The 72089-nt window shown below is 40.4% G+C and overlaps 1 protein-coding gene across 1 annotated transcript; it reads left to right on the top strand.

Annotated features, from left to right (window-relative positions):
• Positions 1–19550: 19550 nt before the first annotated feature.
• cbln1 (cerebellin 1 precursor) lies at positions 19551–46886 on the top strand. Its single transcript, XM_046395223.1, has 3 exons — positions 19551–20428; positions 21845–21964; positions 45182–46886. The coding sequence occupies exons 1-3, from the start codon at positions 20171–20173 to the stop codon at positions 45377–45379; spliced, it is 576 nt and encodes a 191-aa protein (XP_046251179.1). The 5' UTR covers positions 19551–20170; the 3' UTR covers positions 45380–46886.
• Positions 46887–72089: the final 25203 nt, after the last annotated feature.

Raw genomic sequence — 72089 nt, 5'->3', positions numbered from 1 at the left:
GACTCTCATAACCCCTTACCCAGACCCTCAACCAGCAGCACTTCAATGTGGCACACTGCAGGACCAGAGCCAGGGCAGAGATGACTGTAGGCCTGCTGAAAGCCTGTTTCCAGTGCTTACGTCATCTCAGAGTAACCCCTGAGAGAGCCTGTGACATAAGTGTGGCATGTGTTGTTCTCCATAATATTGCGACTATTAGAGGAGAGCAACACCCTGCCCTACAAATAGAAGACCATGAGGAGGACCCCATCCACCTCCCAGAAAACCAGGATGGAAGAGCAATCAGAGATCTCATATGCAATAATCATTTTCCAGGTTAAATCAATAAAAGCACGACCACATTGAGTAAATGACCACACTGTCACACATTGATTTTATTTAGACTTCCTTATATCCTACAAACAGAGAGAGACAAAGAGAACATTTTTCTGTTAGTTTTTCATATTGTTCCAATAATAAATTAAATTTACCTGTGACTGCACACCCAACTCTAACTTGTATTTAAGTATCTTGATTTCCAGATCTGCCTTTTCCTTATCTGTTTAAGGAGATGGATTCTGTACAACTCCTTGACTGGTAACTGGAAACCCATAAGAATGACATTAAGTCATATTGTTCTACATGTACAATTGTACAGAATTAAACTCTGTTGTTTACTGAAACTCTCACTGTGTTCATTTGTGCTGCAGAGTTTGATGGACGCTCTTCATGCTGTCCAGTTACGCTCTGTTAAAAAAGGATAACAATGTCAGCTTGTCAATATAAGTCCATGCAAGAATGTCACATGTACATGTAAAGCTGATCTAAAATGATACCTCTGTAGGCCTTTCTGTGACAGCAGACACAGCAGTGTTGAGTTACTTACAACAAGCTGGAGCTGTGCTACATCAGGCTCCAATAGGTGGAGATGTCCCTCAGAGTCTATTGGATTCAAGAACAAACATCCTGAGGCTTCATAAAAAAACAATATAGAGGTGTGGACTTCTTACATGTTATGAAGGCACTTGTGTCCTGGGGGGTGACTGGCTCAGATGAGCTGCCCCCTGGGATTCCCTCAGCCACTGGCCTTCAGCTAGTTTGACCAAGGGCCATCTCCTCTGCCTGTTAGAGGTGGTGGTGCGGGTCCTCCACCCGTTTTAGGGGCCTCTGCCCTCTTTCTGTTGGCCAGGCAGGAGTCAAATGTTAACTTCACCACATTAATTAATGAAACATTACAGAGAACAGAATGTGTGGAAGCATCATGCAGGGATGAAAGAGTTGTACAGTATTTAATCATTTAAATACATTTAAATAGTTTGACATGTCAAGTGTTACCAAAGTGAGATACAACCAGGCATGTTATGTTTCTGCCTCACCTGATTGAATTATATTTTTATATCTCACCCGTTTTTCACCCCCTGGGTTGAACCTAACATGAACAGAGTGTCAATACCATTTTTTACATGCAATATTTTATGAGTGATTAAACACAAAACTTACACATTGACTCGAGCAGTGATTTTTTTTCCCCAAGCGTTTTCTCTTTCTTTTGCCGCTGCTGCCGTGTTACTTTTTTTCCAGAATATATGCTCATATTCACCATACGCCTCCATCAAGATTCCCAGCTCCAGTGGTGAAAAATATGTTGAGTGTTTTCTTTCCCCTCCGGCCTCCGTGGTGAATCAGGGAATCGGGGCTCCATTGATGATGGCTTATTTATAGTCGTATATATTATAGTCGTGGTGCACGCGCTTGAGTCAAGATACTCAGAGTCCACATACTCACAATCGACAGAACTAGTAACTCAGAAACTAACTAACTCAGAGTTTTTCTTCTTAGGGTTTGTCAACTCAGAGTTAACATTCTTGCTCAGAGTTTGTTGAACCTCCTTCGTGCAATGGACCCCAGGACGATCTCAGCAAGCAAGGTTTTAAAAGAGCCTGAATCGTTACTGCAAAGAACACTGCAGCAATCTGGCAGAGACTGGGAGGAAGAACTGGGGCTTAAATACTGGCAGCTTCAGAAGGAGTTGATTGGAGAATAGGCAGGAGGTGCGCAGATGAAGAAGACGTGAAGGAAGTGGGTCAGCACCACCCAGCTCTGCTCTGCCACAGGAATCGCAACACACAAACATACAGAGAAACACAAGAAAGAGAAAACAAGGAAAAACACTGGGAAGACATGAACTAAACTTAATAACCCTGACAATACCACCAATAGTGGAATCAGGTTGTCTGAGCTGCTGGAGGGAAAATAATAAAAAAGGGTTGGGAGTTGTAGCCTAATGGTTGAGATTAAAATAGTTTTATTATGTGACTCAGATGTATGTGTTGATATGGCACTGCATCACGTTTTCTCCACTGCAAGGACCCCTGGATGGCAATTTTTCATGTTTTATCTACCACAGAGGGACCCAAGAGGAAAGTTTTTCGGTGTGGTTTCAAGCTCGAGTCTACCAGTGTTTATTGACCACACAAAGTACACACTTATTTGTCAAATTTATGTCAGTATATGTCATCAGACTCTTGGAAAACAAGTTGTCTAGATTTAATCATTACTACTGTTGCTAGTACTGGTTGCAGATACTGCAGTGATGCTTGTCTGACTTTCTTATTTCAGTTGCATCTCTACCAAAAGTGTGTTGAATGAAATTTGTAACCCCTGGGTCCATAAAATCTGTTGAACAGATCTGAATAATTTATATATATTTATGAAAAAAATCCTCCTTGAAAGTTGAGTAATATAGTAAGGACACCCTGGATGAAAAACAAAACTTAGTACATTCCAAAATAAAATACAGAAAATATGTCTCCAAAAATCAAGAATGATAGTTGTCTCATCTGTATATCGTCCCACTGAGATGAAAGTCTTGGTTTTCATGCCTTTGTAGCCATAGACTATGGATTATATTACTTTTTTCTTTTACACACACACACACACACACACACACACACACACACACACACACACACACACACACACACACACACAGGTGGATTGTGCCAGTGTTATTACAGTAGAAGATTGGCCTTTTCTTCTTCCTGAGAGATCAACCATCGATCTTCAGAGTCAACACAACACCTCACGCCTCTCTGATATTTGCACACAGGTTCTGGCAAACATTAAAACAGTCACACACATGCAATCAAAAAAAAAAAAAATGAATGTAAGACACCTCACAACCATCCTCTACACACACACACACAAACACACACACACACACACACATATATAATGACACAATGACCTGGCAAGATTTTCATCTAGATAAACAGAGATGCAAAACAGTCTTGTGTCCTACTCACCTTGTTAGAATTGTAGACATCACCTGCTGTCTACAGTGCAGATTCACACTCATCTGAGAAAAAAATGAGCATCGCTACTTGGTGTTGGCCAGTGACATGTTTTTCTTCTGGGTATGCTGCATACCAAATGTTCTCCAACATGTCTGGCTTCCTCGGGTGAACACCACAGTGTTTTCACTGACTGCCCACTTTACACCTCCCATTCAACTCCATTTAAATCGCTCTTTTCAGCAGCTTATGGCGAAGGAGTCGGTCTATTTTTGCTCTAGCTGTTTTCTCAGTGCCTGCCCACTTCACACATCTTCTAGGACTAGTAGAAAATTCACATCAAGAACAAAACTGGTTGGAACGGTGAACAAGAGCTTTTTATGACCACAAATGACCACAGTGTTATATTAAGTTTTGTAGCTCTGATTATCAGCCCTACTTATGTGTTTGTTCACTGGCTAATTGTTTGGTTAAAGTTTCAAATGCACCTCTATATTCTTCACAGACACAGTTGACTTTCTTTTCACATTTGGAATCAGGAAACAATTCCTGCATGATCACTATTCACTCAGAGCCGCACCTGCCTTACAACTATATATATCTTGGTGTTTCTCACCTCTCCCACATTTTTTCTTTCAATTTACCACCCTCACTCCCGTGCTCACACTCATCTCGGAAGTCCCATCTTTCCTCTGCCTTCCAACCATCATGCTAACAGACCTGCAACCGTCTACCACGTCTACACTTTCCCCCCTCACCTTTAATCATTATCTTTCATCCTTTATGACAGTGGCTTTTGTGACACATGCACAGATATGCAGAGGTGTGCTACAAGCCCTGATCTCTAAAAACTGTCAGAGTGTGAAATAAAGTGAGAGAGAAGAAATACAAGGGGAAGAAAAACAGATTTAAGTTGAAAGCAAAGGAGGGAAACCCCATGGAAGTTCATCAACGCTTAAAGCAAACCCAAGTTATCAACCTGAAAAGCAAGGTTTTACAGTGCGGCAAGATAGATTATTATCAATATTTGGTCACTGGAATTCAGTTCAGGTTCTTGAGTTTTTAATCTTTAAAGATTAGATGGCTGTGTGAAGGCCAAGTTGTGGGGGTTTAGTGAAAGAAAAGCAAAGAAAGCATAATAAGAAATACAGAAAGAGGCAAATCACTATGTCACAAGCAATGAGTGAACAAGAAAGGATAAAAACAAGCAAGAAGAAAATCTATGAGCCAGATGTGTGAGTAGGAGTGAGAGAGGGAATGCTCCAAAGGTGAGAGGGAGGACAGCCAGGAAAAAGACAATGAGAGTGAGGAAGAAGGAGAGAGAAGTGATGACAGGTTATTTTTCACCTTTCCTCTCCTGACGGCTGATGTTATTTCCCATTCTCCTCGGACACACGGCAGATCCAATCTAAAGCTTCTCTGGACGGCCCTTCTGAAGCCCCGTAACCAAATGAAAACCTTTATTACATACACCTTACACAGGCTGCACACACACATGCACACGCACACCCGCATGCACATACACACACACATGCACACCCGCACTCACACACACACACATGCAAAGCCAAACATAGAAACTACTCAAAATGCGTCCTGTATATATACCTGCACTGAAAATGAAAGAAAACATATCACAGTCACATTGCTACATGCACACACAGCAACACTGTGTGGAACAAAATGTAATTTACACAGACTTGTATATGGATAAAAAAGTATTTGTTTGTACATAATTGCAAATGCACACTTTTTGTATCCACTATATAACCTTTCGTGTAGTTGTGAAGACTTGCTTTAAGGTCAGGTTGAGGTTAGGGTTTGGTTAAGGTCAGGGTTAGGATTAGGGAGGTAATGTTTATCGTTATGGTTAGGAGGTGGTTAAGCCTCCAGGAAATGAATGGAAGTTTATTCAATGTCCCCAAAAGTGATGGAAACATGACTGTGTGTGTATGCATGCATGTGTGTGTGCGATGGCATGGGGTGAAGGTTTAATTCTTTGCCTGTTACAGAGGTTTAATATTGTTCACAATGCTGAGTGTGTACACTGGAGACATATACAGTGTATGCACACACACACACATACACACACATTCATGCACAACACTGGAGAGCCAAGTGCATCAGGTCATAAAAATAAAGGCCCCACAGAAGATTTCTTCTGTGAGTACTGGTAAATCATTATTCTACATCTTCCTACATCCATTTCTACTTAATCTTTAATTGTTCTCTTCCTCCTAAGCTCTCTAACATCTGTCATATGTCATATATGTGAAGTTCAAATTGGGTTTACTCTGATTCTCAGAGAAATTCACACACAGGAGGCCTAAAAAGAAATTTTGAAAAAATTATGAGTGATAGAAGAGAGATAGTAGAATGATGCTCTTTGTGCAGAATGAGGGCCATAAAGAGAGAAACGGAGCATCTCAGAGAGACTGAGAGAAAGGTGCTGAGAAAGAGATAAAGACAGAGAGCGAGGGGTGATGACAGCTAATCAGATAGGTGTGAGAGAGGACAGTCAAGGTGAACGTTCCTCTTAACTCTCCACCACTACTATCAGGTTATTTCAGTCTATTGAAGTGACACGGACCCCAGCCTGCATCCTGGGAACTGTGGGAAATCGAGTTCTTGTGTGCACTTGGGGTATGAGTGTGAATAAGAGAAAAGGGGAAAGGTCAAAATCAGACATTTCTTTAACAATGCAGATGACATCCAATGATTTACTTGCTCTCTCTGTATATATATATATTATTTATTATTATTTTTATATATAACTCTGCACATATTTAAGTTACACACATTTAGGAAGAAATCAAATGAAATTTTAAATTTAGATATTTGTATTATGCTCATTGGCTATAGATATTAGATTTTCCTTGTCTCACTACAAGATGATACAGAAGTTAGTTACAGCTGATCTCTCTGCTGCTCAAGCATGAGAGAATCTCGTACATTCATGTGAGTGGTTTCAAGATACTGACTAGTTTAAGTTGTCATTATTATTACCAATGGCTCATCAAGAGACACAGGACAACTCTGATTACTTATGGAAAATACACAAGCAGAAATTCAGTTTGTTTTGATACTCCTCATATTTCAAATGGCTCTGTGAAGGACAGGCTAGATAGCATGAGTACAAAAGATGACAAATCTTAAAATTTCTGGGCAATAATGGAAGATGAAGCAATCCAGGGTCGTGATAAGGAGGAATCCCATAAAGCAATTCAGCTGAAAGAAAAACACTACAGCACCTGTGATGCCCATATACCCTTTGACCTTCCAGTGAGCTCCAGAGAGCGCATCTCCCTGAAACCTGAAAGATGTGGAGGTTCCAAAAAACATGAAGATAATTTCAGGTGAACATTTCACAATGCAGCCATTTGCACAGAACTCATTCACAGAACTCATCTCACTCAACTACTCATTTCATTTGCACTACTGTCATTTGCACTACTCCGCCATTTGCACAGTACCGCAATACTGCTGTAAATATTGTTGCTCCCTGTTCACTGTTTATATCTTTTTTATTCTGATTGTTTTTATATTTATATAGTGTTGTTTTATATTTATAGCATTGGGTGTTTTGTAGGTTATTTGGCTCATATCAGGACCAGGGAAACTGTTTTTTTTTTTTTTTGGAACTTCTTTTTATTTTGCTTTCATATCAGTCTTACAGTGCATCAAAACTAATTCTTACATTACCTTAGGTAGAAAAATATGTCAGTCTTAGCATGTTCAGAAAGTCCATGGTTTGAAAACATGGTTTACAAGGATCAATTACCCAGGAAATAATAAACATCCATCAAGAAATAGTATAGTTCAGATTACAAGGGAAATACAACAAATACAAACAAACATAAAATATAATGAAGAAAATATATGTATATACACATATACACAAACATACATACACACATACATACACTATACTAGGTGAAGATGCAACGCAACTGGAGTCCAATTATTGATGAATATTTCTGATTTTAGATGTAAAACTGCAGTGATATATTCCATCTGATACACCTCTTGGACTCTATCTCTCCATTGGGCTATTGTGGGGGGCTGTGGCTTCAACCAGGAGGCCGTTATAACTTTATTTGCAATTAGGAGCAATGTCCTTAACAATTTTGTCTGGCTATCTTCCAGGGAGTCCTCAGGCATTATGCCAAGTAAAAAATGTATTGGTTCCATTGGTAGGTCAATAGCTAGGCATTGTTTTATTTCTTTTTATATATTTTTCCAATATTCTGATAATACTGGACAATCCCAGAATATATGTGTGTGGTCCCCCAGTAAGCCACAACCCCTCCAGCACTCAGGTGTAGTGTTACTCCACTTTGATGTAACAAGTGGTGTTCTGAAATACCTCACTCTTAACTTCCAACCATATTCCCTCCAACTGGAACTTACTTTATGACCCTGTTCAAATGAAGTCTCCCACTGTTTATCAGATATTATTGTATTCATCTCCAGTTCCCACTTTTCCTTTATATCCAAATTGTTGTCACTTAGATCTTCTTGTAGTGCCTTATATAAATATAATATAATTTTTTTTGTTACTGCACCTTGAATAAATAAAACAAAAAGATGTTCTATTTTAGATGGTAGGGAACAAAGCTTTTCCCATTCTTTATGTTTCTTTAGGTAATCTCTTATTTGTAAAAATCTGAAAAAGTCTTCATTTGCTAAATCATATTTTTCTAGGACCAGGGAAACTGTTTAATGGACATTCTCACCCGCGTGTGGAGATTTAAGGTTGCTGAGTTCATCTCCAGAGACTTTGAAGTCGAAGGGTCTCTGAGATCTGATGATTCCTTAAAATGCTGATGAGAACAACTCCTGGTCGATGGACAATGCTCAACAAAAGCATCTTAGACGAATCAGGAAGTCCATAAATTGAGAGCCAAAGAGTGGGACCTTGCTGGACCTTGCTGGAGCTAGCCACTTTCAGAGGTTTTTCACCAGGCAATGCAGAGATTTTCATTAAAGCCATCTAAAACCAGTCCACCATCACAGGAGCGAGGGAACTGCTGTTTATGTCCAATGTAAAGACAAAAGTCAATATTGACCTTTTTAAGACTTGTATAAGATATTTAACTTACATCACATGCATAATGTAAGTTAACCTACTTGTGGAACTGCTGTGAATTTTGTCTCTTAGGTATGAGGATGTGTCGGCTGAGTGACAATACAGACATTGTGCCAGCATGTAACACTGAAGCACCACTGAAGCAGATCAACAGCTCTTTTCCATTTCCCAGTATCAGCCAGATGACAGTGGCTTGTGAACGTCTTTCTCAACTGAACCTCACAACGGCCCAGAGCAGAACTTTCTGAAGGCATGATTTAGAGTAGGAACTGTATAGGAAGGTCAGAGGTTTTTCTGTTGTCACAACAAGCTCATGTTTCCCCAGAAACACTGGGAATTATATGAAGTACTTTTCATACATCCCAGACTGCTTTAATACTATTGAAAACAACACAAATTTCTAAATTCTCCTCAAGTTCTGTCTTACACGGTGTGTAAGTGAGGGGTGACTTGGTCTATGAATTTGATATGCTTGTCTCCATTAAGCAGATTGGTCTGAGGTTGGCAGAATTTATCACACATCTACAAAGATATGTTTCTATTTTGCGTATCTTTCAGAATTTCCTTTCTACATCAAATCAGACTTTGCAAGTCAGACTAGACCTTTCATTTGCTGTCTAAACATAGATAGAAGAAAAAGTATCCTCTCACGGTACAGCTTCAGATATTAAGTATGCCTGCTCTGAGTGGTTTTACTTTGTCGTTGATAGGAGATGGATATCATGTAATATTGATGACAGATTTCTCAGAGAGTTTGTTGCTTGTTTTTGCTGAGTGCTCGCTCCATGGTAAAAAGGAGCATAGAGCACAGATGACAAATGAAAAACATTTTCCAAAAATCTAACCTCATACATTAACTGCACCCTGTGCAACCACAAACACACTAACTAGAAGAAACCACTGACCCATGTTATGTTGTGGAAGCTTTGCAGCAATCACCTCTACAAGACCCTTCTATTACTCCCAACAATCAATATGTGGAGATAGTAAAACATAAAAATACTGTTCTTAGAAAGAGCTACATTAACATGTCAAAGGATTTCCTACCTTTTGCACAACAAGTGAAATTTAGTGTGTAAACTGTGTAATTGCTCTGGAAAAATATCACAATACTTGAGCCTCAGAAATATACTTTCCATCTTGTGCTTTTGGGGACAAACATTTTGGAGCTGTTCATGTCTAATTATTACATGAAATAGATAGCACTGATATATCCATCCATATATACATCCTGTATATATACAAGCGGTCATCTTATGGGAGGCAAGAGACTTGCACTCATCAGTGGCATAAAATGGGCTTCAGGCTGTAATGACTACAAAAATGGGAAAATTTCACTGTCCCTTAAGTATACATTATTGTAGCCTACGTACATTTAATGTGGACACAATGCAACATAGCATACTGTATGCTTTTGTCATTTTAACTTGCATTGAAAGATTTTATTGGCCACCTGGGATTGGCAAAAATAACATGTATACACACCAGAGATGTATTATTACTTTTTAGATTGCTGTGGCAGTTGCCTATTTTGCATCCAGCAGAAAACTCAAAACAGCTGCCTGCTGAGACTGAAAATAAGTTTGATAAGAATGATGTGAGTGGATCAAAACAGTAAAGTTGCAAGGATTAAAAATCAAAATAATAATAATTATTATTTTCAACAAGCTGAAAACCACTAAAAGGGTCTGTTGAACAGTTGAACAATAATTGTGGAGGGTACACACTTCAAAATGAGTGAAGAGCTGAAATGCTTGACAGATGTGATGTTGAGCAGAACTTCTGATGAAGTCAAGAAAGACCCATGGAAGCTGAATGTGATGAGGAGGTAACTGGAGGTGCACGGTGTGGAGGACGGGACAGGATGGAGGACAGGACAGGACTGGAGGTGCATGGGGTGGAGGACGGGACAGGATGGAGGACAGGACAGGAGCAGCACTGGTTTGACTGAAATGACAACCGACAGCAGCAGAGAGAGGAGCTGCTCAAAGTCTGAAAGAAATAACACCATAGATGTCTTCAAGACCATTGAGGGTACCGTTATGATTAGAACAGAGAAATGAAGAGCTACAAAAACAACCCACTTCACATTTAAACCTGTAAACATCCTTTTATTTGTTCATTTTGGCTGGCTTCAGCTGTGATATAAGTCACCATTCAACACTTCCAGGAAATACTTTTATTTTGAAATTATCACTTAATTACACGCGCAACTGTTTCACGTTGGTCCAGTGGTCACACATAGAGGACTATTTTATATAGAATGAAACAACCTTGCAGTGTGCCAGACTGTCATGCACAGCAACCATCACACCCTCCAATGTCCTGTCAACAAAATGTAATCAGATTTACAAAATGAGATTATAGGCTGCACTTTACATATTTGATTTGATTATTTCAACAGAAGTGCTGGATGCAGTGACAGACGATAACTCACTTAATGGCAGCTCCACTTTAAAAATATGCCTATAAATAGCCAGAGCCTATGCTAATTAATCTTACGGCAGGACAACTGTATATAAAATAACCCATTAGATTTGAGCCCCCCTGCTGCGTCAGAACTTCACTGTGTTGATACATCAGTAAAAGCAGGAAAAAAGCTATGATACTGCACAGTGTTTTGCAAAGAGGTCGGATGTGAGGCCACAGCAAGATTAAAATTAGAAAAGTTGGTGAGTGGCAATGTATTACTGTAAAGCAAGCATTTTATTATATCAGATAGACTGGTATTTATCTTTGTTTATGCTCTAGAAAGCTTCCTCTTTTCTTCTCTTTCTCTCTTCTGTTCTTTCTTCTTAGACTGCACTCACACCAAACACACAGACTGCACAGACACTAACAAGGATTGTCTCATTTTTTTAAATAAACAAAAAAATATTTCATGAGAATAAATTGACATTATTAACCGTAAAGATTAATATGGTTGCATTTGTGTATGTGCATATTTACATGTTAACATTGGGAAGATGCCTGCTTGTATATTACGTTCATCACTGATATTTTTATACCATTGTTGGCGGTGATGGAGAATTGAGATTGACAATGGTAGCTCGAGTGTAAACTACTTTTACTCTTTACTCTGTACAGTAAGTGCAAACTCGAGGTGCTTGTATTTTACTCAAGTTTTCCCATTTTATACTACTTTTAGTTTGCTGGTCAAGTCAGCTGAGTTGAAGTGCTGAGGCCTGTACCAGTAGACCACTTGGGCTCAGATGTGTTTCAAGCCAAAAAAAAATCCAGGTCCTTGGTACTGAAGAAAGGGACAATGATTTACTGGTTCCACTTCTCTCTTTTTCCCAAATCTCATCAGTTCCAGAGGAAACCAAAGTGAGAACATTCAACTGCAAAGGATGGTGCTTCTATCAGAGATCCAAACCAAGAACTGGAAGAATGACTGACACATTAGAACTATAGGCAAATCCTCATGGTAGACCAGATATTGCATGGATCTCTGAAACATCTACTGGTACTTACAGTCTCATGGAATGAACAGAGGGAGGAGGAGAATGAGAGGAAAAAGGGGAAATATGCAGAATCAGAAATCAGAATCAGAATTCCTTTATTTATCCCCGAAGGAAAATTCCTTAAATGTAGCCAGAACTGATGGAGGAGTGTCACTGATCATTATAGCTCCTTCTCAGGCTTGATTGGCTGGCGTGTGGTGTTCCCCAGGGTTCAGCTCAAGGTCCTATTCATTTCTCCTTGTACATGTTCCACCTCGGTTTCTTAATCAGTCAGTTTGAGAGTATTTCTTATCGCTGTTAGCACATGATATTCAGCTGTCCTTGTTTTTGGAGGACCTCTATAAATTTTCTTCCTTGCAAGAGCACACAACATCAAGGTCTGTATGTCCATTAATGCCCTCCAACTTAATCCTGACAAAACACAAATCTTTATCATAGGCCCTCAGAACATCCTTGATAGAGTACAACAACATGTAACTCCTGTTAGGGGAACCTTTTTGAGGTTCACTTAACAGGAGTTTTCTTTGCCCAACATATAAGCTTTGAGAGGCACAAAAAACAAGTGGGCGAGTCCTATTTCTTCTCACCAAACATTTCCCAAATCAAAGCTGTGTTATCCTTTGAAGATATCAAATGAAATATCCTTTGTATTTTGGAATTACTGTGTCCCTTGGTCATGGGCAGATCACAGAAGCCTACTGATCTCACCTACTGAGGACTTTTGCCTCTCCCAAAATCTAGACTTGAACCATAGTTGAACAAGCTTTTGCAGTTATGACACCCATCCTCTGGAATCGTCTTCCCCTAAAATGGTTATTCATTCAGTCTTTACTCAAGCCACACATTAATTTCCATAGTTAATTACATGTTTGTCATCTGTGGTGTGTCCAGAGCTATACTCAGGTGTAGACATTCCACCTTCTGGACTAAATATACTGTAGCTTTACAGCTTGTTTCCTCCCAGGCCTGAAGCAGATAGAAGTTAAGATTACCTGAGTTCAGGACATGAATAATCTAGCTGCCTCTGGCTCTGTTAAATATTTAAAGGTTTAAAAATGTAACTTTTGTGATTTTGCCCTTGCTGCCTAACACAGCTATCAGCCTTCCCTTTGATTAGGCAGAGCACACTGAGATTGAAAGCCAGTTTGGGGCACGCAAACAGGGGAGCGTGCACCGGCTTGTGGAATAATTGGGACCAGACACCATTTTGCCGACTGCCTCCATGCCTGTTCTGTCAGTGGCTCCTAAAAAACTCGCTGTGTAATGTCCCAGTGGTCAACTGAATCCTTTGCCTCTTTGCCTTCCTCTTTGTGCTTAGTTAGGCACATTTTTCAGAGGTGTGTGACATGCACAAGCAAGTGGAAAGCAGAGATGAAGCTCCCGAATGAAACAAAAGAGGGCAGACAGAGGGTATTACTGTAGCCTTTCTTCTCTTGCTTCCACCTCTTTGAGACAGTGGGGGAAAAGCACTGTACATCAGTGGTATATAATGGAAATGCACTTGGAGGCGCATCAACACACACACACACACGGGAACACACACTTTGTACAACAAGGTCTCAGGAGGGAGACCACCGATCACCAGACAGCACGTCCAACTGAAGCCTGGTTAACCCTGATCCCTCTGTGTTTACCTGTCTCACTGTGTTTGGGTGTGTGTGTTACTGTATATGTGCACGTTTTGTTCTGAAATACTGCCTCTGCCTCTGTGTGAGCTTTGTGTGTGTGTGTGTGTGTGTGGAAGCACGTGTGGGCGTGTTGTTTTGCAGAAAACGGTGGGACCTGAGATTTCTCCTCCGAGATGTTCTTTTCAACTGATGAAAAATCACAGTGTGTGTTTGTACATGAATGCACCTTTAGGTTGGCTAGTGGTATGTGTATGTGTATGCAGGTATTATGTGTGTTTCATTATGTTTTATTCACATGTTCGCTCCACACCTTGTCTATAATTAACTTTGTACCTTTAAGCAGCAAATTTTGGTCGATTTCCAATGTTAACACGTTGAATATTTTTGGTTGAGATTTTTACACTCTCTGGGAAATGATGTCACACTTCTGAAATAAAAGCGACATAAAAAAAAAAAACAACAAAGACGTGAAGACAGTAATGATGTGAATCAAAACTGATTAATTCTGTTCAATAAATCCACGCTGAATAAATAACATTTTCTTGGAGACAATTTTAAGGGACTGTACGAATATACTGTTCAAAAAATGGTCTGTGAATGATCAGACCAAGAAGAACATTTGTAATTTCTGACACAGTTCTTTTAGTCTGGCAGCAACTGAACATTTTCTGCGGTTTGTTGGGTATTCTCTTATATACCAGTATGCAAAACAGCGAACTTTGGGGCTGAAATCGATTGAAGTAAATCCATGCAGCGATTTCATGTGGATTTACGTTTTGCTGAATTCTGACATTAAAATGTGCACAACTAACCACCTTGAGAGTCCTAAGTTTTGAAGGAACTAGAGGAAGCTATCACAGTATGGCATTCGCACCATCTAGCCTTCTATAATCCTTACAGCCTGCTCAGTCTGGAGACAGGACTGAATTTCCTGACTGCTGAAAAGTAGTCACTGCTTCACCAAATTTCCAACACCGACTATTAGATTAAAATGCTCCAACCAATCACCAAGACAGTTCACATCAAAACAGTCCTGTGGCGTATAGTCCAGGATTTGTATGAGCACATCAACTGCCAAATTCTGACATTTGAAACTAATGAAGCTATTTTGCTAATTCTTCTTTGTGTCTAGAAAAGTTTGCTGATTTGTTTGGTGGAGAAATTATGGCTATGATGCTTTGTGAAAAAACCATCTGTTATTTCATGATAATTGGTGAGTGTGGTTTCTCTCCTAATATCAGATAAAGTGCATCTTATAGTCTTGTTGATATGTTTATAAAAATGTGAAGCTGTGTGGGGTTCCTGGGGCAAATGCATGAAATGAAATGCATGATAAGATTATCAATACTGGTCTGTTCACCAGCTCACATGTTTGGACACGGCAGAGTGACATCAGTGTGTGTTTCTCAAAAAGATGCTTCTGTTTCTACATTTTGCCACATGGTCACTGCCTTTTTTCTCAGCTGCAATATGTGATTTGGTCTAAATACAGCCTAAGGCAGGCAGCCACCGCTAGCCAGCCACGAAAACAAAAATACAGAAAAAAAAAGGCTTCACACACTGTGACATGTTCAGCTATTCATAGTCAAGCTGAAACATAACAAAATCCTGGGCATAAATCAACATTCTGGCTCTTGCATTTTTTTTGACGAAAGGCTCGTTTCAAGCAGTGATGATCTTCTTTCTTTCTAGATCCTGAGAACCATTTATGGTTAAGGTTTAAGGTTACATCCCCAAAAAACCCTGCATACAGGAAGTGAACCTAAGTGGTCAACTATATTTTGCCTTAAAATTCAAAAGTACATCAGAAAGGTTGTTCACATTGATCCAAACCATATTATGTATTATTAAAATGTATTAAACTTATTAACAAATAATAAAGAAATAAGTTCAATTGATAATAGAAATGTATTTTTTGTTATTTAAAGCTGTTGTTCCCACAGTAAAATGTTTCGGTTTTCATAAAATACAGCCATCAAGGAAAAGAAGCAGCAGGTATTTTCAGGCTGTCCAAAAAAGGAAAAAAAACATTGTGTTCTGATCACTGAGAGTGGTACACAGCAGCCGATACTTTGACGGCTGTCAGCAGGTACAGAAAAGTTCACTTGTTGAGTTGTTGCCGAGTGGGTGTAGATGATGTGACTAACCAGACTTGTGTAGTAATCTTTAATTTGGAAAATCACAGTGGGAGGCGGATATAATTGCACCAGTACACATGAAATCAAATTGTATGTTTAGAACTTGAAAAAGATTTGTTCAAATTTCTTATGAAATTGATTGTCAGCCTGAACATAAAAGCAACAACAAATGATTCAACTCTTGTCTTGAGGGAGGGAGCACAGCTGTTTCCTCAACAGTTCCACATCCTCAATTCTGAGATGTTTCACACTGTTCATTTTAAAGCAAGGCAGCTCTCTCTGTAATGTAATTTAGTTAAGGGACCTCCTCTCCTCTTTCAGTCAGTTCTGCATTGCTCATGAGAAAGGGCATCCAGCTGCTATAAACGCATAGAATGCAACACACACAACATATCAACTTTCTTGCTAATGGGTTTGGTTTTCCTGCAGATGTACAATACTATCAAAAGTAATTTGACAATTACACAGATGAAATGATTCTATGTGCACTACGCCTGTTTTACTTTTCAAAAGAAATAATATCCCCAAACAACACAGGCTGTGTAAGTAGAGGGAATATAACAGCATATCATGTATCCCTCTTCCTTTTATGTACAGTAAATATTTAGACTAAAATAGTCCTGCAAATAGAAAAAGTGATACTTGTTCCTTTCAGCTTTTACACCTAATTATCTTCCAAACAGCACATTTTAGTCCAGTGACGACAATAGGACTCTGTCCAGACAATATGCCAACTAACTAGAGCCATATTTTTTTTCACAGTACAATGGCTATTGATTATTCTGTATTCCCTAATTCCATCTTTATAGCTGTGATGAGAGGAATGTGTCTGCTCCTCACATTAGTTTTGGTTTGATCATTTTCTTTCTGTCCTTCTTTATCCCAAAACGATGAACTTTGGTGATCTCACTTCCTAAATGTCACGGCAGCACTGCGCAGCCTCACACTCTGAGACTACAGAGCATCATCGGCCAGCAGGCAGACAGATGGCCGAACATGAGAGACAGACACGTAATTAGACTGGCAGGTGGACAGACAGGCAGTCAGGGAAGAAGACAAGCCTTGTGGTCCAGAGGCCATGGATATGATATCCATGATCGCTCTTTAATCTCTGCTGAACACAAACGAAAACACACATTCAGATACGCACACACTGACACACGCCGACACACGGACAAAGTAGTGGCAGCTTGTTCTTGTCTGTCTGTCCGGTTAAACTGCAGTCAGGCCAGTGTCACCCTGAAAAACAGTGAGCTCTGTTCCCCCTGTGTGCCAGTGACAACCTGAGACAGCTCAGACACACACGCACAAACACACACACACACACACACACAGTGGTCAGAAAAAGAGCAATGTGGCTGTGAGAAAGAGAGGAAAAATGGAGATTTGAGTGTGTGACACATCTATATTTGAGTGTATGCCAGACAGAGAGAGAGCGAGGGAGAGAGAGACAGAGAGAGAGAGGCAGAAAGGGAGAGAAAGAGAGACAGAGAGGGAGAGAGAGAGAGACAGAGAGTAGATGTGGCTCCTTCCCTGCAACCTGCATCTGAGAGGAGTTGCTCTGGCCTGTCATTCACCGTCAACTTGTATTAGAGACTGAAGGAAACCCCTGGGAGAGAGAAACAGCAACATGGAGACAAGGCAGAAAACCGCAGGAACAACAGAGGAGAGGGAGGGGAAGAGGAGAGAAAGACAAAGACGGGAAGGGAAGGTCCTCTAAAGAAACAGAGGGAGGGGGCAGAGTGATGGAGAGAAGGAAGGGGGAGGAGTAAAGAAAAAAAGAAAGGAACAAAAATAATAGGAAGAAATCATGCAAGCAATAACGAGAAACAAAAAGAACTGGCAGAAATAAAGACAAATACAAAGAAATGAAAAAGAAAGAAAGACATGAAGTGTAATGGAGGAAAAAAGACAAGAGAAAGAGGCTGGAAATAAAATGGAGGATCTATGGAAGCACAAGTTAAAAACAAAACTTCGACACCATTTCTAGTCAATATTTTCTGTTCTCTTTATCCATCCACTTCATCAAAGGTCCACTGATGGGCATATCCCTATTAATACATATTTACTTTATCAAATGTATTGCATATATATATATATTTTAGCCTACTTCTGTTTGGTCGAATCAGAGAGTCAGTGTTCTTTTCATTAAACTCTAACCCATAAATCTGACCTCACATATAAAAACAGCGTGCAAATGTGACTGATTGCTTTTGGTATAGCTTTGGGTCAATAACATCAGAGTTTTCTTGCACTTTTTCATCTCATCTCAGTGTTAGAAAAAAAAAAGGGTCACTCTTGGCTCATGTGAATCTGCTCAATCTGCTGACCTCACAGGTCAAAGTTAAATGAGACATAATAAACGTTCAGTGTCAGGAAGACTGTCTCCTTATGCAGACTCCTCTTGTAGTCACAAGCACAGTTTCCTGCTACCTCTTATTTTCATCTAATCACAACCTGACATGCTCACCTTTAGCTAATCGCTTTAAAGAGTATATGTTCTCCACCTGTTCTATTTGGAAAGTGTGTTGAGATAACTTTTGCTTTGAGTCTGCGACATACAAATAAATTGAATTTAACTGCACTAAAGTGTAAGCTGTCAAACTTTAAAAGTGTTCTCTCTATGCAGTTATTTTGGCACCAAATCATACCCTCATCAGGTTCACTATCTCAAATCTGAAAGGAAGGCTTCCTTTCAGATGTTTCCCTCTCATGCAGTGGGACCTCCACCTCCAACCTGGAGCTCTGTTCCTCATCACCACCAGCAGTTTTAAGCCGCCAGTGGAAGTTTCCGTCATATTTCTAAGCATCTAATTCAGAGCAGTGCTTTAGTGGTGATCTACTTCCTGCCGGCGTCTCAAGGCCAAAGTCTCTTTGTTCACATTAAATTTAATCTTCCGATTTTCTCATTCTCTGTCTTTCCTCTTCTGACTGGAATCAGTATGAAAGGAGAGTACAACACTGCCTGTTGCATAACATTAATGATGGCTCTGCAGTCAGCTTTAAGATTTGAAAAATAACTGTTATATCACTTGTGTAAACTTGTGCATCATGTCGTTTTTGGAGTTTGATCCAAGGTAAAGAAAGTCAGGATATTTTACCTTCTTTCCCTTTTGTTGTGTAATACTAAATGTATGCTCTTTAAACAATACCTGCCATGTGGGTGTGTCCCTGTTGGTTTGATTCCCAGTGATCCTCATTTGACACACTTTCTGCATTGCTGCACCTTCCCATGGCATATTTTGCAGCTGCTAAGTTAGACAAAAATGCCTACATTTTTCTCTGAAATCTGTGTGTGTGTTTTTTTAATGATTATGCCTGAAGCATGTATGTTTGCACTCATTTGCAGCTTTAATTAAATCCTTCTGCAAACCTTTAGATTTTACCCGGCTTCAGGAGGTATTTACACATCCTGGAGCAGTTTCATTTCTACACCTAATAAGACTTCTTAACGGCTGTGGAGCAGAACGACTCATGCACCTCAGGATCTCAGGTAGCTTTCAGCTTCAGTGAAGACGATGATAGTGATGATAAGTAGTGATGAGGATGTTACCTGGTGGAGCACATCATCAAGTGTGGACTCTGCTAATGTGTATGGCTCCTCCGTCATAAGGACTGCTGCTGCTTTCTGTGATTCACCTGTGAGCTGCTGAGAAGAAGTGTGTGTCTGGGTAGGTGAGTAAGAGAGGGAAAGAAAAGACACGTGAAGAGAGAGAGAGAGGCAGAGAGAGGGGGAAGAAATAATACAGTATTATGTGTATGTGACGGAGGTAGATAGATAGATAGATAGATAGATAGATAGATGTAAGACATATAAGGGGAGGGGGGAGGGAGATACGGGGAGTGTGTGTGTGTGAGAGAGAGAGAGAGAAAGAGAGAGAGAGATTAAGTGGTAGGGCGGGGAGAGGAGGCGGTCGGCACGCAGTGATTGGAAAATATCGAAGACGCGCACCCGCTAATCCGATGATGGCTCTCCGTTACTGGGGTCTGTAAAAAAAAAAAAAAAAAAGACCAGGGCGGGCATCTTGCGCTCGCGCGCCGCGTCCCTTCCTCTCGAGCCTTTTGTGTTTGAAAGTCTCATATCTCACATATCAATAATTCAAGCGCGCGCGAGAGAGAGCAGACGGAGCTCCCCCCCCGCGCGCTATGAGTGCAGCTGCCTCGTCAGTCGTCCAGGGCCCCTCCGCACCGCGCGCGACTCTCGCTTATTGTGTTTCCAAGTGACAGAGAAGCTGCTGAGAAGTGAGAAAAGAGGGGGAGAACAGGTGAAAACTGGCGAGTCGACCACAGACACGAGGGTAATAAACTAATTTTCGACAAAAGGAGAGAAGCTTAAAAAATAAACCGTCTTGGTTTTCCTTTCAAGAGACTCCGCAAGGGAGAAAGTGTTTGCTGCAGGCCAGTTAGATCCCCAAAACGGAGTGGCATATAGTTGTTAAAAAAACAAAAACAAAAACGTCTCGTTAAGGTTCATCGAAGGAACACCGGGAAACTCTTGCTACGTTACTTTTTAAAAGGGGAGTAGACCTGCTGTTTAAGGGGTGAAGACGACCGAAGAAGTTCATTGTTCCGGTCCGGTATGTTGGCGTTTTGCCTGCTGAGTGCCGTGTGGCTCGCGGCGAGCCCGACCCGCGCTCAGAACGAGACGGAACCAATCGTCCTGGAGGGCAAGTGCCTAGTGGTGTGCGACTCCAACCCGACCTCGGACCCCACGGGCACGGCGCTCGGGATCTCGGTGCGCTCGGGCAGCGCCAAGGTAGCGTTCTCCGCAGTCCGGAACACGAACCATGAGCCCTCCGAGATGAGCAACCGGACCATGGTCATCTACTTCGACCGGGTAGGACGAAATAAACTCTATTCAGTACTATTCTAATGTAACATAACAACAGTAACCTAAAAAATAAAAGCAAGAAAGCAGTGTAGCGTAAGTTTGGAATTGTTTTCAGTCAGTTTTGTCAGTTTTACGTCTGTTTTATTCCACAATAGCCTACCATCCGATGAGGCAATGATGTAGATTAGTGCACATATTAAGTTTTAAATGATGTTAGAGGTGACGCGGTTCACGTGTGGCGTGCGTCTTTCCTGGTGTGACAGTTGTCAAATCGCCTGCGGTAGACAGAAAACTTGAACTGCCAGCGGATTGGGAGAGTACAGTGTCACGTATTTTACACAAAGACCAGGAAAAAAAATGATGTGTTCCTACAATAAATAAATAAATACATAAATCAAACTCCTGAATAAGACTGAATAAACAATGCACAATAAATCTTGAGCTTAGTTTAGGAGCATGTCCTCGATGAATCCAGTAATCCAGCACAAATTAGGCTTCGGTGGGTGGACGAGCGCGCACCTGCAGCTAATAATGGTCTTGTGGACAGCAGAGAGCATTCGAGATAACTAAAAATGGAGCGCTAATGAATCTTTCTCAGTAACGATTCTTTTTATAGGTCCTACATTTCCAGCGTGGTTGGGTAAGTATAACGTGGTAGGCAAGCGTTTGGAAGATTCCAACTTTTTGGAGCTGACAGTATTGGATATGAGAAAATGACATCTCGCCAAATAATTTAGTAACGGCAGGTCGCTGGGGCGAGGTCCTACCCGCCTGCCGTTAAAGGTTAATTCTCCCTCAAACTGCCGTTCAATTACACGCCATAGTTCGCTTCCGTCCATAAAACCAGACATTTGGCTGCAGAAATACATAATTGAGAATTTCATTTGAAATATTGATTAAGTTCATTCCACATAAAGTTAGGAAGTACTGACAGGGAGAAAGCCTAGATGAAAGCAGAGAGTTATTCCACTGCATCACTTAATCTGAATGTGTGGTCAGGGGCCCTAGGGGCCCCTTCGGGTCCTCTAAAAAAATAAGTGAATTTCAATAGACTATCCTAGAAATGATTCAGAAAGGAAAATTTAGAATGCGAGTTAAATAGGTTTCGTTCTCTCTTAGAAAATTAGACAGCTCAGTACTCAGCAAACAATGATACAATTCCGTGATTTACTTTGCGTCTGTTTGGAGTTTGTTACGCGAAAAAACATCAAACGTTTGTCTGCTTGTTAAGATGCGTGGTATGCCTTTGATTGCTGGTGTTTTTGGTCAAGATGTCCTTATAATAAATATTTTATGCAGCCATTTGATCTCGCAGTGACTTCCGAGTGCAAACACTGTGAAAGACATAATCGAATCATCGAGTCGAATAAAGCAATATAACCAGAGTCTTTCTTTCCTCCTTTCTTACTTTCTTTCTTCCAGGTTCTAGTAAACGTTGGAAAGAATTTTGACGAGGAGAGAAGTAATTTCATCGCGCCACGCAAAGGGATTTACAGTTTTAACTTCCATGTCGTGAAAGTCTACAACCGCCAAACTATACAGGTAGCTCGTTTTCATGTGATTGTCATCTGTGTGTATTTGTGTGTGCTTGTGTGGACGCACGCACATCCCCACGGCCCCCATGCTGTTTTTCTCTCATAAAAGTTGAATATCACCTCCACCGGAAGTCATTTTGTAGATGTTTGAGATGTCATTCCCGGGAGATAACGACAGAGGTGGGCTTTAACAGATGAAAGCTAGTCGGCCACCACCCGCCGGACCAATCATAATTAATCAATACATGCACAGACCACAGAGCCAAATCAAGCACGTGTAGTCGGCGGGAGGACGGTGTCCTGTGGTGAGCGCGAGGAGGGGCACGCGGCTCCAGCAGTTTTACTTTCAGCACCGTGGACAGCGACGCCCCTCTCTCTCTCTCTGTCTCTGTCTCTCCTCATGAAAGAGACAACAGACAGGCTGACTGAGGGTTTTATTATTGTTATTATTATCATTATTATTATTATTATTATTATTGTCGTTATTTTGATTACTCAGGAGATTAAAACATCGAGCATATTTTGAGCAAAGCAAACAGACAGGCATCTTTAATTTTCTCTCTTACACACACACACACACACACACACACTTACTCGAGTTTATGCAGAAATAACATGTTTTCCACTTATTTGTTTCTGACACACACACACACACACACACACTGCCTGCAGTGTGCCCCATCACATCTCTCCTTTCATCCTACTAACAACTCGTTTTCACCATGCCTTAGATGCAGTCTCCATATTCTTTTGATGTGTCAAGCGATAAGAAGCTCTTGAGCAGTCTTAAGCCCATTTCCAGCATTTAACATGCACGTGATGATGCTTTACAAGCCACACAGCGTTAATTACAATGTATCTCTTGCAAATTAAACTGTTGTGTAATTATGCTGTTGACTCCTCGGGGCTTTGGCATTATGTTTTGCTACTTATACTTTATTATCGGAGTCTTGAATTAATTAGCGTGGCAGCAGCAGTGACAACAATAACAACAACAACAAGGAGGGCTGGGCGATATGAGAGGGGGAGAAGCTGCGTCAAGCTCGGTGCATACTCCCAGCCATCTTTGTGTGACTGAACGCAAATAGGACGTGGATGGCAAACACTTGACTCATGACAGTGAGTTAATTAAGTCTGTCATACCATGCAGAACACAAAGGTGATAATGCCTGTCACATCACCATTATTACTAGTATTTGTGCTACGTATTTGCTGTTTTCTCAATATTGCCATGAGAGAGTGTTAGCAGGGAAATCACCTGGCTGACTGACTTAACAGGAAAGAGTACAGCACTTACAGGCAAAGTCATGTTAGGTTAAATCTACTAAAGTCCTAAAATATTTTTAAATAAAAACATTACAAAGCTCAGATTGGGAAACTTTAGGGTTGAATGCGCTTAGAAAATGTGTGCTCTGTCACGTTTCTGATGTGAAACAGACAGGTGTAGGTTATCCTCTCTCATTCAAGCAACCAGCCTGTGCGCTGCTCACCTTCAACCTCTTCCCCTCATCCTCCCATCCATCCAGCACATCTGCTATGGTGAAAACTCCCACTGTTTGATTGCCTTAGAGGCAGCTACTGTGGTGCATGCAAGAAATGAGAGACAGCAGGGAAAGGAGAGTGGTAGGGAAGAAGAGGATGGGAAAGACAAGAAAGGATGAGAGTATATGTGAATAAATAAAAAAAAACAGAGGGACAAGGGAAAAGAAAAGAGGGAACAAGGAACAGACAGGTGGGAAGTAAGATGGAAAAAAAAAAGTAAAGAGAAAGCAGAGAATGGAAAAAATCAAAGGCAAAAAGAGAAGTGAGAGGGTGGAAGAATTGAAAGGATGGATAGTAGAAATAAGGAAAGAACAGATACGATATAAAAGTAAGAGAAGAACAAAGGATGGACAGGAAGGACAGAGAAAGACATGGTTCAGGCAGTCAAAGAGAGATAGGCAGAAAGGCAGATATCATGAGTAACTATTGATCAGTGGATGCTGTTTAGATGTGCAAAGAGAAGGAAACAGCCTGTTCCAACTCTCATTAATCCTTTCCTGTGCAGGGATCTGTCTATCTATCTGTGAGTGGTGAGAGAAGTGATGTGGGAGTCAAAAAGAGGCTCCAAACCTCTCACTGCTTTTTGCCTCACAATCAAAAACAAGTGTAGCAAATTGAATACAGCACATTCTGTGTCCTAAAGAGAACCCTACCACACTAACCTCTATCCCCTGTACTTCCCTAATGGACGGTTTATTTAGGAAGATCACTTACAATATACATATCAAACACCTGCTGTTGTTACAGGGCTGCAACCTCTTATGCTTCCTATATCTGCCACTGCTCTCTGGAGGTTGCAGATCAGAAAGACAAACAGATGAGGTGCTGGTAAGATATCAGTACTCAACAAGGTGAGGTGCTCTCTGGATAGAGAATCTACAGCCTGAACAGTATATCAGTCAGCTGATATTATCTACCCTTACTGGCCTATCCGGTGTGTCCAATATGAAAAGTTTATTTTTTTTATTGTAAAATGCAGTAAAAGAGGCTCGGGTAATTTCAAAATGGGGTCATACAATAAATATGGATACACACAGAGGGGTTAATGTGCCTTGTGTTAGAGCACTGAAGAGCACGTCAAACAAACTGAAAACATCAGCCAGCTGACCTGTCAGCCTTTCAGTGTAAGTTGAGAAAACGGCTTTGCTCACAGCAGTGGATAAGAACTTGAAAAAAGATCATTGAAATTAAAAAATAAAAACTAAAAGAATCAGCCAGGAGTTGTAAAGTGAGGAATGGGATATTATACTGCTATTATTTGTGATTTTGCACAGTGAATAAGTGGTATTTTAGAACAGTATTTTGAGCATCCGAGCATTCAGAAATGGCATTTAGGAAGCCCCGGGTCATAGCAGCTCTGTAGGGGTGAAAGCTACACAAGGAACACATCCGAAATGCATCATGCTGCGTGTGTATTAAGGCTTTCATTTTCCTATTGACAGAAGAAATCCTGGGGCCATTGCTTCAAGCTATTGATAGAACACTACCCTGATAATAAAAGATCTTACCTTTTACATGCTGGTCTTCAAGCTATAAGAACTTATTTTACATTTTAACTCAGCTGCATCTGTCTGCAACAAAACAGAATTCTTTCAGCTCTTTCAATCCCAGCCCGTGTTTGTTCTTTGCTTTCCAATACACACGTTTTTCGTCTCTAACCCGGGTCACTGGGGTCATCCCATGTTCTAATGAGATATTTCACTCCTGAGAGATGGCTGACAGGCTCCACTTTAAAACGCCATTGCGTTTACTCAGAACAGCAAATGCTATCCCTGTTAATTGACCCGTTTTAACTTTAAAGTCATTACATATTTAAATTGTGCTTCTTTTAGTACTGTTTTAGCATTTTTATGCCGTACACTTCCGTATATTGCAGCCTTTAATCTGCTTTAAATTCTAGAGTTCCTGTTCTAATGTCTCTCATAGTTGTATCTTACTTGTTTATGTATGTACATATTTGTTCAACTTAAATTTCACCTGCTCTATGATTTTTTATCTATAAGCCCCATTTTGGGTTACGCTTATTTCTTTATTTTACACTTCCACTTCTATCTATTTATGTGTGGGCTCAGTACTGCTTGTTATACAGTATGTGCTCTCTTTCAAATTTTGTATGTCATATGGGGGTTTATGATTCTTAAATTTTATTCTGTAAATCTTTTAATCTTGAAAGCTCTGGAAAGCCCTTAGCTTAAGCTTGAAAGGTGCTACATAAATAAAATTATTATCATTATTATTTTTCACAGCAGCCATTTTGTCATGAAACAGTAGACACAGGTGTTACAACTGGTTCTAATTAAGGCTCTGTTTCACACATGTCAAACGGAATCAAAGTGCTGCTATTTTGCACGTTGGCTCACTGGACCTTAATTAATTTCATTAATTAAATCTGCTATTTCATGTCAGTATGGCTGCTGTGAAAAAAAGGTCTGTTGTGGTGCAAGACGACTGTTCGTGATGAGCCACGCTGAAATCCAAAACTGTTTTGCATCAGTTTTGTTGTTAATTATGTCATTACTTAGTGCACCACATGGGCTAATTATTATGCAGTTCATTTTGTAAACTAGTTATACTAGGGGTAAAAAGGTAAAATAAATCATCACAGCATTTCTAAGCAGAGCTTAGAATAGACATATCAACATGTGGGTGGTAGGAGATTTTGAACAGGCCAAGCGACTGTTCAGTGCTTTCAGTCTGAGGCAAGATCCATAATTGCAAGTGCAGTTCGTTACTAGCTTTTACATGTCAACGGTAATCATTATGAGCGCAGAATCATTCGTATTAAAATGTTACTAAATGGAGAACAGGAAATTGCTTTTGTTGGACATATTTTACACAACAGACCCAGAACTTAGTGTAATTAACTAGGTGGGATGTTCACGTTGACACATATGTACTGCAAGTCTTACGCTGTGTGTTGTTATAGTTACTTTGTTTAAATAATCTTTCGTGGATTCTGTGTGGCTGTTAAACGAGGCTGCGCTCTGATTGAAATGGTTATAGTGCTGTCACAAAGTGCTCATGCTCTATAAGCACCACTTCATTAAAGTGTTGTTGAATTCTGTTTTAAAAACACTTTTTAAAGTTTGATACATATATAGAACCACTGAGCTCTAGATCTCCCTTCTCCTTAAATATCTTCAAACAGTTTATTTAATATAGTATGATTCCCTATGATTCCCTATCCTCACCACAGCGAACAGCCCTGGTTAAGCACAAAAATGGGGTGAGCACACACACTTATTGCCACAATAAAAGCAAAAACCAAACAACATGTCTGCATTAGTTTCCCAGTCAAACAGAAGACTTTGTGGTTTCTATTTTGTATGTGTGATTTATTGTGTTTCCAGTTATGACTAAACTGCAACTTAATTGCCAGTTTTAACTCAAACATGCCCAGTAACCAAATTCAAAAGATGAATACAAACCAAGACAAAACGACCCCCAACCCCACCCCTGCTGCCCCCACTGATGCTCCCAGTGCTCTCACGGCTCTCTCAGATTGTTGGATGTCATTAGCTCTTTTTTCCGTGTCCACACAGATACATTTGAGCCATGGGTAATGTCTAGATAATACACCTGCGGGTCAAACAGAATTCATAGAACTGTAGTTATAGCACCAACTCTCCTCGACACTGCAAGTAAAGGCTCACTGCAGCATCGTTTTTACTAATCTAAGTGGGAAGAATTAAATGTGTGCAGTGGAGTGCATGGTGGCCAAGATGGTGGCTCAGAGCCATTCGAACTACTAGCTCAATTTAGAAAGTCTTCCACATGTAAAGTTGCCCTAAATGCGATGACGATTAATACAGTAAACTACTACTGGTAGTGGTGAGTGTGAAGACATGACTGAATGTTGCCTGTGTAGTTCAGAGGTGTGTGATGCAGTGGGAAAGATCAGAATTTTGGGGTGGTTTAGAGGACAGTATTCCAGAATCTTCTATGGATAAAGACAAAGAACTAATGTTATGATTAAAAATACAGACCAGGGTAAGTTGATAAAGTTTAATAAAGTCACTGTTCATGTATTTTTGGGATTCACTGAATGCAGTGTAAAAAGGACAGCTCATGCCAAAATCAAAAATACAGATTTTTTTCCTTTTCCCTGCAGTGCTCTTACTCAAGATAATGTATGTAGAATTACATGAAACCACATCTACCCGTGGATGAGAGGCTAGCTAGCTAAGCTAACTACGCTGGCTGGCATTACGGCTCAGCTGAGGGGGACACCATTATTGTTTACATCCTGCTCTGTCACAAGCATGAGCTTCCTGTCCATGAGTCATGACCATGATTTCTGGAAAGAGACATTGTTGTTGAGTTTTTCAAATGTATTTTTTGATGTAAGTGCCATTAAGTTTTATCACATTCAAGAGTGGGCAGACATCTTTATAGCCAATATCTCTGATATCTCACACCAAAACAATCTAGCATCATCTATGAGCACCTCAATAATACTTATATGATGTTTGAGACTGGGTGTGTACTACAGCTGTGTGTTTGAGGGAAGTGAGTGGTCAGCCATGTGTTGATGGGTTACACATGGAGAAGTGTGAAGGAAATGAGAAAATGTTGGATGGATTGCAATTCATTTACCATCAAAATTCCATATTCCATTTCCATTTCAGTTTGTCTGGTACTTTCTGTGACCGAAAATCTTCAAAGCAAATGACATTCTCATCAGCATCAGGCATGATTTGTATTTTTGTTCTAATTAGTTATACCCCTTTCCCACTGGACAAAGAAACACACTAGCATAAAAGGGAACAACGAGCATTCATACCTGCGTTAAATGACTCTGCAGTAGTCACAGGTATTTATAGGCTTCATCTCCCATAGGCTGTGAGGTGATCATGACACTGTGGCGGACGCACTGGTTTTCACCCCTCTTATGGCACGATGCTTTGGTGCGTGTTAAGCTGAAGGATGTTGCAGTATAAATACTTTTCCATCTGTCTCTGTTCAGGGGACACTCAAACACCGTTCAGCTGGCACTGAGTTTGAAATATGGATGTAGTCTGGTTGTAGTCTGGATGAATTCTGATGAGGTATATGATCTGGTGCTTTCTATTGTTTTTTGTTTTGTGACACATTCATGACACACTAGGAAAAAAACAGAAAGGCAAGACATCAATAGCCTGTTTTAATAGGTTTCAATGTATTTAATAAAGTCACATATACACACTAATTTTGGTTTTAAAATGCTATTGCTTCTAATATATTTATATATATATATATATATATATATATATATATATATATATATATATATATATATATATATATATATATAGATATATATATATAGATAGATAGATAGATAGATAGATAGATAGATAGATAGATACTAAAATAAAACAGTGAACCTGTTAAACATCAACCCTGCCAAATAAAAGCTCTTGATCTTATTTCTCTACATTCCCTTGTATGTCTTTGTGAGTTTCAGGAGTGCCTTCACTCCCAACTATACAATAAAATAAAATGCGCAAAAATAATTTTTGAAAAAATATTATTTTCATAATTTGGTCCTTGTTAGCAAATGATAATTGGGGGTGGTTAGGTTGGCCATGATCTAAAGACCCATTTCTTCATAAAAAAAATATTCAAAAGCATCAGTGTAATATTACACATTACAATCGTTATAATTAAACATGGGTACTTTATCATGAATATGGTATAAATTTTCATTTGAGTGATATTCATTGATGGCCATCCAATACCATTAAGAATCCAGGAGTGAGGAATATTCAAAAATATTTCAAAAGGTCAAATATAAAAACTTGCATTTCAGCTCATATTATACCATCAGTTCTTTTGTCTAATGTGACATTTTAATGGATTTCGTTGGGAGATAGACCATAGTGGTCCCTTGTCCATTAAATCATCCATTTAGTCATAAGTTGAAGGATCTAATTCCTTCCTACATGATGCATATATCAGGCTGTAAAGCAGAGATGGGTGCAAAGACAAAGATATGCTGAATATACTTGTTAAAACATGTTTCACGCAGCAGGGTGCGAATTTAATTTATAGACATATGAAGATGAAAACCATCTTCTGTGTGTTTGTACATTGTTTTGCGTTGTACTGCTCACAGATAACAAGAGATGAACTCTCCAATCTTCTGTTTTTACAGTTTATGTTATTATCTGTAAACACACACACACACACACACACACACACACACACACACACACAGAGTCTGCAAGCCAGATGCTTCGTTTCATTTTTCACCAATCAACCTGTGTTAAGTCTGCCTCAGTTTGGCAGAACATTATAGAAAGTTGTTCTGGTTAGCGCTCATGTGTGAAAGAGAGGAGGTGTGAGGAAAAAATACTCTTTTAATCTTCGTTGTTTTTAAATTGAACAATATTATGAAAAAGACCCAACATAAGTGAGTCATTCAGACTGTTGATGTAGTCCAAAGAAAGAACGTTTACATTTCTTGTCAACTGCTCTTCAGGCCTGAAGCAATGTTTACCTTAATCATTTAGATCAGTAATTACAAAAAATGTCCATGTTTCATTGCTTGTTAAAGTCAGAGGAAAATTCATTTGAGTTTTTGTAGACATGGTGCTGCCATCAAAAAACCTAACAATGTATGAACAGGCATGTGCCTTGCTGTGTGAGTGTATAAAATCATACCAGTTCAACAGTTTCAAAGAGTTGTTTGAGCCTGGATGCTGCATCACCTCCTGCCTGTAGCTGGGATGTTGATACCCATGTTTAAAAATATTTAAAAATGTTTGCTAGCACTTTCATCAGATTATCTCTTTAGCTATGATTGACTTTCACTCAAGTCCAGCTCTGATCTTAACCTTTCTGCTTAGTCAACATTTCAGAGAACTCCATGTTATGTGGCTTTAATTTGGTATTTAGACGGCTTCTGTTGCAAAGCTGGTGAACGGTGATAGCAGCTGATGGTAAAAGTATGTCTTTGCACAGGGAATTAGGTTTGCCACATCATGTCTAGTTAGACATGTAAGTAAGGCCTTTCTTAGGCAATACTTAGTGCCTAAGAAAAAAAAACTGTGGAGACTTTAGGGAACATGTACTATAGTTGTTCAGCCTGCCCTATTTGTAGTAATGATTGTCAATGTCAACAATGAGCATTTCAACAATGTTTGCATTTCAACAGAGGCAGATGTTTGAAAAGTTCACCTTAGTCAGTCTCTTCACAGAACAGTGCATGTCTACTTCAACCTAGGAGTGTGCGACTTTGCCAAAAGTAGTAATATCACAATCTATTTAGTCACAATGAGACTGCCAACTGTTAATGAACTTCTATTTATATTTATGAATATTGCCTCAAAGATAGTACGTTTTTGTCACAAATTTCTAATGCAACATGCTGCTAGCATAACTCATGTCGCATTGTTTTCAATCAGTCAGCCAAGAAAGAGCCACATGAAGTAATTCATCAAATCAGCAAATCATCACTCTGCTGGTTTAAAATGGTTGGTGGTTGTTTTACTCAAGAGATTATGTGCAGACAGCATAAAGTCCAGTGTTTAATATCCTACTAATAATAACAACAATGACAACAACATGACCAGTCCAACAACACTCTATGAAAATAAAAAAGCAAGTTATTAACCCTCCTGCTATTTTACGGGTCAAATTACCCGTTATGAAGTTTGAAGATCAAGAAAAAAATAGTTACAAGTATTCTTTTCAGTATAAAACTTTGCACATTTGCAACCACCCCCTGCATGTTTATATCACATAGATACTGTTCGGGTCAATCTGAATAGTTAAGTAAAACTACTGTGTTTTATATGTTGGTCTTTCAAAAGTAATAAAGTGGTGAAACGTTAAAAAAACAAGGAACATTTATTTTTTTATGAAAAACGGCGGAATAATCCTAATTGAACCATTATCTGTGAGAGGTAAGGAGCACCATTGCACTAAATATTGACAGAATAGATAGTAATGGAGTTAGTAATTCAATATTAAGAATGCTTATTAGGATTTTTTTTTTTTCAGACTTCTTTTGGATAACAAAATATGCACCGGGTCAAACTGACCTGGGAACATCATTGCTGTTCCTGGCAAATGAACACAGCAGGAGGGTTAATACTGAAACAAATGCCCTGTGCTTGTAGTCAACTGCCAAAGTATAAGCAACACCTGCATCAAAGGCTAATTTTAGCAAAATGTAACACAAGCTCAATGCACGTACAAACTTACAAACATGAGTGCACGTTTGTCAGGTTCAGTGCCTGGTTGTTTAAGACCACCTATGCAATATGAAGCCACAGTCTGTTAGATTAGTCAGGAGAGACTAATAAGAAAGAAAAGTGAATGAGATAATTCGAGTAAATGAATTTATTGTGAAGAGCAAAATAGACTTTGGCGCTTAGACCCCAGCAGGAAGTAGATCACCACAGGAAACTCTCAGACGAACCCCCGGAGCCTAAACACTGGTGGCAGTAATGAGGAGTGACGCTGACTGTGTGGAGGGGTAACTTGAACATGAAGGATTTGATTGAAGATGACCAGACATCACAATAGCGTTGGTGAAGAGGTGGAGGTGGGATGCAAATATTCACAGAGCTGAACAGACAGCTGAATAACAGAGGAGAGAGAGAGAACACTTTTAAAGTTTGACAGCTCGCAAGCAATTGGCTGCAGGAGAAACGTGACGGGCTGTGATTGGAAGAGGGAAGAATAACATAGTGGAGCTAAAGGATCACAGAAAAACACTTGTGACTTAAAGGGCACGCGCAAAGAGGTAGTCTTCCTGACTGAACTTTCGCTAAGCTTAATCTATTTGTGTGTGTGAGAGAGACTGTGCGGGTCCACAAAGTGAAACTTGTGTGGCAGGCTGTGTTAATGCTGCAGATGGGAAAAAGCAGTTGATTTACAGCTGCAGCTGTACCAGAGGCCACAACAAGAAGTTCTGTCAGAGCATTCGCTTTTGCAGCATGGTGGCTCCTTGGTTAGCCCTGCTGCCTCACAGCTAGAAGGTCATGGGACAGGGCTTTTCCGGGGTATGCATGTTCCTTCTGTGCTTGCATGAGTATACTCTGGTTTTCACTTCAACGAAAAACATAATTAGTTGAATTCTCCTGTCAATGCCCTTGACTGATGCCCGGGCTTAGAGCTGGAGTTGGTTCATGTGCACAGTATGATCCTCAGGGGTGGGTTAAGTACAGAGAACCAGTTTCACTACAGTATGGTTGTATGTTACAATAAGTCATCTATTATGACTTGATGGTATGACTTGATCCTTGGTCTATGAGAAAGTGATAAAACAAAAACAATATTTTGCTTAGCATTATCGTAAAGTTATTTATTACATTATTTGGTTGACTTTATTCTTACTTGAAGCACTGTCTTTTTTATTTTATCTCAGGATAAGGTTGGTTTTTGGAGCATAAAATGAATTCCTCTAGTTTTATCTGTGTGTTTGTTGTAAATGCTATTAAAAATCAGAGGACCATCTGCTCTCGTTGAAGTTCTCAACTGACTTATCTTAATTAATTTTTCTCTTTCGGTGTGGTTTGACATTTGGCAACTCAGTGTTGTGTTTTCCTTTCACTAAAGAAGAAATATGATAGGTGAAGGCTTCAGTCAATGCTTTCCTCAAATTAATGATGTTGTTCACTCAGGCAATATTACAGAATCCCTGAGAGGAAAGTAAGAAGAAAAACAGTTGGTGATCCCCTTTTCTAAGTCTAATCGAAATAGTGTTTTTGTTTAAGACTAAAGAACAGGTCAGACTAATAATTTTATAAAGTTACTTACTTGTATTCTTCTGTGAAACAGGTAAAAAAAAGGCTTACAGGGGTAATTTGCTTTCTTTTCTTCATCTATGAACAATAATGATAAAAAAAGGTAAAGATAGTTTAAGTGATTTATTTTTAAATAGGATCTTATATCATTATCATTATCACTATTATTATTAGTACTACTACAGTACTACTAGTACTACAGCTGTTTTTTTATTTCTCTCAACAACCTGATCTTCAGCCTGGGGCAACTTGAGAAAAGATGACACTAGTTACAATAGCTCAAACTGTGTATGAGAACTTTGCAAGTCATAAGTTTTGTACAACATGTCCAAATAGTTCACAATTAAAGCTTTGCCAAGAAGTGAAGGGTTTCTGTCCACTGAAACACTACAGGGCTTTTGAAACCGATACAGAAAGAGTTGATTCTTATTAACTGCGCTTTGTGACAACTTTAACAGGGCAAACAGGAGCATATGACATAATGTTAGACAGAATAACCTGTACCAACTAGCCACTGAAGGACGCTTCTCTTCCGTGGCATAGTGTGCACAACTCTCACCTTTACTACATCACACCAAAACACTGGGCACCACCAGCCAGTGGCGCTGAGCTAATCGGTTCAGACGGTTTTAAGCTTGGATGGAATCCGAACGGCACAGCTGGAAACCTACCCAACCACATTAGACAAAATGCATATTGCAACAAATTTTATTAAATATTATCCTGAAAAACTCCCCAAAACTTCTTCAGTTATAAACACAGTAGCAGAAAGGTTTCAGATCATGCCTCTTCCATACAATATTGATAACAATCTGACTTAAGCTTCTGTTTTTGTGTTCTGGTTTATGATGTGAATAGTTCAGAAAACATCCGAGCTTTGCTGTAATTGCATCTTTTTACATCATTCTGCTTATTTTTTTTTTCTTTTCCCACTTACTCACAAACTACTTTCTTTGAAACTCCCTACAATGACTACAGTTTATAACAACACATCTCCTGTGCAGTATAATACAGTATAATGCTGTGTTTATACAGGAACAAAGCAAATATCCTTTCTAACTTTGTCCAACAGCTACAATCTTTTCCTAGCAATTTAAACAGAGAACAATTGAATTACATAGGATGCAGTTCCTCATTAAATTTGATTTCTAAAAATACATCCAACTGAGAGAACACTTTGTATCCGCACTTACAACAATAAATCACTGATAACCAGAGCTAGGCAGGAAAGGCTCAGAGAACTGCAAATTCAAAGTGAATGCATTTCCTTTAAGTTAGTTAGTTCCATCTTTTCAATCACTTTTTTTCTTTCACCTCAGATCTTTTCCACCTGAGACATTTTGACTTGCTTTAGTAGGAATTACCAGTGGCTTTGTTGTGTTCTATAAGCCATGAGCGTCACTCTGGACCAACATGTTCAGTACCAGCACCTTCAAACTAAAGCAGCTAAATGGAATGCAGCTATCAGTAATTTTACTATTTACACAAATGCTTTCCCTTCTTTGACATACGAATATATCCTGAGATGGTACCGAATGGAAAGCACTCAAATCAGGTTTTACAACATATACTTTACATTTACAGCAAAATCTAATTTTCTTCTGTACATATCACCACCTGCATTCATTTTAGAAAAAGCACTTTTTATATTATTCAAATGGCTCTGTGTGAAACCAGGCTAAGCAATTATACACCGTGAACATAATGCCACGTGCGTCCTTTTGAAACTTGGAGTCATTCTCACTGCTGTGCCTGCTTTCGTCTGTTAGAAGAGTGAGTCATTTCTTTGTGGCCTGACGTTTTTAAAATTAACTCCATTTATAAGTTTCTCAGATTTCCTGCTCATAAAGAAACTATTAGATGATGACGATGATAAATAGTGGCTCCAGAGTGAAGTTGCCTTTACAATAACTTATTGTCACTTATGTACTTACTAATGGTGTTACGCAACAGTTATTCTAGGTATGAAAGTCCCATTTTTCCTGTTTTTCTTCATTATCACTGCAGTGATTATTTAAAATCACTCTTATTACAGAGCATCTCACTGCTGTAGACTGTACAGTCTGCGTTCAACACACAAAGCTACCGCACACAAAGCGACTTTTAAAATACTTAGTATAATCAGGCATTGTAGCTCCAACATCTATTTATGTACAATTTTCATCAAAAAAAAAATTGCTTATTAAAAATGGTTACAAAACACAGCCATGGCCCACTGAGAACTGCAGGGTGTTAATTGCCTTTCCAGATTGTATTTCTAGACAGCACCAACTGTAGGTTTCCACAATATTTCCTCACCAAGAACGGAAATCTAAAAATCAAAATGCTAGTTTATACCACCAATAAACACACATAGTTGACCTACATAATGTCTCCTGGCCAGCACAGATGTTCTAGTGTCTAATAATGAGAGGTCCTGTGAAATCAAATTCAGTGCATTGAAACTGAAACTGTTATAGTGATGCATTATCAGATTTACACTGTTTACACAACATTCATTAAGACGTAGCACCACTATAATCTCCTGTGTATAATATTGCTTTATTGATCAACAGTCCTGTCACTCAAACAGTATTGTTTTAGTCAGCACCATATTGTATTAGCTCTGTTCATTTGCTGCTGTAAGATATTTCTGAGCAGTAAAGATGCTCTAGATACTAACTCTATGCTTTTGCATGTTTTTTCAAAAATACATTTTTTAACATTAAGAGAGAACTCCACAGCATTCTTGTACAACAGGTCCCCATAAGTATTTTTAAATAATAAAGTCATACCCAACATGCAAACATTTTAGCTGCTGGATTTCTTCATCTACCAGTAAACTTGACTGGTGAGTCAAAAAGATTATTTCAGACGCTCTTCTGTACTGTACTGTCCTAGCAACACAGTTCAGAGTACAGTAACAGCTGCCATGCAGTTGTCCTGCCAGTGCTTTACCCCTCAGAAGTATTGACATTGAAATTTGAAGGAAACACTTCTTTTCTTGTTCAAAGGTTTATTTTTTACTGTCTACCCAGCTCCTGAATGACCCTACACTAACTTTGCTACAAACTCCAGAAAACTTCCATTGTGGGAAACTTGCCTATTTTCAAGACAGAGGATGCCACAGGTCCTAGAGTGATGGACCATTATATAAATATCCATCACCCTATCTATCGATGTCAGTCTGTAAAGACAGAGATGGTGGAGAAAAAAGAAAGATAGAATCGAAGAAGTGACAAGTGAGAGATTTAAGTCAGGAGCGCAAAGGGAAAACTAGAGATGAAAGAAAGGGGAGAGAAATGAAAAAGACAAAGAGGAAAAAAGAGAATAATATGCAAAGAAAGAGAGGCAGACACAAAGAAAAAACTAGGACATAAAAAAACCGGAGTATCATTGTCATGTCAAGACAGTCAACTGGACAGGAAATGATGATGCCATAACAGGATGTCATCATGTCATTGGCATTAAGTGCTGCAGTCAGACAAATTCTGTTTACATATCAGACCCTCTACCATTTCATCCTCTTTTTATGTATCCCCCTTTGTTCTTCTCTCTGTTACTCAGCTAGTTAATTGGTGCTTATGCATTAATGAATACAGATCGATTGAGGCCTGACATGATGTGCAGCCCTATTATCATGCTTTTATATTTATGGATGTTAATTGTAAGTGTATAGTTGACAGGGCGAGTGTGTGTGTGTGGACATGTATTCCTGTAGCTGTGGGGACAGAAATCTGTTTACACAGTCACACTGTGAGGACCCGCCTTACTTATGGGGACAAAATGCAAGTCCCCACAACGTAATATTAGGATGGAGACTTGCTTTAAGGTCAGGTTGATGTTAGGGTTTGGTTAAGGTCAGGGTTAGGATTAGGCAAGTAATGTTTATTGTTATGGTTAGGAGGTGGTTAAGCCTCCAGGAAATGAATGGAAGTCTATGCAATGTCCCCAAAAGTGATGGAAACACGGTTGGGTGTGTGTGTGTGTGTGTGTGTGTGTGTGTGTGTGCATGGTGACCACAGTCTCATCCTTCTTAAGCCACTGTCACAGCTTTATTACAGCTATACATCACAGGCACCCACCACACACTGACCCAGTGTGGCTCTGTGTGTGTGTATGTGTCCGAGAGAGAGAGAGAGAGAGAGAGAGGGAGAGAGAGATTGGAGTTCTTTACAGACTTGCACTGTCTCCTATAAAGGTTCTGCAAATTTTACATTTTGATGTCAACAAAAATGTAATGTATCTTTAATCAATCGCTTCTTGCACTTCAACTATTCTTAATCAAGGAATATAGAAATACTATTTGTCCTTACTGTTTGTTTGTAGATCCCCTTCGTGCTACAAGTACAAGCACAGGTAATAAAATTCAGAGTAGGAGAGGATTTAAAATTTGCGTCTGGCTGAATGTAAAAAGAAGTAACAAGATGACGATGATAACGTGGTCAGCATTTTCACATTAAAAGTATGACACCTGGAAAACAATCAGTCTCTGTTTTGGCTGTATTTGAGTGCCAGATATCAATCATATAAACTAAAGGTCTGGCACCTTTCTGCCAGAGTTCTGCGCTCTGTCAGCTCAGAACGCCATTCTACCTGTCACGTGTAACAGCTTCATCCAAGATGTTGTGGTGGAGATAGGTCTCTGTGCGGACACAACAGTCTCCGATTTTTGGTTTCTTGGCCAACCTGAGTGTCATTTCATCCATTTGATTTTCCTGTGACCAGACATTAGGCAGGAGAAACCTTAAGTCCAAGCTGGGCAAGTTTGAAAGGTGCTGTGATGAGTGATTATCTTAAAAAAAAATCCACAGCTCCTCATCCAAACCCTGGCCCTTCTTCTCTCAATGAGTGTATTTATCTCATGAGTTTGAGGAAGGTTGCTGCTATATGCTTGCTATTTTCTACACCATTCAGGGGTGTTGCAGTAAAACAAGCAAGGTTATGGACTGCAATCTGGACACACACGAATAATTAAAAAAAAAAATAAAAAATTCAAAGTGCTGCATTTTTTAGTGATCATTGAAAAGCAACAGAGTTGACTTCAGTAAGTCTTGAAAACTGCTCTAGTTTTATAAAAATATTAGTTAATTTGGCAGTGTTTAAATTAAAGAATTGCATTACCTGCTCCGGGCAGCACATGCAACACAGCAGCTTAGTGGGATGTTGCAGTAAATAATTCTTTTGTCTGTTTGTGGTTCTGTCTCTTAACAGTCCCATCATGTTTTAACAGTCACTCCACCAAATGGAGACTTTTGTGTGGAAGCCAAAAACCCATTATTTCATGTGACAGACGAGGCCAGCAATATTAGCGATTCCAGATCTGACTGGTGCTTAAATAAGCACAACAACACGAGAACTTGTTTAAATAATTGAAAGAGAGGTTTTATATGTGTGTGTGTGTGTATTCGGTGTGTGTGTGGGGAGCTTTGAGCATGGGAAAAGCTTTGTGAGTTCCACATGAGTGACTTGGCTGAGAGGTTGCGTTGGTGAGAGGCTGGATTTTGAGCTTGTCTGTGTGTATCTGAGGGCAACAGAGTGATGTGGTGATGCAGCTTTTCTTTGTCTGCCGTCTCTGTCTCTGTTTGGAAGCATTACATGCACACTGGACAGGAACCATGTCTTCCCCTCTCCGCCCCCCTTCATCCCTGTTTCCCTCTTCTGTCTGCCTTTCTGTTCCTCTTGTTTAATCCCCCCTCTCTTTTCACTGACTCTCCTTTTTATCTGTCTACATTTACCTTCATTTAGTTTTCTTTTGGTTTTCCCCATTTCTTCTCTCTTCCTTTTTCATATCATAATCTGGAGGGTGATGAGGCTAACATGAAGCCTTTGTTTGAACCTCTCCAAACACAAATGTAATGTAAGGATAGTGGGTTCAGTTTGACATTTTGGGTGGGTGGGTGGAGGGGTATTTGATATTTTTAGAATGGCCTCCTTTTAGTCTTTCTGCTTGATTTGCAGCAAGAAAAAAATGAATGTCATTTATTTCACATTGATGTTTGAATCTGGTTTTTATTTACTAATTCATGTGATTGTAGATTGTAGATGTGTAGATTTCACCCCACATGTTCAGCAAAAACATTCATTCTGTCTTGTGAATTAAATGTGCTGTAAAGTTTAAGATGTTGCTGACCTGTCCTCATCCACAAGCCCTGATAAATGTCAGTGTTTTCTAGTCTGTTGCTTGAGAGGAGGACAAATGTGGATCAGAAGAGGGAGTAAGAAACCATCAAACTGGAAAGTTTGAAGTTAAATAAACATAGACATGAAGGACAATTATTTTCCCCACAGTACAAGATGTGCTCAGCAGGAAGCAAGGTTAGGTCAGACAGCCAAAACAATGTTCCTTTATCTCATACTGAGTGATTCCTCCATGGTCTCATGTTAGTCTAAAATGGTTAGTGTACATACACATGAAGATATAACAATATATAAAAATAGAGGTTGATGGATTGATTGTTTTAGCTGTTTTACAAACCATCGTTATCAGTGAAACTTGGCTCTGATAGTGGCTGATGGCTGTGAAGTCTCCACCACTCATGTGGACACAGACGTCAACATTTTGCATGGAGGCTTCATACACTTCATACATTAAGTCAAAGTAATCTCATTGTTTACTTGAGATCATTTACATTTAAGTAAAATTAAACTGTCTTAAGCTTCGATGAGTTTGAGGTTGTAGCATCCAGAGTTACATGTCAACAACTTTACCACGTGACAGTCGCAAGCAGGTAAGTTCACAAGCAGCTTAGTGTTAACTTATCTAGCTAGAAACACGTCATCGTAGCACAGGCAGCTATCTTGTCAATCCCGAGCAAAACTTAAAATTTTCCAAAAATTAACAATCCGCAAGTCTGCTGGCAGGTGTAGCTCTGGGTACTCTTAGTGTTAACTGTAAACAATAATGCCAGAAGTATTGGAACTGTAGATAATGATAACGATGAAGTATACAGAAGGTACTATGGTGATTGTGATAACAATAGTAGTAACAATAATAGTAGTAGTAGCTGTACAGACTAGTAGCAGAATTAAATTAAATTATGGCTAAACAGTAGTAATCTCAGTAGGTTTCAAGCAGGAAGTCCAACCACGATCCATGGGAACCTGCAAGACGAGAAAGCACAAGGACTCTGGGGAAGAAGTTGAGTTAGTCACATGCATTAATGGAACACAAATGTGTGCAGAAGGAGAGGGAGAGGAAGAGAGAGCTTAGTGCATCGTGGGAGATCCCCCGGCAGTCTAAGCCTATAGCATCGTAACTAGGGCCAGCCTAGGCCAGCCCTACCTATAAGCTTTATCAAAGAGGAAAGTTTTAAGTCTACTCTTAAACGTAGAGAGGGTGTCCGCCTCCCGAACCGAAACCGGAAGATGGTTCCACAGTAAAGGAGCTTGATAATTAAAGGCTCTGGTTCCCAATCTACTCTTGAAGACTCTAGGAACCACAAGTATCTTGGGAATGTAAAGTCCTGGTGGGACAGTGGGATACTATCAACTCTTTAAAGATATGATGGTGTCTGGCTGTTCAGGGCTTTATATGTGAGGAGAAAAATTTTATTTTTTCTATCATGGATTTTGCAGGCAGCCAGTGTAAAGAAGCCAGTACGGGAGAAACATGATCTCTACAAGCAAGGTGCACCATATTATGTAGCTCATAACCTAAGTTCACCAACTATAACATTATGAAGGCCACTTAATAGTGAGTAGGTCCCTCTGAAGGTATGCTGTGGTATCATTAGATTGAGATTTGGAGAATTTGGATGCCAAGTCAACACCTCAAACTCATTATTATGTTCCTCAAACCACTCTTGAACCATTTTTGCAGTGTGGAAGGGCACATTATCCCTGTGAAAGAAGCCACTGCCATCAGGGAATATCGTTTCCATGAAGGGGTGTACTTTGTTGGCAACAATGTTGAGGTAGTACGTGTCAAAGTAACATCTACAGGGATGGCAGGATCCAAGGTTTGTTCATGGTGCCATGTCTTCCCCTGGTAAGCGACCCTCACGCATCCGGTAATCCACATGATGGAAAAGAAAACATGATTGATCAGACCAGGCCACCTTCTTTTATTGTTTCGTAGTCCAGCTGTTATACTCATGTCCCTCATATTAGGTGTTTTGTTGGTGGACATGGGTCAGCACGGACACCTTAACTGGTTTGTGGCTATGCAGGTCCATATGAAATAAACTGCGATGCACTGTGCGTTCTGACATCTCTCTGTTGGAATCAGCGTGAACTTTTTCAGCAATTTGAGCTACATTATCTCTTCTATTGAACTGGACAACACTTCACTTCCCTTCACTCCCTATCACTAGATCACTGGTTTTTCTTCCGTGGCCCATTTTTGGTAGATCTTTACCGGGAACATCCCACAAGAGCTGCAGTGCTGGAGATGTTCATCACAATTCGACCCTTGTCAAAGTTGTTCAAATCAACTTCAATGACAAAATATTCACTTTCTGCCGAATATATCCCACCCACTGCCAGGTGGGTGTGTCAGTTTTCATAATGTTAAAAATCCAATATCAGACAACCTTCAGTATAAAAATACAAATAGATAAAACCAGGCAATTCATCAATATTATCTCTAAATCATCATAGATGTTGACATTTTGCATAAATGTCATCTTTTCCTGGTTTTAAAGGCTTTATTACAATTAAGTGTTGTCATTTATAGAACTAACCACACTGTTCTAATATTTGTCTTTAACCACCTCATGATATCCACATTACTATTGATTATTAATCAAAATCTCATTTTGCTCTTCTTGAATGAAAGCACTAATAGTTGTTCCTACAATATCATATCGATATCAAGATATTTGGTCAGAAATATTGTTTTATTTTGCTTATTCACCCAGCATGACAGCACAACCTCTTCTATTAAATCTGCTGCAGCCTCGACAAAATTTTCCACACTGAGAAATGTACATTTTGCAATGACCTGTGCTTTTACCATCCTGCTAATTTAAAAAAAAATACTTTAAGTATAGACTGAGTGTTTTCATCATTTTCATAGGCTGGCTGTTCAGACCAACGCGCATACACACAGACAGACACACACACACAACACACACTCACAGAGAGCGAGAGAGAGAGAGAGAGAGAGAGAGAGGGAGAGAGAGTCTGAGTAACTGTGTTCAGTTTGCTATTAAGAGGAGTGCCTGGCCAAGAGAGCTCTTGACTGTGACAGGCTCTCCATCTGTTGCGCTTACGCATACACACACACACACACACACACACACACACACACATTCTCTTCTCTCATGGCCCTCAGGTAGAATGAGGTGGATAAGTGTATAATTATGGGATGTTTATGACTGTATTGCATCAGTTAGCAACAATTTTACAATTTTTGCTTGTTGGAAGTGCAGAAACATTTCTGACATATTTTGAGCTAAGGTGTGAATTTCTGTCATATGATGAATACTGAAAACCCTGCATACTGCGTACCTAATGAAAAGAAACAAATGCATCACCGACATGCACTGGCTGTGGTCTGTTAAAGCACTGTCATGCTAAACTGTTATAAAACACGAGTAGCTTGTTGCTTGTTTTTTTAAAAAGATAAAAATACATACTGTAACTTCCCTGAGAAAAAAGGACAAGAGGTGTTTTTGAGACAGGTCTCTGAAAAACATGTTGAGTGTGAAACAGGAAAAGTGGAAGGATTTGAGCAGGTGGCGGACACAATATGATGAGCACTATTATTAGATAACGCAATCCAACCATCCATGCTACAATCCAATACAGTGAGATTGTTTACCCAGGAAGAACACGTATCAGCTGTTTCAATGCATATCCCAAATCAGCATGTTTACAGTTAATTGACAAAGCCCTCTAGAGGTAATTATGAAGGGAGCAAAGCAGGAAGTCTGGTGCCATGGTTATAAAGCTTTATTATAAAGTCAGTGTCAGTAAGGAGGAGTAGGTCAATGTGGATGAATTTGTCAACAAAATCTCAGACTTTAACATTGCAGAAATATTCCCAAACACGAGTTACAATTTTTTTTCCTTCAGTGTGACCATGATCCTTTTTTAACTTTAAATGTTTGCTACTGAAAACATGTTTTTGTACCTAAGCTTAACCAAACCTTAAACATAGTGCTGTGCATCATAAACTGATTTGTTTAACAGTGATTTGTGGCTGTTTTGTAAGGCAAAAACATATAGCGGTGTCCTTCTGCTGATCAGATTACTGTGTGTGTTGTTCTGTATAGTGTGGATAAACAACATATTTTGTCCTTTAAACTTTTCTCAAGTGTTCCAACATGTAATAATGTCCTTTATACAGTCATGTGTTTGACAAAATGGACATCGATGTATTCTTGCTTGCGAATGAGTCGTGTTTTGTGAGCAGCACACAACTTTCTCAGTCTTTTGCTGCTCCTGTCACCTGTCTTAGTTGAAAGTGTTGCTTGCTTCAAATTCAGAATAAGAATATATTTTAAAAAATCAGTGAAGCTGATTAAGTAGAACTGTTCCTTTTAACGCCTTCTTATGTATAATTTGTACATGTATAAATGTGATGGGACATATGGAACATATCTGAACATTTTTGCTGCCTTAGTGTATTTTTTTAGAAAAATGTTTGTTGGATTTGTGATCCCGGGCGGCACGGTGGTGCAGTGGTTAGCACTGTCGCCTCATAGCAAGAGGGTTCCAGGTTCAAATCCCGGTCTGGGCCCTTCTATGTGGAGTTTGCATGTTCTCCCTGTGCCTGCGTGGGTTTTCTCCGGGTACTCCGGCTTCCTCCCACAATACCAAAGACATGCACATTAGGTTAATTGGCTACTCTACATTGTCCCTAGGTGTGAGTGTGAGAGTGTGTGGTTGTTTGTCTTTGTGTGTTGGCCCTGCGATTGACTGGCGACCAGTCCAGGGTGAACCCCGCCTCTCGCCCATAGTCAGCTGGGATAGGCTCCAGCCCCCCTGCGACCCTGACGGATAAGCAGTATAGAAAATGGATGGATTTGTGATCCCTTGTAAACAGAGTGTGTTTTCTGACAGTCTTTAACCACCTCACACATATTTAGAAAGAAATTAAAGTAAGAGACTCAAATAGCAAAGCAGGATGACACAACTGACTTAAATGGTTTGTATATTTTTCTCTTCCTGATGCTAAACACCTACCGTGTAGTCAAAGTCTTACAGTGTAAACTTACCCTAAAAATGCAGTAGAACACACACCCCGTGTTGTCTCTTTTTCCTTTTGAAGGCACTGTGAGTTTGCTGACAGAAAAGTCATAATCTCACAGGTTTTCTGAAAATGTGATGCTGCATAAACAGACATTTCTTTCAAACTCATTTCAGTTTGTTTTAGTACTCCATCGGTGCCAGGTGGGAGCATGAACCATTTTTCAGAGAAGCATACAGGGGAAACAAATCCAGGCAGCACTTGTATTTCTGCTGTTGCTCAAAAGAGAAGTGATGAAAGCCATTGTCTGGTGTCTGCGTTTGCTGGCCTGGGAAAGGAGGGGACTCATCACTGACAGCTTCTTCTCTTTGCAAGATGTTATTCCCCACTGAAACATTTGTTGAGTCAGACACAGTGTGGGTCTGTTGTGTCTTTGTGTGTGTCTGTCAAAGTCATTGTAAAATCCTCTCCCTGTGGTAACTGAAAAAGAAAGAATACACGATATCTGTTCTCATATCTTATATCTATTGATAATGTGCTGACTGCACAGAACAAAACTGAAAATATAATATTCTCTTATTACCATAACCGCATGCATTTTGGCATTTATTTTTTAGTGAAATAACATAAGGATTTTGTAAGAGATATCTAAAAATATGACTTACTGAATCCACATGAAGGTATCGTTATGATCTTGGGTATTTTGGGTGCTGTTCCAAATGTTCCTACATTTTTCTGCTTGTGTGGGCGAGTATCTTATCTTTTTTTTTAATCTCTTTTTCATTCTGTTAATTTCTATTTCTGTTCTGTCGTCTTCTGCCTTCTCCAGGTGAGCTTGATGCACAACGGCTGGCCGGTGATTTCGGCCTTTGCAGGTGACCAGGATGTGACACGTGAGGCGGCTAGTAATGGTGTTCTGATCCAAATGGAGAAGGGAGACCGGGCCTACCTCAAACTGGAGAGAGGAAACCTAATGGGAGGATGGAAATACTCCACCTTCTCCGGCTTCCTGGTGTTCCCCATGTAGAGGAAGAGGGAGAGGAAGAGGAAGAGGAGGAGGAGGAGGAGGAGCAGAGGGTGGAAACAAAGGAGGAGGAGTTTGTGGAAGATGAAAAGTTTGACGATGAGAAGGAAAAGGCAGATGGAGGAAGAAGAAGAGCAAGAGGAAGAGAAAATGACATGAAAAAGTTGGAAAAGAAGAAAAAGAAAGAAGAGGATAACAGACTATGTTTGGGACGCTGCAGAGGGAGGAGGGAAGAGGAAGGATGAGAGATGTTAGAGAGATGTAAGAACGATAAAACAAGGGTGAAAAGAGAGAAGAATTATGAAACCAGTACATAAAAAGTGTATGGCCAGCTTCCTCGCTTCCCTTCCTCCTTTCATCCATCCTTTCCTCCCTCTGTTTTCTCTGTTGCTTGACTGCAGCTTTGGACAGCCAAAACTTTTTTTATTCTCTGCTGAAAGACGCAATTGATCATTTATATGTTCCAGAGTGTTCTAAAGCCTGAGTGTAACCTTCCCTCCCATCCTTCATGTTCATTCATTCAGTCATTCATTCATTTATCTCTGTCAACATAAGCTTTGAAGAATGTTTCTAGAAGAACTGCTTCCCACACCTCCCATTTATTTTGACCATATGTATATTCTTTTTTTTATGCTCGACATAAATTGCACTGATTTTGGATCATCCTCCACCCCAAAGCCAAACTAGAATTTTTATAGGGGAAACACTAAACTTTGATCTAAAATCAGGAGCTTGAGGCACATTTACATTCTGTGTAAAGCTGTATTTTATAGTTATAATAATTATTAGATCTTGTAAAACTGTTCTTGAAAGACATGTGTTTCTCCCCTCCTTTCCTTCCCATTTCTTGTAGTCTCTGTTTCTTGATCCTTGCTTTCAGATGACTGTTTCTTTCAGCAACTAGCTAACACCACAACATGCTCACCTGCTGTGGCAGTCACCCCTGGTGTGTGGCTGTGACTGAGAGCTGGAAAACTGGATGCCTACAAATGGAAAGCTCAGACAAGAGCAGAACTAACATAAATGCAACACATAAACCAAATAATATATTGTTGTAAAATATCTCCTCCTTATTTGCAACAATAAGTACATTTTGATGGAAAGGTAATGCTGCCCAAAAAGTCATTATAGTGGGGAAACATCAATCGACACCAAGTCACAAACTGTGGATATTTAACGTAACCCTGCAATATCTTCTCATTGCAACTGAAGTATTAATAAACCATTTTATGCACTCATAACTCTTGGCTAAAGTTAAGAAAAGATCATGGGTTTGCTAGCAATAACAGGTTTTTTGGCCACTTGGGAGCAGTGGACACAAGTTGTGAACACAACATTGGCACTGTTGCTTCTTGGCAAAGAAGCACTTGTTGCTTATGTACTGGGGACGAGTAAGTACACTATCATCTGTATGGGTTCAACCAACCACCAGTAAATTGTTTGTATCCATATCCATAACGGATGGGAAAAATGTCAGTTTAAACCCGAAAAATGAAGAGCCTGAAATTGAGTTGTTGTATGTATTATTTATTAGAAAACTATTTACAGAACAGCCTTGGAAACTTCAGAGCTTAAGATCAGTGTTTTTGATCACAAGTATAAGGGAACTATTTATGTCAGTTTCTTAAAACTTTACTAAATAAACTTCAGTCAGCTACCCAGCAAGGACTTTCCTCATCATGAGTACAACATTGACACAATTTACTCAGATGACACTCACATTCGAAAAAAGTATGTTTATCTGTATCCGATACTCTGTTACTACCAGTTACTACTGTTTAAGATGAGTAATCACTCAACATTATTTATCCATCCAGCAGTTACACAGTAACATTAGTATTAGTCTCACATAACCAGTCCTGTTGAGACAGGAAAGATCTGGCTGCACCCAAGGGGAAAAAACACTCCAGCTTGTCAGTGTTTCTCTACACCGGGCACAGTTGTCTTGGATGGTGCTATAAGCCCAGCATGCAGCAACGGTGTTCCTGCAAAACAGCGTGGAGTGGGAGTTGTTTTTGCACACAGGGAGGTGAGCTCTTGTGTTAAAACAGCTAAAACCCTGCACAAGAAAAGGTAACAGCTGCTAGTTTAGCTTCGTGCTGTTAGCCACCACTTTAGGGTTAGCTTGCCATTTTTTAGTGTGTAGACTGCTTGCTAATATTAACATGCAGACAGTGGAAGGGAGGAGGATGCCTTCTGAAATGTGCGCACACTGGCAGACTCTGCAACTGCATCTGGTGAGTCAGACTACAATAGCATTAAATGAGTCATGTGAGTTTCTGTCCACCAGACGAATGTAAGTTCAATATTCATAGTCTTTTAACTCTGATTTTGCTTTTCATTTTTCCTGAAGGAAACATCTGACTTTTAACCTGCTAAAAGCTCCACATTCAACAGCTAGTCACTAACTGTGTCTGTTTACTGTCTGGTGCTCAGCAGGAAAGTGTAAAGTGGGTTATTGGAGGTTTTTAGCTGAAAGTGACACTATGAGAGTAGTGAGAGTGAACAAAAACAGTAAATATATGGGCTGGCAGTTAAGCAATCAGCTGAAACCAGGAGAGCTGCAGATTCAGGTGATAATTCTCTGTAGAGTCATTACCAACAACACCTCCCTCAACATTTTGGTGCTTTTTTTTAGGCACACCAAGTTTCCCCAGCCTCCAGTCGCACGGTACATACTTGTAACAATTCCTACATTCAATCCAGGCAGCAATTACATTTCTGTGCAAAATGTCACAATTATGATTATGAGCATAAAAATGTGAGGAGACATGAGGAAACTGTCAGATTTAAAATGGAGATGCTGAGCGCCTACCAAATCTTTCAAAATGCATTGAAGAAAATAAAAAAATGATGTAAAAAACAGCAGGAATTTCATATGAATCTATTCTTCAGTGATGTACTGGATAATGTGACTCTCTTGTGACTTATCTAATGAACACCTTAAATGGTACAAGTCACACAGTCACAGAAAGTATTATATCTTGCTCTTTTAGAGGTTTAATCTTGTGCCACACAACCATTTGATTCAGCATCCATCCTGTCACACCATCCACTGTTCACACATTCATCACTTCAGTCTTTTTCTCTCCCTCCATCACTGCTGCTGTTTTTCAGATTTGTACCCCTCCCTCCACAGGATCCTCTCCTCTCTTCGACTATGCTGTTTACCCACAAGTGCAGATTTCTCTCTCGTCCGGTTTCGTATACCTCTGTTACCCCTCACTCACATCTCACTCTTTCTCTCCCTGGCATTCCTCATCCCCCTCCTCATGTGTTATCTGCTGCTGCACTCGCAGCACAGATCCATATCCTTGCTTTTCTTCAATGTTGGACTTTGGACACTGAAACCAACTTACAACCAATATGTATACACACACACACAAATGGATAAATGGATATATAAATATATTGAAATCTAAGCCACCATTTCTATTCTACTGGTATTATGATAATAATAATACTAATACTGAAAACTGAATCTGGTTGATGACTATAATATCTGTATTTCCGTACTTCAGTGTTATATAAAAGAAAAAAATATTCTAAGCGAAACTTAGTAGTGATTGTGTGTGGAAATCTGAGGCTGCTGTTCTGCTCTTCTGAAAACATGCTTCTTGTTTTTGTTTTGGGTCAAACCAAGTTGTGGCTAAAAAGCTGAGACTAGTACTTATATAAAAAAAAAACCTACAGCTAAAAAGAACTTTTATTTATTATAATAACAATTATTATTATTATTACCAATCAATGAAATAATTTTATCTACTGTTTTCTTATTTATTTGCTCTGATGAAATCAATAAAATTTAAATGGTACTTTTATTTTTCTTAAACCTACTTCAAGCCTGGCCTGGCACTTTATTTTGTGGAAACTGGCAGAACTTCTGAAAGCAACCAGCAACACACACAGCCCCAGGTGTGTGGATGTGTGTAATGGTGGGTGGTGCCTCCTCCTTTCTCCACATCTCTGTGGAGCTTTACTCAATCACTTCCACACTGTATCACTTTATCTTATTCTTCCTCCATTCTTCTTTTTTGCTCTTTTTCTCTCTGGATCTGATCGATTAGGGTTCTTGTCTCTTTGACTCCTCTCTCTCTCTCTCTCTCCCTCCCTTGAAACGTTTGGATACTCTCTCTCTCTCTCTCTCTCCCTCCCTTGAAACGTTTGAATGCTCTCTCTCTCTCTCTCTCTCTCTCTCTCTCCCTCCCTTGAAACGTTTGGATACTCTCTCTCTCTCTCCCTCCCTCTCTCTCTCTCTCTCTCTCTCTCTCTCCCTCCCTTGAAACGTTTGGATGCTCTCTCTCTCTCTCTCCCTCCCTCTCTCTCTCTCTCTCTCCCTCCCTTGAAACGTTTGGATGCTCTCTCTCTCTCTCTCTCCCTCTCTCTCTCTTTCTCTCTCCACTCTGTTGGTTTTTATGATTCTGTGGTTCGTTTCTCTCCAGACTCTAATGAGCTCCAGGGGGAAAATTAGAGCTGGAATAATAAGCAAACATCAACATCGTCTCCCCTCTTCCTCCATATCCCTCCTTTCTCCTTCTCTTTCTTTTTTCTTTCCTTCATCTGACTTTGTCTCTTCTCTTTAAGCCTTGATTTCCTGATGCTTCATTTTCCTTCTTCTTTTACACATATTCTTTCCAGTTTCCCTCTGTATCTCTGACTTGCTGTCCTCTTCCCTGTACACAAACCAGCTACTCAATGGTACTTTCTGTCTTCTTCACTCCCTTTTTTAATTTCCTTCTGAACTGCCAAGTACCACACTGGCACAAACTTAAGACAACCGTTTTGCTTCTACTGCAATTACTTTGAAAAAACGATGGATAGCTTTCCTCACTCTCTCTGTCACTGTCTGTCTTTCTGATTGTCCCTCTGTTTTTTGGTCAGAAGTCAGTAAGTCCTACAAATGAAGCAATGGAAAAGGTTTGCTTAAGTTCAGGCAACAAAAATTACTCGGTTAAGAGACAGAGTTCCAACTTCCCAAGAGTTAGATGGCAAGGTCAACACCCGTCTTGTGTCTGTAAGGTACATATGGAGCTATATCCAACAGGCCCTTAGTTTAGCTTACCACAAAGCCTGGAAACAGGAGGAAACAGCTAGACTAAGTTTCTAATTTGTTTTTTCCTTAAAATTTCTAGTCTTCATGCTAAGCTAAGCTAACACAGTGTGGGCTGTAGCCTTGTATTTACCAGACAGACTCTCATAAAAGATTTGTTCTTTTAACTTCTGGCAAGAAACTGAGTAAGTGTAATTCAGTATCTCAAAATGTCAAATTCTATTAAGTGTTGAAAACTGTCTAATACTGCCATTCTGAGGGGAAGATAGTCTTTTTGGAATATATGGAAGATTAACCTGAGATATTTCTTTCCAATTAGTCATATATTGTTTAAAATTCCAGAAAATTTTTGCATTAATCTTTGTCTCTTAGCTTGTTTGTTCATACATCATGTTCTTGTGAATGTGATACTCACTCACCTTGATCTTCACCTGGAGAGATTTTATTGAAATTTAGAACAAATGTCCACTTGGACACAGGTGGGCAACAGCTCAGTTCCATTAAGTTCCCCAGTAACAGTAATGATGAACCAGCAAGCACAAAAGCAGGATCTCCTTTAAGTGGACTACAGCAATCATTAATACACCTGTGAATTTCCTGATATGTAAAAATGTCTGCTTGCAACCATTCCTTTGTTTGTTTAATCCCACTTCATAAGTGGAAAATAACCCACGAAGCAGGTGGGAGCCACACAACGCCTTGAAGAAAACACCACTATGTCAAAATTTCTTTGTTTTATGACATTGGCCCACAAGAGCACAGAAACCTTTTCTGTGCACGAATATAAACACAGCAAAGCAAAAGAGCAACTGTGGTTTATTTCACCTCAGTGATCCTGTAAAATGTGATTTTAATGCTCGTCAGGAGCATTATACCAGGGTGATCACACTTATTTCAACTGGCTGGGAAGAAAAAAAGACAGAGATAAAAGACAGAGATACTAACATATCTCAATAGTTTCAAACCTGCTAAACACATTATATCTACCTTTGTTTATTTATACTGTTTCTAAGCTTCCAAAAGTCTTTATCCAAAAACAAGTGCTGCATAAGGAAAGGGGATGGTGGTGTTTTATAATCAAACTATCCATCCATCCATTTTCTTCCGCTTTATCCGGGACCAGGTCGCAGGGGCATCTGCTCGAGCAGGGATGCGTTCTTAGGCCAGCCCAGTGACATCTCCACCATCTCTCCAGAGGTGAGGGTAGGAACATAGGTTGACCGGTAAATCGAGACCCTCGCCTGTTGGCTCAGCTCCTTCTTAACCACGACAGACCGATACATTGACGGCATTACTGCTGTTGCTGCACCAATCCATCTGTCAATCTCACGTTCCCATCTTCCCTCACTTGTGAACAAGACACCAAGACACTTGAACTCCTCCACTTGAGGCAGAAGCTCTCCTCCAACCTGGAGGGTACAAACCACCTTTTTCCAGTTGAGAACCATGGGCTTGGATTTGGAGGTGCTGATTCTCATCCCAGCCGCTTCACACTTGGCTACAACCCCTCCCCCCAATGCACGCTGGCCCAAAAAAGCCAACAGAACAGCATCATCCACAAAAAGCAGAGAAAATCCTGTGGTTCCCGAAATGGACATCCTCCATTCCCTGGCTGCACCTAGAAATCCTGTCCATGAAAATAATGAACAGGACCGGTTGGAGACCAACATGCACTGGGAACAGGTCTGACTCCTGCTCCGGGAGTACAGAGACCGCACGGCCCTTAGCAAAGAGCCCTGGACCCCATACTCCCGGAGCATCTCCCACAGAAGGCCACAGGGAACACAGTCGAATTCCTTCTCCAAGTTCACAACACACAGGTGGACTGGTTGAATGAATCCTCAAGCATCCTGCGGAGGGTATAGAGCTGGTCCAGTGTTCGCGACCGGGGTGAAAAACTTATTGTTCCTCCTGAATCTGAGGTTTGACTATCGGCCAAATTCTCTTCTCCAGTACCCTGGATTAGACTTTCCCAGGAAGGCTAAGAAGTGTGATCCCTCTAAAGTTGGAGTACACCCTCGGATCCTCCTTCTTAAAAAGAGGGACCACCATCCCGGTCTGCCAGCCCAGGGGCACTGTCCCAGACTGCCACGTGATGCTGCAGACCAAGACAGCCCTACAACATCCAGAGACTTAAGGTACCCAGGACGGATCACATCCATCCCTGGTGCTCTGCCATTGAGGAGCTTCCCAACTACCTCAGTGACTTCAGTTTGGGTGATGAATGGATCAGCCTCTGGGTCCCCAGCCTCTGCTTCCATGACAGAAGCTGCATCAGCAGGATTGAGGAGACCCTCAAAGTATTCCTTCCACTGTCCAACAATGTCCCCACTCGAAGTCAGCAGCTCCGCGCTTCCGCTGTAAACAGTATTAGTAGGACACTGCTTCCCCTCCTAAGGTGCTGGATGGTTTGCCAGAATTTCCTTCCTGAAGACCCCTCTGACAGAGGGTTCTGCCAGACATTCCCAGCAGACCCTCACAGTATGTTTGGGTCTGTCAAGTCTGTCCAGCTTCCTCCTCCCCCAGCGGATCCAACTCACTACCAGGTGGTGATCGGTTGACAGCTCAGCCCCTCTCTTCACCCGAATATCCAAGACATATGGCCGAAGGTCAGATGACACGACCACAAAGTCGATCATTGACCTCCGGCCTAGGGTGTCCTGGTGCCATGTGCACTTATGGACACCCTTATGCATGAACATGGTGTTTGTTATGACAAACTGTGACTAGCACAGAAGTCCAACAACAAAACACCGCTCGAGAGGCCGTTCCTCCCAATCACGCCCCTCCACCCCTCCACCCTCCTGTCACTGTCGTTGCCCACGTGGTTACTGAAGTCAAACTATTTTTATACTAATCTATTAATTCAGTCGCCACTATATGATCATGTGGGTGTCTATGATGGGATGTGGGTGTTTGTGTATGTGTGTTCATTTCTCTCACAGCAGCAGGTCTGTCCAGAGACCTTGTCCTCCAGCAGTAATTTGATTGAGACAGAGCAAGGGGGACGTAATTGTCTGCAGCAGGTCACTGCATAGCAAACAAAGTGTGTGTGTGTGTAGGGGTGTGTGCATATCTGTTTGTATTGGGGGGGCTCTGTTGCATGACATTTTTGCTCCTCTCCTTTTTTCTCCTCTCCTCTCAATGTCAACAGAAAGCTGACATTTGAGTCTGATGCAGCATCATATTTTCAGCTCTATGGAAATGTCCACACACTTACAGCTGCCAAGAGCACACACACATACTCACTCACTCACTCACACACTCGCACTTCCTGCTGCTGTACACACTTTTGTCCTCATGTTCACCGCAGCCAGATGGGCATGGAGGCATACAGACATCCAACAAGGAAAAACCAATAGAGAGCAAGGCAGACTGACATCTAGACGGGAAAAAAAAGAACAGACCAGCAGTTTCTGTCCCATTGACACATCCATGGTAGCTTGATCTCTGTCACTTTCAGATCATCTGACACCAAGTCCTTAAAGCCCTCCCCTTTAAGTACAGCTGCTGCCTGTGTCATTTTGACTAGAAGGTCAAAGGGCCGCCTCACACATATACAATTAAAGTCTGTTACCAGAAAAGCATGACTTTCATTGTGCAGTCTAGTTAAAAAAAATAAAAACGTTTGAAGAATTATTATATCTTTACGTGCTATTCCAAATGTTGGGTGGCCCACTCCATTTTTTCAAGTATTGGCAGAGTGTCACCTATACAGTCACCATGTTCTGTGCTGATGACATATTTCCTGTTACATCTCTGCTGGAATGCATCAGGAGGCATTATCATTGCAAAAGCAATGTGGTCAAAGGCATCACAGACCGCCTTGGTAAATGGTTTGAATGATCAGAATTCAGTGGTATTTGTTACACTTGTATGTCACATCAAAAAATAAATGCAGAATCTTCATGCAGAGAGATGAGTATAGTTGAAGTGGTAAGCAGAGAGTAGTATGCAGGAAAAAAGAGATCTTAGTAATGCATGTACCATAATGATGGTGATTAATTCAGTTAAGCTATCAGCTGGTGTTCAGTCAGTAGCAAATAGAGGATCACAAATTAATTGCTATTATTTTCGTAGCCCAGCACGGTTTCAGAATACTGTCACAACTTTGGCTGACTAACAAGCTAACATAAATGTAGACTAAACAGTGACTGAGGTTCATATCATATAATATTATTAAAAATATTATGCCAAGGGTCTTGATAAAGAGGCATGAAAACACTGTGTGATAGGTTATATCTGTATGTCTACTGTACCAAAATGTATGCCTGCTGCTTATGTATTAGTACAGGGAAAAAAATGTTTATATTGTTGTTTGTCATTTGCATTAGTTATTGTCTATTCAAGCCAGGTTGTTGAGGTAGCAGTACAGAAAAGAGACAGAGAAGAACAAGAAGCTGTTGACTACTTTGCCAGTCCTGAGCAGTCCTGCAATGATGCAGGTGTTAAACCAGCCCAAACAAGATGTTAAAATTGGTGAAGGTTTTCACCAATAGAGATGGTACAAGAAAGAAGTGGTTGACTTATTGTAATGAACATCACACTTTGTTGTGTTTTGTAAACCTCTCTCTCAGCAAGACGACTGACTTCAGCATATTCATGACTGGAGTACCAGACTGGAGATGTGTACCAGAGAACAGGAGAGCATGAAGAAGGGGCGACACAAAGACAACAACATGCTGAGGGTTGGACAGCTGAGAGTCCACAGAGATTAGATCAAAGAGGCGTCAGATTTTTGAAGGGGTTGTGAAGGTTGTTGGGAAGAGTGACCTAATCTACTGACAGGATGAGAATTAGACTGTGTACCATCGGCACAACGATAGGCTTGATCATGGACTGAACTTTTTGGACCTCATCATTTTTCTGGCAGTATGATATATGCTTATAAGACCCTCTTAGTAACAAAAAGAAAAGGTTCACATAAAGTCCACAAAAGGTTCAAGAGACAGAGGATTTCTCATTACTCTTCTTTCTAGCACAGTGCAGTAATTGTTACAATCCAAAACCTCTGGAATCTGGGAAAGTTCTCCATTGTTATCCATAAAGTTGGAATGTTTTCCATCCAGCTGGATACGACACAGGATATAACAGCATGATAAGACCAGTGCTCATGCATTTTGAGGTATGTTGTCACCTCCCTCAGGAGGACTGTCTAGGTTACTTTGTTCTTCCTTTTTTATTGTCATATGTTCCACTTCTTTGTTTTATGCCTTCCGCCAAGATTATGAGCTCCACCCTTATTGGTTTCACCTGTGTTTTGTCATGTCCCATGTGTATAAATACCTGTGCTCCCCCAGTGTCTGACTGACTGTTTGTTCTGTTTGCTAGCATACTAGCAATCCCTTGTGTCTTTTGACAACCTGTTTTGTTTTGGGTTTTTTTTGTTTGTTTGTTTGTTTTTTTGGACTCCTGCGTGTTTATTGGCTATTGCTGATTTGTGTGCCTATGTGGACTGTCTCTCCAGGTACCGAACCCCTTTTGATACATTAAAGTCCTCAAGTAAGCCAGAAGTCCTGGTTGAGCTTTGTGCTTTTTGGTCCTGTCCACTGAACCTCACCTATCCCAACATACATGAGTTATGTCCACACCGCATGGATCTCTGTGTGATCTCAGTGGCGTGTTCTTCAGGGACTCATACCAGAGAGTAAACCAGTGGGAAAAGAGACAAGAGACACATGCACATTGATCCAATTGGAGATACACATTCATGGGCCACTCACAATGCCTTGAGGAAAATATTTGTATCATTTAGAAAGCCTCAAGATGGTCTGTACATTGATGTTTTTGATCAGCTATACAGGAACAGGAGACAGTGGTAAGAAATGTACATGGCAAAGTCAGAGGATACAAAGAGGGCCTACTCAGGTATGTGAAAGTATTCACGACTTATTCCTGAGCATGCATCATCACTGTCCAAGTACCTGCAGATATGAGGGATGGACACCCTGTCTGCTGCTGACAACTTTGTTAAATGGGGAAAAAAAAGAATGGAGGAGACAGACGTGAAAGTCTTTGCTTTCCATTAGTGTGGAGTTCACATGCAGTTCACGGTTTGTAATGCATACAACTCAATTTTGTTTTTGTTTTTATTTTCTGGAATATATTCTAATCATCTTAATCTGGCCTTTGATCATTTGTAATGATAATCACAGATCATGTCTCATTTCTACTGTACTCTTTGCATCTCAATGGAAAAACATTATATAGATAATTTAAGAATGCACACATGTAAACTTAAATATTAAAAGATAATTTGAAGTGATACTTCAAATTAGTGTTTTTTTTTTCTTTTAACAATTACCTGTAATTTCTACTTGCGCATGGATATTATGTGCTTCACAGCTACCTCTGATCATCAAGGCGTTAGTCAAGAGCCAGTGAGTGCACGGGTCCACTTGCACTGTTATGGTCTGAAATAATGGTGCCATCTATCCATCTTAAATAAAACCATAGCAACAATGTGTTTGTTGTTTGACTTTTTATTGTATGTCCTACAATACATTACATTTGTGGTAATGTCTTCGCTAAAACGGTTGCATATTACGTAATGATGGAAACAACAACATCGTCACAAACTAAAGCTGAAGGACTGTGAGACTCAGTGCATTTATTCTCACAGCTGTTGCCAGCAGGTATTTCATGGCATTTTATATTCAAGACTAAGAAAAAAGGGACTAAGCAGAGCGCACAATAAATACATTGGAAGGCACTATATAATTCTGGAAAGAGGACATACAAACGTGACACAATGGACGTGATACCATGTGGCTGGTGTGTCACAAGCAGAGGCTGACTGTGTTGATTTTGTGTTATGAGCTCAGGTGATGGGGGAGTGCAGATGAGAGACCACAACATGAAGTTAGAGAGAGACATAACACAGTGCAAAGAAGAGAATATAATGAACACTGACAGTGTTTTAGCAGAGTGTTCAGAGAGAAGCACCTTCTGTATGTAGCAGCAGTTTCAAGTGTTTCATGTTTGTTTTTAATAATACGAAAGCTCTAATCAATTCTGACCTAATCAATTCTCTGCATTCTGTCACATAACTGTCAGATATGACCAGACACTGCAGTTAGAACAGACGAAACCCTCTGTCACATATTCAGTTTCTGTTTGTACATTCCCAACACTGTGCAGACTAATCAACAGTTATACAACATGTTAATATATTCTGCAACACAATACTAACACAAGAGCCAAAGCTGCAAATAATTTTCTGTTCACTGGGAACCACATGGTGAACTGATTTTAGCACTGTCTCAATGTGTTAAACCAAGGCAGCTGCGCAAGTGTGTGTGTATGTGACACTTGATTACTTGATTGTTTCAGTTACAGACAGTTTGTGTCATATGTCAAGTGGGAGATCCCTGTCTCTAGCTGTTCATTGTTTTCTTGGAGCTAGTCTACTGATATATTTTGAGCTGCATTTCTGGCCTAGCTGGGTATCTAAATTTTGTAGTCTGCTGGCAACATTATCAATAACCACCTGTCAGGTTCTCAAAATTTAGAACTGGCAGAAACTTCAAATGAAGAGCTGACCAGACGTGTAGAATATACAGATGGAGGATGAAAGAAGTGAAATGAAATTGATGGAGGGGGGGAAAGTGTGTGATCGTGTGCATCAGCGTGTTTCTGTCCTGTGTTTGTGTCAGTGGCATCACTGAGCAGGGTTATCAGTACGCAAAGAAACATGTTCTGCTTCTGCGCTTCCTGCTGCTGTGACGCATCCCACAGGAATACAGTCATGGTGACCAAGGTGGCTGCAGCAATGAAGAGACACTGACAGGGGGAAGGACAGGGATTTCGAATTTGCAACATTTTGTGTTATGTTTTTATATTTAATTTAGCATTTTTGTGTTTGTGTGTGCTTTTGCAACATATATTGTGACCTCAAGATTAAAAATAAAAAATAAATTCAATTCAATTCAATTAAATCAGCTCTAGTTAAATCCATCATTAAGAGATGGAAGGAATATGGGACATTTGTAACCCTGCCTAGAGCAGGCTCACAAACTGAGTGACTGGTGAGGGAGGCCACCAAGACACCCATGACCACTCTGAAGGAGTTAAAAGCTTCAACAGCTGAGATGGGAGAGACTCAGTCTACACCAACTGTTGTCTGGGTTCTTCACCAGTCAAAATTTGAAGCCGCTGTTGAAAAAAGCTCATATTAAATTTCGACTGGGATTGGCTCAAAGGCATGTGAGCGACTCCAAGATCAACTGGAAAAAGGTTCTTTGGTCTGATGAGACCAAAATTGCAGACTCCATATGCACAGCCACAACCCCAGATCCAAATAGGGTTCTATTCCTAGACCTTTCTCTTTTACAAATTGTCAATAATAACTGTTAACTTGTTGACTCTTGCACAAAACAGTCTCTTTTCCCTTTAGTCTAGCCTGTAATCCTTGGATTTTTTTTTCTTTTTCGCCCCTTGTGCACCTCCTCTCTTGTGTGTTTGCTTTTCCTGCCGGTCCTCTCTGTGTGCTGTATGGATGTGTGTGTCAGAGCTGGGAGAGGCTGACCTACAATCTCCTGATTAACTCACCTGCACAGCTGCCACTCATCTTCTTCAATCAACTCCACCCTCTGCCAGCTACATTTCAAGACCGTCTTGTTTATCCACTTCTCGCCATATTGCACAGGTACTTTAGTGGTACTACTTCAGGTGTACTCTTGCAGGATTATTTGCTCTAGCTTGATTTCCTTGGTAACGCTTGTCTCCGTGTCCTGCCCAGCTGGGCCTCTCCCCAGTATCCTACAGTTGTTATTTTGGATTTTTCTCTGGACTGTCTGTTCTTCCAGGAAAACTCCTGCCTGACCACACAGCACACACCTGCCACACCTACAAGGATGCCACGAAAAGCTTTTTTCCTTGGAGTGGGCTGCTGGACTCTGTACAGCCAAGCCTGATATTTAGTTAGTTTGTTTTAATAAATCTATTTGAGTTTACCTTTTGAACTGGGTGTGTCTACTTAAGGGTCAAAATTTTGGTATTCATAACAACTACTGTGGGTCTGTTGTGAATCAATGAACTTCATAGCAAGGGTGTAATAATGCAGGTAACACTGGGGGAAACCAAATCTGAGCCCCAACCCCAAGCAGAAAAATTAAAAATTTGAAAAGTGATTTACTGCCATTCTTAAATATTTAAAAATTCACTTGGGTGAACTTATTTATTCACAAGCCAATGCACGGAATGTATGCTGCTTGTTCTCACAGGAATTTAGCGTAATTTTGTGAGACAATAACCATTCCTAACATCATTTTTATAAGCAGTATAGTCCACATAACACTCATAGTGTGGAAGGAGGAGTGGTGTTATTTCTGACTTCAGATACTCTTTTGTAGAGGTCACTGTATGGCATAACAGAAAATGGACCAGAAATTAACTTAAAAGGTTTCAAGTCAAGACCAAGATTTCAGAAGGAAAAGGGAGAAATGCAATAACTCAGAGACGCTCAAAAAGAAAGAAGGTAAAGACAGAGACAGGACTGATGACAGCTAATCACACAAGTGTGTGAGACAGCAGTCAAGAAGAACATTCCTCTTCATATGCCAGGTTAGTTTGGGCGATTAACATCACCTAGAGAGGCATTACACCTGGAAACTGCTGGAGCAGGAGTATCGCACTGGTAGATAGGGTGTTATGTTGTGTTAGGATTGAAGTGTCGTTAAAATCCCAACTTTTACAGTTACACCTTGATTTTCTCACTGAAATCTCTATAAATCATGCCCTCTTATTCAATTCTCAGAACTCAGGGAAGGAAATTCAAGGTTGCCAAATCTGTTGAATGTTATGATGAACCAGTGAAGGAATTTCTGCCCTGGGTAACACCTCTCAGTCCACAGAGGCCACCCTAATCGTATGATTTGAGGTTGTTGGAACCAAACACAGCCAGACAGTAAGCCTCTGTGTCAGTGTATGAAAAGGCAGTGTTCATAAGCCAAGAATTGATTTTTGTGACTAAAACTATATTTCAGTCTTATTTTCTTGTATTTTGTGATTTGTAAGGTAAGATAAGTACAGCATCATCTAAAATATGTCAAGATACTTTACATTTATTCCCCTTCACCAACTCTCTGACTCTCTTCTGGAAGTTATAGACACAGATGATCAAATGAAATGCACTGTTAACTTGAATAAAATTACAGTTTTCTAATATATATAATATATATATTATATATATTGTGTCCCCATTCTGAAACCCACACTCATCAGTGTGAATGTGAATTAAAAGAAAAAGGAAAGGGGCTAAAACCAGCTCAATATCAGGTCCATTTCTGGTCAATAATGGACGATGAGGACAGCCTCATCTGAGGGAACTGAAACAAAAGAGTTCTTTGACTGGAATACTTGAAGACATCATGTATTCCAATCAAAGAACTCTTCGATACATGATGTCTTCAAGGTCTGGAACCTAATTTTATGTTCAACACTTTTTAACACTTTTGTCAGAAAATGGATGTGGAAGATTGATGTAAGTGTCCAAGTCCTTGTGCAAGTCAACAAAGATTCTCAACATGACCTGTACTGGCCAATACAAGTCTAAGTCAGAATACTCCAACACAAGTCCAAGATAACAGATCAAATATCTTCGGGTTGAGAGCAGACTTGAGTACAACAGTTGTGGAGAAAACAGGAGAGAGGAGACAGGGTAAGAAAAAAAGAGAAAACTACAGCAGGAGAGGTTACATGATGAGAGGCGTGGAGAGGAAATGAGAGTGGAGTGGAGAAGGAGAGTGGAGTGCAGAGGAGAGGGGTAGAGGGCTGCAGTGAGAGGCTCTCACACCAGACTAATGTGTTTTGTGGCGTCCAGCAGGTGTGTGGCTTGGACAGATGCCCAGTCTAGTGGGCTAACTCTACGAGAGAGAGAGAGAGAGAGAGAGAGAGAGAGAGAGAGAGAGAGAGAGGAACACAAACCACATACACATGGAAACACTGATGGCAAATGACATCACATCATATATATGTTCTTGTCGTAAGCTGTTCATTTATGTGCAGTGTTTCTCTTTAATTACTCACATGTCTCTTAATATGCAAACTATGCATAGCGGTTTAATAGTTTAGTGTGTAAAGATTCAAGTGCTGCCACACTAAAAGTTCCATTTGTTGGCATTATAAACAATATTTGGTGACTGTTAAGTGGAACAAGATTGGACGGGCATGAAATTCAAAACATTTTCACCTTTAAAACACTCTGTATTAAATTTGGGTTCAATTACACTCAGTGACATTGTTTGGCTCATAAGAGACATTTGTTTTGTTTTCATGCACATTACTATTTTCAAGTCAGATAATTTCCCGCTTTTGGAAAAATCCAATATTTCCAGTTCTAATTATTTTGGATGTTGATGTGAAGGAAATCTAAGGATATTTACAAGTGTGAAAGTTATCTTAATTCACTTAGACATGACATGAAATGGCAAACTAAAGATTACTCCTTGTTCAAACCTGAAATGAAAACTGGGTGTGAGGTGTGATTTTAGCAGTTGAATTCAAACTACCTAATTGTCCATCACCCATACTTAAACACCTTCAAAATTCGAAATTCTGGAACAATGTTTGGTATTGTGTTGATATTAGAGATAGGCCCTCTGGCATGTCAAACCGGTCCACAGGAGGGCCGGTGTGGCTGCAGGTTTTCTTTCCAACCAAGTAGCAGCACAGTAGACTTGACTCATTTAATCAACTGATCTCCATCTTCAGACAGCTGATTGGTCAAACGGTGTGCTCTTGGTTGGTTGGCACAAAAACCTGCAGCCACACCGGCCCTCCTGTGGACCAGTTTGACATGCCTGAAATAAGCATTTTCCATTTACCTGTACTGGTGTTTTTTTCCTTTTTGTCAATTGTCAATGAAATAAATTCCATCTATCCATCCATCCATCACAGGATGACTCCTGTCTCACACACTTGTGTGATTAGCTGTCATCACTCCTTTCTCTGTCCTTAGTGTGTGTATACGTGTGTGTGTGTGTGTGTTTGCGTACGTCTGTTTGGTAGAGCAAGTGAGTGGAAAGAGGAATGAGCAGAGTTGGGACAAAGTACTTGAAATGGAGTAACCGGATGAAGAAAGGAGGCGGACACGAGACGAGAAAGAGAGAGGGAAGACAAGGAGGTGAGAAATTTAACAGGATGGAGTAACAGAGTGAGAGAAGAGAGGTAGAGATGCCATATGGCATCGCTTCAGGAGAGGAGGGCTAAGGTGATTGATGAAGGAAGAAGTGACTTAGAGAGCATGTGGTCCAGTGGGTGACAAATATTACACACAGTGTCCGCTCTGGATTGGACTGTTTCATATCCAAAGTAAATAAGAGAAAAATTCCAAGTATCAAAGACATTTTCTTTTGATAGAGAAGTTAACACTGAAGAGGAGCGTTAGTGGGTTATTGCATTCAACCCACTCAGTCGTTTTCTTGTTTTGTCCTTCTCAACTTGTGTCTTATCAGCTCTGCTTCCTGCTCATCATATTTTCTTTAATTGCACCATCTTTTCTCTAATTTCCTTCCCCCATAATTTTCTCTTTTCTACATTTAATGGGATGCAACGATCCTTTGGCCATTAATGGAAGAGAAAACAAAAGCTGCAATCTTTTCTCACATCTTGTATTTTTGGACGCACAGAGGGGAGTCTGTTAACCGTCTTACAAAATGATAAGTCGTGTAGATATTTTATGGCCTAATTCTCATCATCCAAACAATTTATCTGGCTGTTGTCTGGAATAAATGATTTATTTCAACACAGTATCACGACAGTTCATGAAATACTGATAAAATGATATCAGTATAGGCTTTGTGAAAATGTGCATGAAATGTTATTTTTTGTTAATAATTAAAACAATAAGGCAGCCTAAGTTAAATATGAAAAATATTTGTGTCCATGTATATGAACTGTAAAGACTAAACGGACAGCTCACTTCAGAATCCAAAATATTTCTTCTCTTACCTGTAGTTCTAGTTATCCATCTAGACGGTTTTGGTGTGAATTCCAGAGTTTCGAAGATATTGACTGTAGAGATGCCTACCTTCTTTTGAATATAATGGAACTAGAAGGCACTTCCCTTGCAAAAACATACATTTAAAAAACTCAAAAGTAATATCACTTTGCAGAAAACATGATCTGGTTACATAAGACAGACTTTGTTGCGAGCAGTTTTATGTAGGAACTATTTTCTTACTGTATCACTCCACAAAAGAAAGCGCACAGATGAGGGGGATGCCATTAATGTTTACATTTTGCACTGTCACAAGCCTCTCGTCTATGAGTAATGTGGAGTAATGTGCATTTCCAACTCTGTGGAGATATGGTGAATTATTTCCTACAAGAAACTGCTCACAACAAGGTCTGTGTGGATTATCATCTTACAGTTAAGATTCCTGCTACAAGACCTTTCTGACTGCAGGTTACAGTACAGGAGGTCCTCTTGGAAAGCAGTCAGCTCAGCAAGGACTAGAGAATAAAAATTAGTATCTGAGTGAAAAGTAAGAAAAAAAAAGGAAAAATATGATTAAACTATGAAGTGTTTGTCCTGCATATTTAAAAATATGCTTTTGCCCCAGATTTTTGGGTTACTGATTTATGTTCTCCACCAGTCCCTTGATCTTAATAATTCAAATAAACCATGATTAGATACTTATTACTCTTTTTTTTGTGGGAATAAAAACAGATTTTTAGAAACCATAGGTTAAACTTAATTCAGACATCAAGGTTAAATATAGAAAGTCACACAATCACTCACAATGTTGGTGCTCTTTGCTTTGGTTGCTGGACTGGCTGCAGGTGCATGCAAGTGCAGGAACACGTACACCTTCATCTGAGATGCTGAGTGCTCTTCTGCGATGTATAGTGATGTTGTTGAGCAGATGTTGTATATTTCAAGACTTGGCTTGGCAGTTGGGAAAGGGCGTGTCATGGAGAATTTTAAGCTTCACAACTAAAGGCCAATTCAATAACTTTTTCTGAACTTGCCACCACATCCCATAGTCAACTTTTGCTAATCAGTTTTAAGGTTAGCCAAATGAATAATACATACAATACTGCAAAAGTCTTCATCTGTGCATGTGTGTGTACGTGTGTGTGTGTGTGTGTGTGCTTATGTGTGCTTTTCTGTTACCTATTGAAGACTTTTTTTAGTATAAACACCAACCTTGTCAGGAGCAGTAGTCCTCATGAAACTAAAGCCTGGTCCTAATGTGGAAAACAATTATGTGGTCCTGATTAAGATTAGGAAAAGAACACAGATGTGAGTTAATACTGAAGTCAAAGCTGACGCAAGCTTCCTGGGTGACTTGTCCCCACAGCACGTGTTTCAGACTTTTCAGTCACCTGTCACATCCATCCGATGGAACAGATATGCTTGTGTTTGAATCAGTACAGTGATCTAAAGAGGCTGTGTGACAGTTTGCATAACTACACTGACTGTGTGTCAACACAGAGGTGATGGACGCACAACACTGTGCCTGAATGCATCATGAGAAAGAGGGCAGAGGCCCCTAAAATGGGTGGAGGACCCGCACCACCACCTCTAAAAGAGGCAGAGGAGATGGCCCTTAGCCAAACTACTGGGAGGTCAGTGGCTGAGAGAATCCCAGGACGCAAGTGCCTTCGTCGAATCTTCGTCTATAGGGTCCTCCAGAAACGGACATGTCATTTTCATGCGAAGTTTGCAGGTTCGACGGAGACTCAGTGAATAAGGAAACAGTTCAAATTTAGGGGAGGAGTCAGAGACAAATTCGGAGTTTCTTGAATAAAACCTGCTCCTGACCAGGTTATGTTCACAGACTAAATTACCACGGTAACAGACTCTGAATATGAGTTACCTCGCTTTATGAAATGGGCTTAACTTACTCCTTAACTTACCCCTATCTCGGGGTTAACTTATCTCCCTTACTGAAATGTTAACTCAGGGTTTTGCTAATTTCAGGCTTAACACACTCAGAGTTTCCACACAACCTGCATCATGAAATAGGCCCCAGGTTTAATGTGTTAGTGATGTGCTGATCGCAGTTCAGACTGTTTAGTATAGCAGCAGAACATGTTATAGTTTGGTGTCTAGGCTCCGACCTCATCACTCCATAACGGATATGCTTCCATGAGATATTGGGCAGTGACAAGAAAACAGAGCCTGATACCACTAATGTGAGGATCTTCTGTGTCCAGGCCTGTGCACCAGATGCCGTGTGGCCATTCCCTTCAAGCACCTCGGCTACAAGGGGAATATGCTATCTAGTAAGACTTCAATGCGTAAGCCTGGGTTTCGGGAATGAAGGCAAGTTCTTCCCCTGGTGAACAAGACTCACTCTCTGAATTGGAGATGAAGAGCAACATGGTGAGAAACAGATCCAGAAGGTAAGAATGCAAACGCATGAGCGAGATTACAGAACCTACGATCGCTGGGATTGTGGTGGGGCAGAGAGAGCACGCAGCAGTGCTGATGCACAGGGGCAGGGACACTGACAGGAAGGGGCTTTTTACAGTTTAAATAGACCACCAAATCGGGAGGGTTGGTGAAGGTTTGTTCCTTTCATAAAGCTTTCGAGTAAACACCACCCAACTGCTGTTCAATGGAATTCTGATTTTATTCCTGCCCTCCATCTTATTGCTGCTGTCCATTTCATCCTTAACATTCCTTTCCTTCATCTCTCGACTTCTTAATTTACTTATTTATTAGTTTTTCACTTTCGCATGACCTTGTCTTTTCTATTCCTTTTATGTCTTTCTTGGCCTGTCTCATTTTTATTCTTTCTCACCATCCTGTATCTTTCTCTTCCCTCTTCCTTTTTCTTCCTTTACTCTCTCTTTCCTTTTCTCTCTGCTCTCTCACTGTATATGCTATTATGCTAGTATTGGTAATTATATTATCATGCACCACACTATGAAATATAGTTCCAGTGACATCAAGTGTGTGTGCATGTGTACGACAGTGTGTGTGTGTGTGCGTGTGTGTGTGTGGAGTTGATGATGGAGAGGCTGTCTGCGTTTTTAATAAACACAACACTGCAACGCCCCACACGTTAACTGCCTTAGCATCGAACTTTACACACACACACACACGCAAAAGCACGCACACATAAACACACACACACACACACACACACACACACACACACACGGGCATCTGCCAAGACTAGGCTCAAACTTGCAGGGAATTTATGTACAAATAATTACTTTTTAATAGCCAGTAATGTGATTTCCTGCCAAAGAAATATTCAAATGCATCTCAGGCAGTCCAGTATATTATCTGCCTGGAGCTATGGATGCGACTTAGGGGAGACAGCACAGGAAAGACAGATTATTGTTTGTGTGATAATAATTATTTTACCCTTGTCATCTACAGAGGAAAAAGGGAGATAATGCCTTTGTCTCTCTGTCTCCTTCCTTCACTTTGTTTTCTCATTCTTTTACTCCTTGTTCTCACACTTTCTCAGTCAAGAGTCCATCAGGGTGACATGAACTTTTCTCTCATATAGGGCAAAATGGAACTTTTTGACCCTTGGTACCTTAAGAGCCATTGTCCATAGTTGTTCCCTGTGCACTGTGGAACAAACATTTGTAGATGTGTCTCAAAAGTATCTTGTAATTTGTCTGCCCAGTTGGGATTTATTTGAATCATGATCCTATGTCCAATTATTAGAATGCTGTCTGGTTCATGAATGTTTGTCTGCACTTTGGCTTTGGCTTGTTGCTGTGCACTGCCAGTTTGTGTGTGTCGTTCATAAAACTCATTTGCTGTAAATGTGGTTGTCATGTTGCAATGGAGCTTATCCATTGTTTTCCTTTTGTCAGTAACAATGTTCCCTGTGAGGGCATTAGTGGTTGTTGTGTTGGCTAATACAGGAAGCAATATATTTTGAGTTTCTACACCAACTTAATTAAATCCTCTGATTTAGATTCAATACATATCTAATTGTGATTGAGTGCTAATAATATATGTGTATATATATATATATGTGTGTGTTTCCCTGTTTCCCTTCATGTATTTCAGATGTTAAAATCATGTTCAATGGCATTTTGACTTTTTAATAGGGTGCAAAGTCACCTCTCAGAGGTAATTCAAGGCAATCCACACTGAGTTAATCTGTGTTCAGGTAGTGTGCTGGCACATCTGGGTGCAGTTTTTGCTTAGGGTGATGTCTGTAGCTTCAGGAGGGTTGTTGATTTGCTATTCACCCATCATTTTGTATGAGCTTGTTCTAGAGGTGGAATATTGATTTACTGAAAAATTTGGTCAAACGTCTCAGGTTCACCAGTTTGTAATGTGGGCTGAAGGCATGAGATGTTGCTTTGAGGAGGCTTGTTATTTAAATATTATGATTAAAAATGAACATAAATGCACCTGGTTGAATTTGTTAATTCATGATACACTTGATATCGCAGGAAGACTGATGGTTCCCTGTTTTAGTGCTGATAAATTAAAAATTAAATTAAATGATTACATTTTAGAATTGGAAAAGGGTTCCAGGTTCGAATCCCGGTCTGGGCCCTTCTATGTGCGCATGCAAACATGCACATTACATGCACATTATGTTAACTGGCTACTCTACATTGCCCCTAGGTGTGAGTGTGTGCATGAGTGGCTGTCTGTCTTTGTGTGTTGGCCCTGCGATTGACTGGCGACCAGTCCAGGGTGAACCCCGCCTCTCGCCCGTAGTCAGCTGGGATAGGCTCCAGCTCCCCCGTGACCCTGACGGATAGGCGGTATAGAAAATGGATGGATGGATGGATTTTAGAGTTGGTACAAGGAAGCCAAACCCACACATCAAATGTAACATAGTGTCAGCTTGTTGGACTCCCCTCCCCCTAACGTAGTTTTACCCACATCACTTAGAGGACCCTTTTTAGGTGTCTTCTCTAAACATCAAAATCTAGTCAGGACCAACGAGTATATTATTTAAAAAGTAAAATGACCACAGCTCTTCTAATCTTCACAAGGACAGGCTGGACCATGTCTCACATCAAAGGTTGAAAAAATGAGTTATTCTACAGACAACTTAAGCACAAGCACTGACAAAACGAAATAAAAAATAATGTGAATGAATGTTGTTTCTGAGGTGTTTGATGGAAAGAGCTATGGTTCTATTTAAAAACTTACTTTTCTCACTCCATTTCATTTTGCAGCAGCCAATAAATAGATAGGTTTAGAGGGCCGCTCGCTTTACCTTGATGATTCTACTTCATAGAATCCCTTGGTTTTCTTTTTTGCAGTGCATTCTTGCTTTGTTCAAGGTCTTGGCTGAGCTGTGTCTGCCTATCACTCTAGCCAAGTTTGAGTTTGCCATGGCAACAGTGATATTTCTGGGCCTTGTAGTTGGGCAGGGTTGTGTTGGCAATTGTAACTCAACTTAAAACCAAAATGAATATCCAGTGTTTACTTAGGCAAGAATTACAGGAGTTTCTGCACATTATTTGCAAAGGCTGTGTTTCTATTGACTGAGCAGCTAAAGGCCGAAACAAAAAGTTGAATATTTTGAAAATGTCACGTCTCTGTTGTGCTCGTGTCCTGTCTTAGCTGATCTTCCCTTTGAATAGACATACATGTTCTAGATGATTTTATTTTCTTACCTGTGATTTATACTGAATTCCAAACATGCTAAACATTCAAACATATTAGCGTCACAATATGTAACTGCATATTGAATCTGTGAAACCCCAAAATAAAATACATCATTGCGTTTGTGAAACATCTTAACACTAACACTAACTCAAAATATCAACCTTTGTCTAAGTTTGTGTAATTGTAGGAGATAATGTGCATCACATGGTATATTTAATGTGAAAATCTCTATGTCTTGCCTTGCTAGTTTCCTCGTCTTTCCCTCACACACGCACACACACCAGAGTTCACAAAGTCACAGGTAAGTGACGGCGGGTGTCATGTCTAGAATTCATTTTTTGCATTACCGGCTGACACTTCCCTTAGCAGGTTCAAGTGCCTAACACCGTGTGGATGTGTGAGTGTGTGTGTGTTTTCAGGTTTTAATCTGCACAGCCATTGTGTGTGTGTGTGTGTGTGTGTGTGTTTGTGTGCAAAGACTGGTTAATGACCTCTGGAAGGATGAGCCTGCTCAAACTGAACCTCAGGGAGTCTAACTGATTGCCGCTCTCTGTGAGTGTGTGCGTGCGTGTGTGTTGAGCACCAGCTAACGCACCGCTCTGTCTAATCCGCACGAACAAATCAGAGCTAAGTGTGCCGTCACACAGCCATAACCAGCAGCCAACACAAAGAGAGAGAACAGAAAGCAAGAAGTAATGTATGTATGACTGAGATATAGAGAAACAGGCAGAGAGAGAGAAAGAGAGTGAGAGATGATATTTTGGTTCTTGATTGTCTTTATTATCACTTACTTCTTCCTCAGTTTGGTTCATCTTCTGTTTCCCTTCTCCTCTCTGTGCACTGTATTTTATGTGCATCTGTCTGTCTCTCTTTGTGTGAGTGTGTGTGTTCATGTGTCATGTGACAGATTACTGTTTTCTGTGCCTGTGTGTTAGAAGAGTGCTTCGGGTTATGTGTGTCCATTGGTAGATGTGAGTGTGTATGACAGGCTGATAATAGGACTCACTGTGGGGCATACCGCCTACCTAGAAACAGACCTTATCTGCCTCTAGGGAATGAACACACAAAAACACACACACACACACACACACATCATATTATATCGTATCACAACTGGCACGGAGAAATCAGATCACTCACAGTGACGGATCAACACACAGGTCAAGTGCACACACACACACACACACAGGTATGTGTGCACACTTTGCTCCTGGCTTATGTCTGTGATGTCTGTAGCGAAGCAAAGATGATTGCTCACAATCTTCCTCAGTGATGTTCTTAAGTACATAAGGTGTCTTCTGCAAGTCCTGTAATGTCTGGGTGTAAAGTCTTCCTTAAGCTTTCACTGATTTTATTGTCTTACTGTTTAAAAATGGTGGCACAGCAGTAGCACGCAGCAGTCACTCTTGACACAAAATGGTGCTGCTTTTGTGTCATGATGACTTCCTCACGGCGCATGGACATCAAAAGAGCTGATGTCCTTGTGTACAACCGCCGGACACTGATACTCTACAGACATCATGCTAAATGCAACGCTGATTTGCTTGCTGCAAAGACCAGGGCCCCAAACCTTGGCATTGTCAGATGCTAGTGGCTGGGAAAGGGGAGGTCGGACATGGTGCGCAAGGAAGTGGAAGCACGGGCAGGACTCTAGACTGCTAGGTTAAAAAGAAAAACCCAGCTCTCCTGTCAAGATTCAAGATTCAAGATTCAAGAGTCTTTATTGTCATTATGCAAGCATAATGAAATTTTGTGCAGATTCTCAGCTTCAAAACACACTTATAAATAGGAAAATAAAAAAATTGCACACCTTAGAAGAAAATATAAAAATATAAAATACAAAGTACAAAATGCAGAATACAGAGTGAGGTAGATAAAAACAAAGTGCACTTAGTGCCAGACTATGTGTATGAGTGTTTCACTGTAGGGGGGTTATTGCTTTAACAGCTCTGGGGAAGAAGCTGTCCCTGAGTCTGTTGGTGCTGGTTTTAATGTTCCTGTACCGCTTTCCTGATGGAAGCGGTACAAACAGTTTGTTGCCCGGGTGGGTGGGGTCTGTGGCAATGCGTCTTGCCTTCTTCTGGACTCGGGCAGTGTAAACTGAGTCCAGATCTGGTAGACTGCAGCCCACAATCCCCTGTGCTGTCCTCACCACCCGGGCTAAATCTTTCCTGTCCTGTGCTGTGCAACTGCCATACCACACAGTCACACTGAGACACAGGATGCTTTCGATCGTGGCTCTGTAAAAGTTCACGAGCAGCTGAGTAGACAGTCCAGTCCGTTTCAACTTCCTGAGAAAGAAAAGCCGCTGTTGGGCCTTTTTCACCAGGTGTGAGGTGTTCACTGACCAGGAGAGGTCAGAGGAGATGTGGATGCCCAGGAACTTGATGCTGTCCACCCGCTCAACCGCCTCCCCAAGTATACAGACGGGAGCGTGATCAGTCTTCCTGGATCTCCTGTAGTCTACTATGACCTCCTTGGTTTTGCTGATGTTCAGGATGAGGTTGTTCCTGGAACACCACTGTGTCAAGTTCTGGACCTCATCTCTGTAGTGGGTCTCATCATTGTTAGATATGAGACCCACCACAGTGGTGTCGTCCGCGAACTTGACGACCATGTTTGTGGGGTGGATAGCAGAGCAGTCGTGTGTGTACAGTGTGAATAAGGCAGGGCTGAGTACACAACCCTGCGGCGTGCCAGTGTTGAGGATCAGTGGGGCTGATGTAGACTCTCCTATCCTCACCACCTGGGGCCTGTTGGTGAGGAAGTCCCTGATCCAGGAGCAGAGTGAGTCTGACAAACCCAGGTTGTGGAGTTTCAGGGCCAACATGTCCGGGGGGACAGTGTTAAAAGCCGAGCTGAAGTCCACAAATAGCATCCTGACGTAGGTGTTAGGATGCTCCAGGTGAGTCAGGGCCGTGTGAAGTGCTCCCGAGACGGCATCCTCCGTAGAACGGTTCTCCCTGTAGGCGAACTGCAGACTGTCCAGGCCAACGGGGATGGCGTCCTTGATGTATCTCAGGAGGATCCTCTCGAAGCACTTCATGATTATAGGGGTCAGAGTGACAGGTCGGTAGTCGTTGAGGCAGGTGATGGTTGATTTC

Source organism: Scatophagus argus, chromosome 7 (genome assembly GCF_020382885.2).
Source record: "Scatophagus argus isolate fScaArg1 chromosome 7, fScaArg1.pri, whole genome shotgun sequence".
Lineage (NCBI taxonomy): Eukaryota > Metazoa > Chordata > Actinopteri > Scatophagidae > Scatophagus > Scatophagus argus.
This window is presented reverse-complemented; position numbering and strand designations above follow the sequence as displayed.

Bases quoted from the DNA above. Each gene is read 5' to 3' on its own strand.
- cbln1 (XM_046395223.1), top strand. From the start codon at position 20,171: ATGTTGGCGTTTTGCCTGCTGAGTGCCGTGTGGCTCGCGGCGAGCCCG. The intron at 20,429-21,844 runs GTAGGACGAAAT...TCTTTCTTCCAG, and splicing joins TGGTCATCTACTTCGACCGG to GTTCTAGTAAACGTTGGAAA. The intron at 21,965-45,181 runs GTAGCTCGTTTT...TGCCTTCTCCAG, and splicing joins ACAACCGCCAAACTATACAG to GTGAGCTTGATGCACAACGG.